The sequence below is a fragment of the Pseudophryne corroboree genome, unplaced genomic scaffold (assembly GCF_028390025.1).
Source record: "Pseudophryne corroboree isolate aPseCor3 unplaced genomic scaffold, aPseCor3.hap2 scaffold_360, whole genome shotgun sequence".
Taxonomy (NCBI): domain Eukaryota; kingdom Metazoa; phylum Chordata; class Amphibia; order Anura; family Myobatrachidae; genus Pseudophryne; species Pseudophryne corroboree.
The window spans coordinates 1-72,089 of NW_026970015.1; the positions used below are offsets into that span (position 1 = coordinate 1).

A 72,089-nucleotide genomic window follows, 5' to 3' on the forward strand; every position below is an offset into this window, starting at 1 on the left:
TGGCGCAGTATACTCCCGTGCCCCGGTTGCTGGGTCACTGCAGCGGAGGCTCCGGTTTCTTCCTAAGGTCAGTCACACACACACCGCCCTCCGGGATCACGAGGCCGCTGATGGGGGCGGGCCGTGTGCGCACTGGCGTGGACACTGATTACTGGGCAGCCGCTCCACTAGCCACCAGGGACAATTAAGGAGCACAGCTCTGGGGTTTTTTCTCCTATATTAACCCCATTTTGTACTACCCGCAGTGCATTGTGATAGGTAATAGGGCCTGATTCAGGTTGGATCGCAATCCAACTGCAAAAACTGCTAAGAGCATACGCATCCGCCTGCATTTTCTGCGGCACCCCGCAGATAATGCGATCACCTCTGCCTGTGAATCGGTGAAGGGGGGGGGGGGAGGGGGGTCAACAACACTCCATTTCCAAGTCGGAGATGGAGCGGTGCGGGGGCACGGTTTCAAAATGGGGTCGGCAACGGAGAAACAGGAGGCGTGGTCAGAGCAGCTGCATGACATCACATGGGCCGGACTCTGCCAGTGGAGCCCCAGCGTCATGAGGTAGATTTTGTAGAGGCCGGGGAGGACTTCTGTTCCTGGGAACTAGCTGTGTTGTGCAGCTTTATTCCTCTGCCCCTACCTCTGGCAAGAAAGGACGCACCTCGCACTTTCTTGTTTCTTTGTGACCGAAAGGACTGCATTTGATAATGCGGAGCTTTCTTATGCTGTGAGGGAACATAAGGTAAAAAATTTGATTTTCCAACTGTAGCTGTGCGTGTTAATGCTTTGTCCATCCTATGGGAGGATTTCCATCGTAACCTATCCGTTGATGGAAAAGGATACGCCATAAGAATCCTTTTGGAAATCTGCAGTCTTTTATCTGGAGATTCCCAAGCTTTTTCACATAACTCGTTCAGCTCGTGTGACCCCCTCAAAGGTTACCTCAGGCTTCTTTCCCTTGTACATATGTTCCCTCTTGTCAGGGACAGGGGGTTCCTCTGTGATGTGCAAAACATCTTTTATTGCCATAATCATATATCGAATGGATTTTGCCAATTTTGGCTGTAACTTTGCATCATCGTAATCGACACTGGAGTCAGAATCCGTGTCGGTATCTGTGTCAACAATCTGGGATAGTGGGCGCTTATGAGACCCTGACAGTCCCTGCAACATAGGATCAGGCATGGGTTGAGTCCCTGACTGTCCCAAAGCTTCAGCCTTGTCTAATCTTTTGTACAATGAGTTTACACTAGCATTTAAAACATTCCACATATCCATCCAATCAGGTGTCAGCGGAGACACCACATTCATTTGCTCCCGCTCCTCTCTAATATAGCCTTCTTCCTCAGACATGTCGACACACGTGTACCGACACACCACACACACAGGGAATACTTTTTCTGAAGATAGTTTCCCCACAAGGCCCTTTGGAGAGACAGAGAGAGAGTATGCCAGCACACTCCCCAGCGCTATATAACCCAGGAATAACACAGTAACTTAATGTTTCACAAAAGGCTGGAAAAAGTGGACATTAGTGCCTGGGCACTGTCCTTACCCCAATAGCGTAATTAATTATTTCTGAGCGGGACAGATACGCGCCATTACAGCGGCGGGGCTTCTTCCTCACCTCACCAGAACATCTTTAGAGCATTACAAGTCTATCACTATAGAGTTTATTATTTCCCAGACTGTGTACTTTTGGCGCTGGATTGTGAGCTGAAAAATCCTCTGTGTCCCTCTGACAGATTTACTGACGGTCTGTCCCCCATAAGCCGGTGTGTCTGTGGGTACTTGGTATATGTGTGTCAACATGTCGGTGGCTGAATGTTTTTCCCAAGAGGAAACTATATTAGGAATGCAGACATATGATGGTGGCCCTGTTGGCACCACCAATAACTGACTGGGTAAATGTTTCAGTAATATCAGAGTAAGGTTGGATAAATCTGTGTCCCAGACACAGACGTAGAGAATAGATGTGATATTCATGGCTATGTTTCTTTTCCCTCAGGCCCCGCTGGGTCGCAAAAATGTTATTTTGCCCAGTTACTACACACTGATACTGACACGGATACTGATACTTATGTCGACCATAATGTTTCCTGATTAGATCCAATATTGGCAAGGAGCATTCAGTACATGATTGTGGATATTAAGGACATATTAAAATCACTGAAGACCCTGCTGTTCCTGACAAAGGGGTCTATATGTATGTATATATAGATATATAATGAAAGCTGATGTAACGTTCCTCCATCTCTGTTTGAGAAAGTCTGGGCCAGCTCGACAAGATGGTTTCAAATCCCCAAAAGGATTCTGGTTGTTTATTCATTTCCCGCCGCGGACAGAATAAAGTGGGAGTCACCCCCTGTTCTGCACGGGGCCCTGTCACAAATCCAGCGGATCGTATGCAGGAAGCTACATTATTTCTAGTTATGTAACCACGGGTACATTACTTAGACCTGCCATTACATGTGCATGGGTGAGTAGTAGTATTCAAGAATTGGTCGAATACCTTGTCATCCGATATAGATACCCTGGAGAGATGGGATACTCCTTACGTTGTATCATATCAAGGACACTGCAGCATACTTACGTGAGACTGCAAGGGATATAGGACTCTTGAGTTCACGGGCCAATTTCATGGCAGTGTCGGATAGGAGGGCATTGTGGATTCACCAAGAGAATGCTGATGCTGACTCCAAGAAGAAAGGGAGTCTCTTCCCTATGAAGGTGAAGCCTTGTTTGGTGACTGCCTAGTTAATTTGATCTCGGCAGCTCCCGCAGGTAAGTCAACCTTCTTGCCCTATGTTCCCTCCCAACGGATGAAGACGCATCATTCTCTGATGCAGTCATTTCGGCCCAATAGATATGCAAAAAGTTAAGATTCCCCTTTCTTTGCAGGTAGAGGAAGGAGAAGAGAGAAGAGGTCTGCATCCTCTTCAAGATCGCAGGAGCAGAGATCATCCTCTGCTTCTGCCAAATCCACTGCATGACGCTGGGGCTCTCTTGCAGGAGCCCGCACCAGTGGGGGCACGTCTAAAACTCTTCAGTCAGTTCTGGATTCATTCGGACATGGACTCGTGTGTTTTACAAATAGTGTCCCAAGGGTACAAACTGGGGTTTCAAGATGTTCCCCCTCACCGATTGTTCAAACATTAAGTTACTGTGCTATTCCTGGGTTATATAGCGCTGGGGTATGTGCTGGCATACTCTCTCTCTGTCTCTCCAAAGGGCCTTGTGGGGAAAATGTCTTCAGTATTGGCAAGGAAAAGCTGTCTTGTACCTTTGCATTTTTCTCCCAAACGAAGGACACTAGAAAGAAAATTTTAAAGCCTCCTGTTAGGCCATCATCTACACGACATAGCCCTGAATTTTCCAATGCGTAGCTCTTTGCAAAAGAGAGATATTGGCAAGGAAAAGCTGTCTTGTACCTTTGCATTTTTCTCCCAAACGAAGGACACTAGAAAGAAAATTTTAAAGCCTCCTGTTAGGCCATCATCTACACGACATAGCCCTGAATTTTCCAATGCGCAGCTCTTTGCAAAAGAGAGATATTGGCAAGGAAAAGCTGTCTTGTACCATTGCATTTTTCTCCCAAACGAAGGCACTAGAAAGAAAATTTTAAAGCCTCCTGTTAGGCCATCATCTACACGACATAGCCCTGAATTTTCCAATGCGCAGCTCTTTGCAAAAGAGAGATATTGGCAAGGAAAAGCTGTCTTGTACCTTTGCATTTTTCTCCCAAACGAAGGACACTAGAAAGAAAATGTTAAAGCCTCCTGTTAGGCCATCATCTACACGACATAGCCCTGAATTTTCCAATGCGCAGCTCTTTGCAAAAGAGAGATATTGGCAAGGAAAAGCTGTCTTGTACCATTGCATTTTTCTCCCAAACGAAGGACACTAGAAAGAAAATTTTAAAGCCTCCTGTTAGGCCATCATCTACACGACATAGCCCTAAATTTTCCAATGCATAGCTCTTTGCAAAAGAGAGATATTGGCAAGGAAAAGCTGTCTTGTACCTTTGCATTTTTCTCCCAAACGAAGGACACTAGAAAGAAAATTTTAAAGCCTCCTGTTAGGCCATCATCTACACGACATAGCCCTGAATTTTCCAATGCGCAGCTCTTTGCAAAAGAGAGATATTGGCAAGGAAAAGCTGTCTTGTACCTTTGCATTTTTCTCCCAAACGAAGGTCACTAGAAAGAAAATTTTAAAGCCTCCTGTTAGGCCATCATCTACACGACATAGCCCTGAATTTTCCAATGCGTAGCTCTTTGCAAAAGAGAGATATTGGCAAGGAAAAGCTGTCTTGTACCTTTGCATTTTTCTCCCAAACGAAGGACACTAGAAAGAAAATTTTAAAGCCTCCTGTTAGGCCATCATCTACACGACATAGCCCTGAATTTTCCAATGCGCAGCTCTTTGCAAAAGAGAGATATTGGCAAGGAAAAGCTGTCTTGTACCTTTGCATTTTTCTCCCAAACGAAGGTCACTAGAAAGAAAATTTTAAAGCCTCCTGTTAGGCCATCATCTACACGACATAGCCCTGAATTTTCCAATGCGTAGCTCTTTGCAAAAGAGAGATATTGGCAAGGAAAAGCTGTCTTGTACCTTTGCATTTTTCTCCCAAACGAAGGACACTAGAAAGAAAATTTTAAAGCCTCCTGTTAGGCCATCATCTACACGACATAGCCCTGAATTTTCCAATGCGCAGCTCTTTGCAAAAGAGAGATATTGGCAAGGAAAAGCTGTCTTGTACCTTTGCATTTTTCTCCCAAACGAAGGTCACTAGAAAGAAAATTTTAAAGCCTCCTGTTAGGCCATCATCTACACGACATAGCCCTGAATTTTCCAATGCGTAGCTCTTTGCAAAAGAGAGATATTGGCAAGGAAAAGCTGTCTTGTACCTTTGCATTTTTCTCCCAAACGAAGGACACTAGAAAGAAAATTTTAAAGCCTCCTGTTAGGCCATCATCTACACGACATAGCCCTGAATTTTCCAATACTTGACTGCATAATTTGTGTTTCCCCTGGTCGGCTCTCATATAATTCAGATCTCTTTGTCTCAGGTCTCTCTCCAGCCTAGTTTGCTGTCTGTTTCCACTTCCCTTTTCTTGAGCCGCTCCCTTCTATGCCCTTGCGCACTATCCTGACTTCTCCCGTCTGCTTACTTTGTGCCTTCCAACGCACAATGCGAACTACAGGTAGTGCTGCAGGGCCCACACCCTTTTATTTGCCTTACAGAGCAGCTCTGGAGCTGTTACAGTGCCCAGCTGCTGCAAGAAATCAGCTTGAATGCTTCAGGGGCTGGGGCATAGCCAACATGAGCCCCACACCGAATGAGGGTGCAGGTGTTTAATGCGAACTAGGGGTCATCCAAGCGCCGCAAAAGGCCGCCATGCCCTGCACGCCCCTTTTCTCTTTTCATATGCAGATGAGGGTTGAAGCCAACTTTGACCCACTGCTTGGATGACATCACCATATGCAAATCCATCTGCTGCAGGCCTTCCCCCAGGAATGCTTGTACTAGTTGTTGCATTTGGTTTGTTGTTTGGGGGTGCTTCAGTATTAGGCAGCCTTCTGCCCTCCCATGTTCATCTGAAAATATGTGTTCTCCCTGCAGTTGTTGTCCCCAGATGAGAGTTCCCTTGTGCTGCCTCAGTTGAATCTCCTTTACTTGACAGAGATGTGCCTGAGCAGCGGCCCTCCCCAGCCCTATCCCAAATCATACTTATTTTGCATAGGAGATACCATGGTCATGAAGATTGTTCTCCCAGGGTGAGGTTCATTCATTGCATTCTGGGTATGCTGACCCCTGTGATTTCCCCAAATGTGGGAAACTCGACTGCATTATTTGTGGTAGAGGGGGACTGTGTTTGTGCTTTCCTCTGGTCAGCTCTGGTAAAAGTCAGATTTCTTTGTCTCAGATCTTCCTCTAGCCTTGTTCCTCTTTCAAGAGTTCCCTTGTGCTGCCTCAGTTGGATCTCCTTCACTTGACAGGGGGGTGCCCGAGCAGCGACCCTCCCCAGCTCTAGCCCAACTCCTACTTACCTGCCAGGTGAGATACTATGATCATGAAGGTGCTTCTCCCAGGGCAAGGCTCACCCATTGCACTCTGGGTGTGCTGCTCCTGCAATTTCCCCAAATGTGGGACACTTGACTGCATAATTTGTGTTTCCCCTGGTCGGCTCTCGTATAATTCAGATCTCTTTGTCTCAGGTCTCTCTCCAGCCTAGTTTGCTGTCTGTTTCCACTTCTCTTTTCTTGAGCCGCTCCCTTCTATGCCCTTGCGCACTATCCTGACTTCTCCCGTCTGCTTACTTTGTGCCTTCCAATGCACAATGCAAACTACAGGTAGTGCTGCAGGGCCCACACCCTTTTACTTGCCTTACAGAGCAGCTCTGGAGCTGTTACAGTGCCCAGCTGCTGTAAGAAATCAGCGTGAATGCTTCAGGGGCTGGGGCATAGCCAACATGAGACCCACACCGAAGGAGGGTGGAGATGTTTAATGTGAATTAGGGGTCATCCAAGCGCCACAAAAGGACGCCATGCCCTGCACATCCCTTTTTTCTTTTCATATGCAGACGAGGGTTGAAGCCAACTTTGACCCACTGCTTGGATGACATCACCATATGCAAATCCATCTGCTGTAGGCCTTCCCCCAGGAATGCTTGTACTAGTTGTTGCATTTGGTTTGTTGTTTGGGGGTGCTTCAGTATTAGGCAGCCTTCTGCCCTCCCATGTTCATCTGAAAATATGTGTTCTCCCAGCAGTTGTTGTCCCCAGATGAGAGTTCCCTTGTGCTGCCTCAGTTGAATCTCCTTTACTTGACAGAGATGTGCCTGAGCAGCGGCCCTCCCCAGCTCTATCCCAAATCATACTTATTTTGCATAGGAGATACCATGGTCATGAAGATTGTTCTCCCAGGGTGAGGTTCATTCATTGCATTCTGGGTATGCTGACTCCTATGATTTCCCCAAATGTGGGAAACTCGACTGCATTATTTGTGGTAGTGGGGGACTGTGTTTGTGCTTTCCTCTGGTCAGCTCTGGTAAAAGCCAGATTTCTGTGTCTCAGATCTTCCTCTAGCCTTGTTCTTCTTTCGAGAGTTCTCTTGTGCTGCCTCAGTTGGATCTCCTTCACTTGACAGGGGGTTGCCCGAGCAGCGACCCTCCTCAGCTCTTGCCCAACTCCTACTTACCTGCCAGGTGAGATACTATGATCATGAAGGTGCTTCTCCCAGGGCAAGGCTCACCCATTGCACTCTGTGTGTGCTGCTCCAGCTATTTCCCCAAATGTGGGAAACTCGACTGCATAATTTGTGTTTCCCCTGGTCGGCTCTCGTATAATTCAGATCTCTTTGTCTCAGGTCTCTCTCCAGCCTAGTTTGCTGTCTGTTTCCACTTCTCTTTTCTTGAGCCGCTCCCTTCTATGCCCTTGCGCACTATCCTGACTTCTCCCGTCTGCTTACTTTGTGCCTTCCAACGCACAATGCGAACTACAGGTAGTGCTGCAGGGCCCACACCCTTTTAGTTGCCTTACAGAGCAGCTCTGGAGCTGTTACAGTGCCCAGCTGCTGCAAGAAATCAGCTTGAATGTTCTTCGTTGATTGATGGAAGAAACATCTTACAAAAACTCTCCAGATTATTGACTTTTTAAAGTTTTTCTAGGAAACGTTCTAGATGAATGCTTATTAGCGTTTGTCAGAATGTACGTTTGCAAAGTGTCTCTGTGGCGCAATCAGTTAGCGTGCTCGGTTATTATCCAAAAGGTTGGTGGTTCAATCCCACCCAGGGACGTAATTTACCTTGTTATCAGATTTTGGTGATCTTTAAGTAGACAAGTCAAAATTTCAAACCCCCTCTTGTGGTGTAGGGTACCTGGCCTTCTCTGATGTAATCAGAGTTAGATTTGATTAAGTGATTTTATAAAAAAAACAGCTAGGAAGCACAATTTAGCAGTGGGTTGCAGAGAAAAAGAAATATGCTGGCAAAAAATCCAATTGAGTGATTAAACAGCTCTTCATTTTCTGGCTTTATTTTTATGCTAACAAATTTGTTCTCTGAAAAGTGTCCACAAAGCCAAGTATCTGATTAACACCTTTGTAGGGATGGTTTTTCACCTATTACTAAATTAAACTTGCTTCATTGGAAAGGCAGCAAGATGCATCGTCATTTCAATATCTACTGAAATAATACAGGTTGACACCAGGAAACATTAACGCCACTGCATCCTTGCTGCTTTCTCATGTGGAAGTCTGTTTAATGTGAAAACAAGGTGATATCTAATTAGCACACAGGTAAGGAATTAAGAAAATCTTTATTTAAGGGTGAAGATGTTTCTAACAAAATCGTTGCCCCAATGCATCATTGAAATTCAAGCTGGAAAGATGATTTTAATATATCACTTGTACATTTTGTATTGCTCTTCTGGTGACAATGTAGTTTGTTTTTGTCAATTACCATTTTAATAATAGGGTAAAGAAAATTAAGTGGATTTTTGAAAGAAAACAATACTGTCAATATACTATTAAACAAATTAAAATGGTAAAAGTTATTGTACTTTAAGTAAAAATAAAAGAGCCAAAATATCAATCCCAATTTTGGATTACTTTAATTAAAAAAAAATGCATATAGCAGAGGATAGTTTCAATCTGCCTACCTCTGGGTTATCGGCCCAGCATGCTTCCATTGCAGTACTCTGCTGCACATGTAAGTGCAAGAGATCCTGAAGCACTCACTCATCGTGGGAAAGTACCAATGTGTTTCTTCGTTGGTTGATGGAAGAAACATCTTACAAAAACTCTCCAGATTATTGACTTTTTAAAGTTTTTCTAGGAAACGTTCTAGATGAATGCTTATTAGCCTTTGTCAGTATGTACTTTTTGCAAAGTGTCTCAGTGGCGCAATCGGTTAGTGTGTTCGGCTATTAACCAAAAGGTTGGTGGTTCAATCCCACCCAGGGATGTAATTGACCTTGTGATCAGATTTTGGTGATATTTAAGTAGACAAGTCAAAATTTCAAACCCCCTGTTATGGTGTGGGTACCTGGCCTTCCCTGATGTAATCAGAGTTAGATTTGATTCAGTGATTTTATAAAAACAGCTAGGAAGCACAATTTAGCAGTAGGTTGCAGAGAAAAAAAATATGCTGGCAAAAAAATCCAATTGAGTGATTAAACAGCTCTTCATTTTCTGGTTTATTTTTATGATAACAAATTTGTTCTCTGAAAAGTGTCCACAAAGCCAAGTCTCTGATTAACACCTTTGTAGGGATGGTTTTTCACCTATTACTAAATTAAACTTGCTTCATTGGAAAGGCAGCAAGATGCATCCTCATTTCAATGTCTACTGAAATAATACAGGTTGACACCAGGAAACATTAACGCCACTGCATCCTTGCTGCTTTCTCATGTGGAAGTCTGTTTAATGTGAAAACAAGGTGATATCTAATTAGCACACAGGTAAGGAATTAAGAAAATCTTTATTTAAGGGTGAAGATGTTTCTCACAAAATCGTTGCCCCAATGCATCATTGAAATTCAAGCTGGAAAGATGATTTTAATATATCACTTGTACATTTTGTATTGCTCTTCTGGTGACAATGTAGTTTGTTTTTGTCAATTACCATTTTAATAATAGGGTAAAGAAAATTAAGTGGATTTTTGAAAGAAAACAATACTGTCAATATACTATCAAAACAAATTAAAATGGTAAAAGTTATTGTACTTTAAGTAAAAATAAAAGAGCCAAAATATCAATCCCAGTTTTGGATTACTTTAATTAACAAAAAAAATGCATATAGCAAAGGATAGTTTCAATCTGCCTACCTCTGGGTTATGGGCCCAGCATGCTTCCATTGCAGTACTCTGCTGCACATGTAAGTGCAAAAGATCCTGAAGCACTCACTCATCATGGGAAAGTACCAATGTGTTTCTTCATTGGTTGATGGAAGAAACATCTTACAAAAACTCTCCAGATTATTGACTTTTTAAAGTTTTTCTAGGAAACGTTCTAGATGAATGCTTATTAGATTTTGTCAGTATGTACTTTTGCAAAGTGTCTCTGTGGCGCAATTGGTTAGTGTGTAAGGCTATTAACCAAAAGGTTGGTGGTTCAATCCCACCCAGGGACGTAATTGACCTTGTGTTCAGATTTTGGTGATCTTTAAGTAGACAAGTCAAAATTTCAAACCCCCTCTTATTGTGTAGGGTACCTGGCCTTCTCTGATGTAATCAGAGTTAGATTTGATTCAGTGATTTTATAAAAAACAGCTAGGAAGCACAATTTAGCAGTAGGTTGCAGAGAAAAAAAATATGCTGGCAAAAAAATCCAATTGAGTGATTAAACAGCTCTTCATTTTCTGGTTTATTTTTATGATAACAAATTTGTTCTCTGAAAAGTGTCCACAAAGCCAAGTCTCTGATTAACACCTTTGTAGGGATGGTTTTTCACCTATTACTAAATTAAACTTGCTTCATTGGAAAGGCAGCAAGATGCATCCTCATTTCAATGTCTACTGAAATAATACAGGTTGACACCAGGAAACATTAACGCCACTGCATCCTTGCTGCTTTCTCATGTGGAAGTCTGTTTAATGTGAAAACAAGGTGATATCTAATTAGCACACAGGTAAGGAATTAAGAAAATCTTTATTTAAGGGTGAAGATGTTTCTCACAAAATCGTTGCCCAAATGCATCATTGAAATTCAAGCTGGAAAGATGATTTTAATATATCACTTGTACATTTTGTATTGCTCTTCTGGTGACAATGTAGTTTGTTTTTGTCAATTACCATTTTAATAATAGGGTAAAGAAAATTAAGTGGATTTTTGAAAGAAAACAATACTGTCAATATACTATTAAAACAAATTAAAATGGTAAAAGTTATTGTACTTTAAGTAAAAATAAAAGAGCCAAAATATCAATCCCAATTTTGGATTACTTTAATTAAAAAAAAATGCATATAGCAGAGGATAGTTTCAATCTGCCTACCTCTGGGTTATCGGCCCAGCATGCTTCCATTGCAGTACTCTGCTGCACATGTAAGTGCAAGAGATCCTGAAGCACTCACTCATCGTGGGAAAGTACCAATGTGTTTCTTCGTTGGTTGATGGAAGAAACATCTTACAAAAACTCTCCAGATTATTGACTTTTTAAAGTTTTTCTAGGAAACGTTCTAGATGAATGCTTATTAGCCTTTGTCAGTATGTACTTTTTGCAAAGTGTCTCAGTGGCGCAATCGGTTAGTGTGTTCGGCTATTAACCAAAAGGTTGGTGGTTCAATCCCACCCAGGGATGTAATTGACCTTGTGATCAGATTTTGGTGATATTTAAGTAGACAAGTCAAAATTTCAAACCCCCTGTTATGGTGTGGGTACCTGGCCTTCCCTGATGTAATCAGAGTTAGATTTGATTCAGTGATTTTATAAAAACAGCTAGGAAGCACAATTTAGCAGTAGGTTGCAGAGAAAAAAAATATGCTGGCAGAAAAATCCAATTGAGTGAATAAACAGCTCTTCATTTTCTGGCTTTATTTTTATGCTAACAAATTTGTTCTCTGAAAAGTGTCCACAAAGCCAAGTCTCTGATTAACACCTTTGTAAGGATGGTTTTTCACCTATTACTAAATTAAACTTGCTTCATTGGAAAGGCAGCAAGATGCATCCTCATTTCAATGTCTACTGAAATAATACAGGTTGACACCAGGAAACATTAACGCCACTGCATCCTTGCTGCTTTCTCATGTGGAAGTCTGTTTAATGTGAAAACAAGGTGATATCTAATTAGCACACAGGTAAGGAATTAAGAAAATCTTTATTTAAGGGTGAAGATGTTTCTCACAAAATCGTTGCCCCAATGCATCATTGAAATTCAACCTGGAAAGATGATTTTAATATATCACTTGTACATTTTGTATTGCTCTTCTGGTGACAATGTAGTTTGTTTTTGTCAATTACCATTTTAATAATTGGGTAAAGAAAATTAAGTGGATTTTTGAAAGAAAACAATACTGTCAATATACTATTAAAACAAATTAAAATGGTAAAAGTTATTGTACTTTAAGTAAAAATAAAAGAGCAAAAATATCCATCCCAGTTTTGGATTACTTTAATTAACAAAAAAAATGCATATAACAAAGGATAGTTTCAATCTGCCTACCTCTGGGTTATGGGCCCAGCATGCTTCCATTGGAGTACTCTGCTGCACATGTAAGTGCAAGAGATCCTGAAGCACTCACTCATCATGGGAAAGTACCAATGTGTTTCTTTGTTGGTTGATGGAAGAAACATCTTTCAAAAACTCTCCAGATTATTGACTTTTTAAAGTTTTTCTAGGATATGTTCTAGATGAATGCTTATTAGCCTTTGTCAGTATGTACTTTTTGCAAAGTGTCTCTGTGGCGCAATTGGTTAGTGTGTACGGCTATTAACCAAAAGGTTGGTGGTTACATCCTACCCAGGGACGTAATTGACCTTGTGATCAGATTTTGGTGATATTTAAGTAGACAAGTCAAAATTTCAAACCCCCTCTTATTGTGTAGGGTACCTAGCCTTCTCTGATGTAATCAGAGTTAGATTTGATTCAGTGATTTTATAAAAACAGCTAGGAAGCACAATTTAGCAGTGGGTTGCAGAGAAAAAGAAATATGCTGGCAAAAAAATCCAATTGAGTGATTAAACAGCTCTTCATTTCTGGCTTTATTTTTATGCTAACAAATTTGTTCTCTGAAAAGTGTCCACAAAGCCAAGTCTCTGATTAACACCTTTGTAGGGATGGTTTTTCACCTATTACTAAATTAAACTTGCTTCATTGGAAAGGCAGCAAGATGCATCCTCATTTCAATGTCTACTGAAATAATACAGGTTGACACCAGGAAACATTAACGCCACTGCATCCTTGCTGCTTTCTCATGTTGAAGTCTGTTTAATGTGAAAACAAGGTGATATCTAATTAGCACACAGGTAAGGAATTAAGAAAATCTTTATTTAAGGGTGAAGATGTTTCTCACAAAATCGTTGCCCCAATGCATCATTGAAATTCAAGCTGGAAAGATGATTTTAATATATCACTTGTACATTTTGTATTGCTCTTCTGGTGACAATGTAGTTTGTTTTTGTCAATTACCATTTTAATAATAGGGTAAAGAAAATTAAGTGGATTTTTGAAAGAAAACAATACTGTCAATATACTATTAAAACAAATTAAAATGGTAAAAGTTATTGTACTTTAAGTAAAAATAAAAGAGCAAAAATATCAATCCCAGTTTTGAATTACTTTAATTAACAAAAAAAATGCATATAGCAAAGGATAATTTCAATCTGCCTACCTCTGGGTTATGGGCCCAGCATGCTTCCATTGCAGTACTCTGCTGCACATGTAAGTGCAAGAGATCCTGAAGCACTCACTCATCATGGGAAAGTACCAATGTGTTTCTTCGTTGGTTGATGGAAGAAACATCTTACAAAAACTCTCCAGATTATTGACTTTTTAAAGTTTTTCTAGGAAACGTTCTAGATGAATGTATTAGCCTTTGTCAGTATGTACTTTTGCAAAGTGTCTCTGTGGCGCAATTGGTTAGTGTGTAAGGCTATTAACAAAAGGTTGGTGGTTCAATCCCACCCAGGAATGTAATTGACCTTGTGGTCAGATTTTGGTGATATTTAAGTAGACAAGTCAAAATTTCAAACCCCCTCTTATTGTGTAGGGTACCTGGCCTTCTCTGATGTAATCAGAGTTAGATTTGATTCAGTGATTTTATAAAAAAACAGCTAGGAAGCACAATTTAGCAGTAGGTTGCAGAGAAAAAAAATATGCTGGCAAAAAAATCCAATTGAGTGATTAAACAGCTCTTCATTTTCTGGTTTATTTTTATGATAACAAATTTGTTCTCTGAAAAGTGTCCACAAAGCCAAGTCTCTGATTAACACCTTTGTAGGGATGGTTTTTCACCTATTACTAAATTAAACTTGCTTCATTGGAAAGGCAGCAAGATGCATCCTCATTTCAATGTCTACTGAAATAATACAGGTTGACACCAGGAAACATTAACGCCACTGCATCCTTGCTGCTTTCTCATGTGGAAGTCTGTTTAATGTGAAAACAAGGTGATATCTAATTAGCACACAGGTAAGGAATTAAGAAAATCTTTATTTAAGGGTGAAGATGTTTCTCACAAAATCGTTGCCCAAATGCATCATTGAAATTCAAGCTGGAAAGATGATTTTAATATATCACTTGTACATTTTGTATTGCTCTTCTGGTGACAATGTAGTTTGTTTTTGTCAATTACCATTTTAATAATAGGGTAAAGAAAATTAAGTGGATTTTTGAAAGAAAACAATACTGTCAATATACTATTAAAACAAATTAAAATGGTAAAAGTTATTGTACTTTAAGTAAAAATAAAAGAGCCAAAATATCAATCCCAATTTTGGATTACTTTAATAAAAAAAAAATGCATATAGCAGAGGATAGTTTCAATCTGCCTACCTCTGGGTTATCGGCCCAGCATGCTTCCATTGCAGTACTCTGCTGCACATGTAAGTGCAAGAGATCCTGAAGCACTCACTCATCGTGGGAAAGTACCAATGTGTTTCTTCGTTGGTTGATGGAAGAAACATCTTACAAAAACTCTCCAGATTATTGACTTTTTAAAGTTTTTCTAGGAAACGTTCTAGATGAATGCTTATTAGCCTTTGTCAGTATGTACTTTTTGCAAAGTGTCTCAGTGGCGCAATCGGTTAGTGTGTTCGGCTATTAACCAAAAGGTTGGTGGTTCAATCCCACCCAGGAATGTAATTGACCTTGTGATCAGATTTTGGTGATATTTAAGTAGACAAGTCAAAATTTCAAACCCCCTGTTATGGTGTGGGTACCTGGCCTTCCCTGATGTAATCAGAGTTAGATTTGATTCAGTGATTTTATAAAAACAGCTAGGAAGCACAATTTAGCAGTAGGTTGCAGAGAAAAAAAAATATGCTGGCAGAAAAATCCAATTGAGTGAATAAACAGCTCTTCATTTTCTGGCTTTATTTTTATGCTAACAAATTTGTTCTCTGAAAAGTGTCCACAAAGCCAAGTCTCTGATTAACACCTTTGTAAGGATGGTTTTTCACCTATTACTAAATTAAACTTGCTTCATTGGAAAGGCAGCAAGATGCATCCTCATTTCAATGTCTACTGAAATAATACAGGTTGACACCAGGAAACATTAACGCCACTGCATCCTTGCTGCTTTCTCATGTGGAAGTCTGTTTAATGTGAAAACAAGGTGATATCTAATTAGCACACAGGTAAGGAATTAAGAAAATCTTTATTTAAGGGTGAAGATGTTTCTCACAAAATCGTTGCCCCAATGCATCATTGAAATTCAAGCTGGAAAGATGATTTTAATATATCACTTGTACATTTTGTATTGCTCTTCTGGTGACAATGTAGTTTGTTTTTGTCAATTACCATTTTAATAATAGGGTAAAGAAAATTAAGTGGATTTTTGAAAGAAAACAATACTGTCAATATACTATTAAAACAAATTAAAATGGTAAAAGTTATTGTACTTTAAGTAAAAATAAAAGAGCAAAAATATCAATCCCAGTTTTGAATTACTTTAATTAACAAAAAAAATGCATATAGCAAAGGATAATTTCAATCTGCCTACCTCTGGGTTATGGGCCCAGCATGCTTCCATTGCAGTACTCTGCTGCACATGTAAGTGCAAGAGATCCTGAAGCACTCACTCATCATGGGAAAGTACCAATGTGTTTCTTCGTTGGTTGATGGAAGAAACATCTTACAAAAACTCTCCAGATTATTGACTTTTTAAAGTTTTTCTAGGAAACGTTCTAGATGAATGTATTAGCCTTTGTCAGTATGTACTTTTGCAAAGTGTCTCTGTGGCGCAATTGGTTAGTGTGTAAGGCTATTAACAAAAGGTTGGTGGTTCAATCCCACCCAGGAATGTAATTGACCTTGTGATCAGATTTTGGTGATATTTAAGTAGACAAGTCAAAATTTCAAACCCCCTCTTATTGTGTAGGGTACCTGGCCTTCTCTGATGTAATCAGAGTTAGATTTGATTCAGTGATTTTATAAAAAACAGCTAGGAAGCACAATTTAGCAGTGGGTTGCAGATAAAAAAAATATGCTGGCAAAAAAATCCAATTGAGTGATTAAACAGCTCTTCATTTTCTGGCTTTATTTTTATGCTAACAAATTTGTTCTCTGAAAAGTGTCCACAAAGCCAAGTCTCTGATTAACACCTTTGTAGGGATGGTTTTTCACCTATTACTAAATTAAACTTGCTTCATTGGAAAGGCAGCAAGATGCATCCTCATTTCAATGTCTACTGAAATAATACAGGTTGACACCAGGAAACATTAACGCCACTGCATCCTTGCTGCTTTCTCATGTGGAAGTCTGTTTAATGTGAAAACAAGGTGATATCTAATTAGCACACAGGTAAGGAATTAAGAAAATCTTTATTTAAGGGTGAAGATGTTTCTCACAAAATCGTTGCCCCAATGCATCATTGAAATTCAAGCTGGAAAGATGATTTTAATATATCACTTGTACATTTTGTATTGCTCTTCTGGTGACAATGTAGTTTGTTTTTGTCAATTACCATTTTAATAATAGGGTAAAGAAAATTAAGTGGATTTTTGAAAGAAAACAATACTGTCAATATACTATCAAAACAAATTAAAATGGTAAAAGTTATTGTACTTTAAGTAAAAATAAAAGAGCCAAAATATCAATCCCAGTTTTGGATTACTTTAATTAACAAAAAAAATGCATATAGCAAAGGATAGTTTCAATCTGCCTACCTCTGGGTTATGGGCCCAGCATGCTTCCATTGCAGTACTCTGCTGCACATGTAAGTGCAAGAGATCCTGAAGCACTCACTCATCATGGGAAAGTACCAATGTGTTTCTTCATTGGTTGATGGAAGAAACATCTTACAAAAACTCTCCAGATTATTGACTTTTTAAAGTTTTTCTAGGAAACGTTCTAGATGAATGCTTATTAGCCTTTGTCAGTATGTACTTTTGCAAAGTGTCTCTGTGGCGCAATTGGTTAGTGTGTAAGGCTATTAACCAAAATGTTGGTGGTTCAATCCCACCCAGGGACGTAATTGACCTTGTGTTCAGATTTTGGTGATCTTTAAGTAGATAAGTCAAAATTTCAAACCCCCTCTTATTGTGTAGGGTACCTGGCCTTCTCTGATGTTATCAGAGTTAGATTTGATTCAGTGATTTTATAAAAACAGCTAGGAAGCACAATTTAGCAGTGGGTTGCAGAGAAAAAGAAATATGCTGGCAAAAAAATCCAATTGAGTGATTAAACAGCTCTTCATTTCTGGCTTTATTTTTATGCTAACAAATTTGTTCTCTGAAAAGTGTCCACAAAGCCAAGTCTCTGATTAACACCTTTGTAGGGATGGTTTTTCACCTATTACTAAATTAAACTTGCTTCATTGGAAAGGCAGCAAGATGCATCCTCATTTCAATGTCTACTGAAATAATACAGGTTGACACCAGGAAACATTAACGCCACTGCATCCTTGCTGCTTTCTCATGTGGAAGTCTGTTTAATGTGAAAACAAGGTGATATCTAATTAGCACACAGGTAAGGAATTAAGAAAATCTTTATTTAAGGGTGAAGATGTTTCTCACAAAATCGTTGCCCAAATGCATCATTGAAATTCAAGCTGGAAAGATGATTTTAATATATCACTTGTACATTTTGTATTGCTCTTCTGGTGACAATGTAGTTTGTTTTTGTCAATTACCATTTTAATAATAGGGTAAAGAAAATTAAGTGGATTTTTGAAAGAAAACAATACTGTCAATATACTATTAAAACAAATTAAAATGGTAAAAGTTATTGTACTTTAAGTAAAAATAAAAGAGCCAAAATATCAATCCCAATTTTGGATTACTTTAATTAAAAAAAAATGCATATAGCAGAGGATAGTTTCAATCTGCCTACCTCTGGGTTATCGGCCCAGCATGCTTCCATTGCAGTACTCTGCTGCACATGTAAGTGCAAGAGATCCTGAAGCACTCACTCATCGTGGGAAAGTACCAATGTGTTTCTTCGTTGGTTGATGGAAGAAACATCTTACAAAAACTCTCCAGATTATTGATTTTTTAAAGTTTTTCTAGGAAACGTTCTAGATGAATGCTTATTAGCCTTTGTCAGTATGTACTTTTTGCAAAGTGTCTCAGTGGCGCAATCGGTTAGTGTGTTCGGCTATTAACCAAAAGGTTGGTGGTTCAATCCCACCCAGGAATGTAATTGACCTTGTGATCAGATTTTGGTGATATTTAAGTAGACAAGTCAAAATTTCAAACCCCCTGTTATGGTGTGGGTACCTGGCCTTCCCTGATGTAATCAGAGTTAGATTTGATTCAGTGATTTTATAAAAACAGCTAGGAAGCACAATTTAGCAGTAGGTTGCAGAGAAAAAAAATATGCTGGCAGAAAAATCCAATTGAGTGAATAAACAGCTCTTCATTTTCTGGCTTTATTTTTATGCTAACAAATTTGTTCTCTGAAAAGTGTCCACAAAGCTAAGTCTCTGATTAACACCTTTGTAAGGATGGTTTTTCACCTATTACTAAATTAAACTTGCTTCATTGGAAAGGCAGCAAGATGCATCCTCATTTCAATGTCTACTGAAATAATACAGGTTGACACCAGGAAACATTAACGCCACTGCATCCTTGCTGCTTTCTCATGTGGAAGTCTGTTTAATGTGAAAACAAGGTGATATCTAATTAGCACACAGGTAAGGAATTAAGAAAATCTTTATTTAAGGGTGAAGATGTTTCTCACAAAATCGTTGCCCCAATGCATCATTGAAATTCAACCTGGAAAGATGATTTTAATATATCACTTGTACATTTTGTATTGCTCTTCTGGTGACAATGTAGTTTGTTTTTGTCAATTACCATTTTAATAATTGGGTAAAGAAAATTAAGTGGATTTTTGAAAGAAAACAATACTGTCAATATACTATTAAAACAAATTAAAATGGTAAAAGTTATTGTACTTTAAGTAAAAATAAAAGAGCAAAAATATCCATCCCAGTTTTGGATTACTTTAATTAACAAAAAAAATGCATATAACAAAGGATAGTTTCAATCTGCCTACCTCTGGGTTATGGGCCCAGCATGCTTCCATTGGAGTACTCTGCTGCACATGTAAGTGCAAGAGATCCTGAAGCACTCACTCATCATGGGAAAGTACCAATGTGTTTCTTTGTTGGTTGATGGAAGAAACATCTTTCAAAAACTCTCCAGATTATTGACTTTTTAAAGTTTTTCTAGGATATGTTCTAGATGAATGCTTATTAGCCTTTGTCAGTATGTACTTTTTGCAAAGTGTCTCTGTGGCGCAATTGGTTAGTGTGTACGGCTATTAACCAAAAGGTTGGTGGTTACATCCTACCCAGGGACGTAATTGACCTTGTGATCAGATTTTGGTGATATTTAAGTAGACAAGTCAAAATTTCAAACCCCCTCTTATTGTGTAGGGTACCTAGCCTTCTCTGATGTAATCAGAGTTAGATTTGATTCAGTGATTTTATAAAAACAGCTAGGAAGCACAATTTAGCAGTGGGTTGCAGAGAAAAAGAAATATGCTGGCAAAAAAATCCAATTGAGTGATTAAACAGCTCTTCATTTCTGGCTTTATTTTTATGCTAACAAATTTGTTCTCTGAAAAGTGTCCACAAAGCCAAGTCTCTGATTAACACCTTTGTAGGGATGGTTTTTCACCTATTACTAAATTAAACTTGCTTCATTGGAAAGGCAGCAAGATGCATCCTCATTTCAATGTCTACTGAAATAATACAGGTTGACACCAGGAAACATTAACGCCACTGCATCCTTGCTGCTTTCTCATGTGGAAGTCTGTTTAATGTGAAAACAAGGTGATATCTAATTAGCACACAGGTAAGGAATTAAGAAAATCTTTATTTAAGGGTGAAGATGTTTCTCACAAAATCGTTGCCCCAATGCATCATTGAAATTCAAGCTGGAAAGATGATTTTAATATATCACTTGTACATTTTGTATTGCTCTTCTGGTGACAATGTAGTTTGTTTTTGTCAATTACCATTTTAATAATAGGGTAAAGAAAATTAAGTGGATTTTTGAAAGAAAACAATACTGTCAATATACTATTAAAACAAATTAAAATGGTAAAAGTTATTGTACTTTAAGTAAAAATAAAAGAGCAAAAATATCAATCCCAGTTTTGAATTACTTTAATTAACAAAAAAATGCATATAGCAAAGGATAATTTCAATCTGCCTACCTCTGGGTTATGGGCCCAGCATGCTTCCATTGCAGTACTCTGCTGCACATGTAAGTGCAAGAGATCCTGAAGCACTCACTCATCATGGGAAAGTACCAATGTGTTTCTTCGTTGGTTGATGGAAGAAACATCTTACAAAAACTCTCCAGATTATTGACTTTTTAAAGTTTTTCTAGGAAACGTTCTAGATGAATGTATTAGCCTTTGTCAGTATGTTCTTTTGCAAAGTGTCTCTGTGGCGCAATTGGTTAGTGTGTAAGGCTATTAACAAAAGGTTGGTGGTTCAATCCCACCCAGGAATGTAATTGACCTTGTGATCAGATTTTGGTGATATTTAAGTAGACAAGTCAAAATTTCAAACCCCCTCTTATTGTGTAGGGTACCTGGCCTTCTCTGATGTAATCAGAGTTAGATTTGATTCAGTGATTTTATAAAAAACAGCTAGGAAGCACAATTTAGCAGTGGGTTGCAGATAAAAAAAATATGCTGGCAAAAAAATCCAATTGAGTGATTAAACAGCTCTTCATTTTCTGGCTTTATTTTTATGCTAACAAATTTGTTCTCTGAAAAGTGTCCACAAAGCCAAGTCTCTGATTAACACCTTTGTAGGGATGGTTTTTCACCTATTACTAAATTAAACTTGCTTCATTGGAAAGGCAGCAAGATGCATCCTCATTTCAATGTCTACTGAAATAATACAGGTTGACACCAGGAAACATTAACGCCACTGCATCCTTGCTGCTTTCTCATGTGGAAGTCTGTTTAATGTGAAAACAAGGTGATATCTAATTAGCACACAGGTAAGGAATTAAGAAAATCTTTATTTAAGGGTGAAGATGTTTCTCACAAAATCGTTGCCCCAATGCATCATTGAAATTCAAGCTGGAAAGATGATTTTAATATATCACTTGTACATTTTGTATTGCTCTTCTGGTGACAATGTAGTTTGTTTTTGTCAATTACCATTTTAATAATAGGGTAAAGAAAATTAAGTGGATTTTTGAAAGAAAACAATACTGTCAATATACTATCAAAACAAATTAAAATGGTAAAAGTTATTGTACTTTAAGTAAAAATAAAAGAGCCAAAATATCAATCCCAGTTTTGGATTACTTTAATTAACAAAAAAAATGCATATAGCAAAGGATAGTTTCAATCTGCCTACCTCTGGGTTATGGGCCCAGCATGCTTCCATTGCAGTACTCTGCTGCACATGTAAGTGCAAGAGATCCTGAAGCACTCACTCATCATGGGAAAGTACCAATGTGTTTCTTCATTGGTTGATGGAAGAAACATCTTACAAAAACTCTCCAGATTATTGACTTTTTAAAGTTTTTCTAGGAAACGTTCTAGATGAATGCTTATTAGCCTTTGTCAGTATGTACTTTCGCAAAGTGTCTCTGTGGCGCAATTGGTTAGTGTGTAAGGCTATTAACCAAAAGGTTGGTGGTTCAATCCCACCCAGGGACGTAATTGACCTTGTGTTCAGATTTTGGTGATCTTTAAGTAGATAAGTCAAAATTTCAAACCCCCTCTTATTGTGTAGGGTACCTGGCCTTCTCTGATGTTATCAGAGTTAGATTTGATTCAGTGATTTTATAAAAAACAGCTAGGAAGCACAATTTAGCAGTAGGTTGCAGAGAAAAAAAATATGCTGGCAAAAAAATCCAATTGAGTGATTAAACAGCTCTTCATTTTCTGGTTTATTTTTATGATAACAAATTTGTTCTCTGAAAAGTGTCCACAAAGCCAAGTCTCTGATTAACACCTTTGTAGGGATGGTTTTTCACCTATTACTAAATTAAACTTGCTTCATTGGAAAGGCAGCAAGATGCATCCTCATTTCAATGTCTACTGAAATAATACAGGTTGACACCAGGAAACATTAACGCCACTGCATCCTTGCTTCTTTCTCATGTGGAAGTCTGTTTAATGTGAAAACAAGGTGATATCTAATTAGCACACAGGTAAGGAATTAAGAAAATCTTTATTTAAGGGTGAAGATGTTTCTCACAAAATCGTTGCCCAAATGCATCATTGAAATTCAAGCTGGAAAGATGATTTTAATATATCACTTGTACATTTTGTATTGCTCTTCTGGTGACAATGTAGTTTGTTTTTGTCAATTACCATTTTAATAATAGGGTAAAGAAAATTAAGTGGATTTTTGAAAGAAAACAATACTGTCAATATACTATTAAAACAAATTAAAATGGTAAAAGTTATTGTACTTTAAGTAAAAATAAAAGAGCAAAAATATCAATCCCAGTTTTGGATTACTTTAATTAACAAAAAAAATGCATATAGCAAAGGATAGTTTCAATCTGCCTATCTCTGGGTTATGGGCCCAGCATGCTTCCATTGCAGTACTCTGCTGCACATGTAAGTGCAAGAGATCCTGAAGCACTCACTCATCATGGGAAAGTACCAATGTGTTTCTTCATTGGTTGATGGAAGAAACATCTTACAAAAACTCTCCAGATTATTGACTTTTTAAAGTTTTTCTAGGAAACGTTCTTGATGAATGCTTATTAGCCTTTGTCAGTATGTACTTTTTGCAAAGTGTCTCTGTGGTGCAATTGGTTAGTGTGTAAGGCTATTAACCACAAGGTTGGTGGTTCAATCCCACCCAGGAATGTAATTGACCTTGTGATCAGATTTTGGTGATATTTAAGTAGACAAGTCAAAATTTCAAACCCCCTCTTATTGTGTAGGGTACCTGGCCTTCTCTGATGTAATCAGAGTTAGATTTGATTCAGTGATTTTATAAAAAACAGCTAGGAAGCACAATTTAGTAGTGGGTTGCAGAGAAAAAAAATATGCTGGCAAAAAAAAAATGCTGGGGGGGGGGGTCAGCAACACTCCATTTCAAAGTCGGAGATGGAGCGGTGCGGGGGCAGGGCTTCAACGGAGAAACAGGATGCGTGGTCAGAGCGGCTGCATGACATCACATGCAGCCGTTGCGATCACAAAAATGGTGGCGGCTTCCTGCGCACACGTACAGTCTGCACCAACAGGAGGCTAACCCATTTTTTATGATCACGCTGAACTGCACTGAGACTGCAATTTCAGCGTGGTCAAGAAGGGAGGCGGCATGCTGGGAGGCCATGCCCTGTGATGGGTGGCCCCAGCATGCGAACCAAAGGATTGCAAATTCTGTTACTTAGCAGAATTTGCAATCCTTACTGAATTAGGCCATTGATTACAAAATTGTAAACAATATTTGAAGTTTTTCTTCAGGGACTAACACAAAAGATGCTTGGGGCTACTAACACATGGGTAAGCCACGTAAAGCTTCCCATGGGTCAGTGGCATCACAACGGGGTTGCGGCACACACCCGAGTGTCACCCGCCAAGTGGGGTGACACAAAAGTGCCGGCTCTTCTTCAGTGACAGAATATGGGTGTTTCACTGTGACATTACGTGCAATACCCAGTTTCTGTCACTGTGCAGGAGCCAGCACCACTCACACACTAGTCCCCGGGTACAGCCCCCAACCCCCGGGATACCCGCAGCAACAAAATGGTGATTCAGGCCACGCCCCTACCTATGAGACCATGCCTCCTTTTTACCATTGCGCTGCTTATCTGCGCGCACTGCATTACAATCTCCCTCGCCGCCTCTCTGGGTGTCACCAGTGATAGTGACACCTCTGCCATGCTTGTAGCAGCTGGTCCTAAGATCTACGCCTCCAGCCCTGAGTGTTTTCCCTTGTGACTTGTTGATCATCATAGCGAAGCAGATGCTTACAGAAAACTGCAGGGGTTTAGATTGAAAAGAAAAACATTGACGAACCCATCATTTCAGCGACAGGGTCTGCCACACGACTGACTGAAATGACTGGTTGGTTTGGGCCCCCACCAAAAAAGAATCAATCAATCTCTCCTTGCACAAACTGGCTCTACAGAGGCAAGATGTCCACCTCATCATCCTCCGATTCCTCACCCCTTTCACTGTGTACATCCCCCTCCTCACAGATTATTAATTCGTCCCCACTGGAATCCACCATCTCAGATCCCTGTGTACTTTCTGGAGGCAATTGCTGGTGAATGTCTCCACGGAGGAATTGATTATAATTAATTTTGATGATCATCATCTTCTCCACATTTTCTGGAAGTAACCTTGTACGCCGATTGCTGACAAGGTGAGCGGCCGCACTAAACACTCTTTCGGAGTACACACTGGAGGGAGGGCAACTTAGGTAGAATAAAGCCAGTTTGTGCAAGGGCCTCCAAATTGCCTCTTTTTCTCCACCATTCTTTCAAAGGTGACAGAATCATATGCAGTGACAGTAGACGACATGTCAGTAATCGTTGCCAGGTCCTTCAGTCTGGACCAGATGTCAGCACTCACTCCAGACTGCCCTGCATCACCGCCAGCGGGTGGGCTCGGAATTCTTAGCCTTTTCCTCGCACCCCCAGTTGCGGGAGAATGTGAAGGAGGAGCTGTTGACGGGTCACGTTCCGCTTGACTTGACAATTTTCTCACCAGCAGGTCTTTGAACCTCTGCAGACTTGTGTCTGCCGGAAAGAGAGATACAATGTAGGTTTTAAATCTAGGATCGAGCACGGCGGCCAAAATGTAGTGCTCTGATTTCAACAGATTGAATCCTGGTTAAGCAAATTAAGGGCTCCATCCACAAGTCCCACATGCCTAGTTGAATCGCTCTGTTTTAGCTCCTCCTTCAATGTCTCCAGCTTCTTCTGCAAAAGCCTGATGAGGGGAATGACCTGACTCAGGCTGGCAGTGTCTGAACTGACTTCACGTGTGGAAAGTTCAAAGGGTTGCAGAACCTTGCACAACGTTGAAATCATTCTCCACTGCGCTTGAGTCAGGTGCATTCCCCCTCCTTTGCCTATATCGTGGGCAGATGTATAGGCTTGAATGGCCTTTTGCTGCTCCTCCATCCTCTGAAGCATATAGAGGGTTGAATTCCACCTCGTTACCACCTCTTGCTTCAGATGATGGCAGGGCAGGTTCAGGAATGTTTGGTGGTGCTCCAGTCTTCGGCATGCGGTGGCTGAAGGCAGAAAGTGGCCCGCAATTCTTCGGGCCACCGACAGCATCTCTTGCACGCCCCTGTCGTTTTTTAAATAATTCTGCACCACCAAGTTCAATGTATGTGCAAAACATGGGACGTGCTGGAATTTGCCCAGATGTAATGCACGCACAATATTGGTGGCGTTGTCCGATGTCACAAATCCCCAGGAGAGTTCAATTGGGGTAAGCCATTCTGCGATGATGTTCCTCAGTTTCCGTAAGAGGTTGTCAGCTGTGTGCCTCTTATGGAAAGCGGTGATACAAAGCGTAGCCTGCCTAGGAACGAGTTGGCAATTGCGAGATGCTGCTACTGGTGCCGCCGCTGCTGTTCTTGCTGCGGGAGGCAATACATCTACCCAGTGGGCTGTCACAGTCATATAGTCCTGAGTTTGCCCTGCTCCACTTAACCACAGACAAGTGGACATTGGGTACAACTGCATTTTTTAGGACACTGGTGACTCTTTTTCTGAGGTCTGTGTACATTTTCGGTATCGCCTGCCTAGAGAAATGGAACCTAGAGGGTATTTGGTACCGTGGACACAGTACCTCAATCAAGTCTCTAGTTGCCTCTAAATTAACGATGGATACCGGAACCACGTTTTTCACCACCCAGACCTGAGTTATCCGCTTTGCAGCAGGATGACTGCTGTGATATTTCATCTTCCTCGCAAAGGACTGTTGGACAGTCAATTGCTTACTGGAAGAAGTACAAGTGGTCTTCCGACTTCCCCTCTGGGATGACGATCGACTCCCAGCAGCAACAACAGCAGCGCCAGCAGCAGTAGGCGTTACACTCAAGGATGCATCGGAGGAATCCCAGGCAGGAGAGGACTCGTCAGACTTGCCAGTGACATGGCCTGCAGGACTATTGGCTCTCCTGTCTAAGGAGGAAATTGACACTGAGGGAGTTGGTGGTGTGGTTTGCAGGAGCTTGGTTACAAGAGGAAGGGATTTAGTGGTTAGTGGACTGCTTCCGCTGTCATCCAAAGTTTTTGAACTTGTCACTGACTTATGATGAATGCGCTGCAGGTGACGTATAAGGGAGGATGTTCCGAGGTGGTTAACGTCCTTATCCCTACTTATTACAGCTTGACAAAGGCAACACACGGCTTGACACCTGTTGTCCGCATTTGTGTACAGGATGCATACCTTCATGTCCCCATTTATCCACCTCATCAGGCGTAACTCAGATTTGCGGTACAGGACTGTCATTGCCAATTTCAGACGTTGCTGTTTGGTCTCTCCATGGCCCTGAGAATTTTCACCAAGGTAATGGCGGAAATGATGGTGCTCCTGTGCAAGCAAGGTGTCACAATTATCCCGTACTTGGGCGATCTCATAAAAGCGAGATCAAGAGAGCAGTTGCTGAACAGCGTATCACTTTCACTGAAAGTGTTACAGCAACACGGCTGGATTCTCAATATCCCGAAGTCGCAGTTGATTCCTACTACTCGTCTGTCTTTCTTGGGCATGATTCTGGACACAGACCAGAAGAAGGTTTATCTCCTGATAGAAAAGGCCCAGGAACTCATGACTCTTGTCAGGAACCTATTGAAACCAAAACAGGTGTCAGTGCATCACTGCACTCGAGTCCTGGGAAAGATGGTGGCATCATACGAGGCCATTCCATTCGGCAGGTTCCATGCGAGGACTTTCCAATGGGACCTACTGGACAAGTGGTCCGGGTCACATTTACAGATGCATTGGTTGATCACCCTGTCCCCCAGGGTCAGGGTATCACTCTTGTGGTGGCTGCAGAGTGCTCACCTTCTCGAGGGATGCAGATTCAGCATTCAGGGCTGGATCCTGGTGACCACAGACGCAAGCCTCCAAGGTTGGGGAGCAGTCACACAGGGAAGAAATTTCCAAGGTCTTTGGTCAAGTCAAGAGACTTGTCTTCACATCAACATCCTGGAACTAAGGGCCATATACAACGCCCTACGTCAAGCGGAGACCTTACTTTGCGACCAACCGGTTCTGATCCAGTCAGACAACGTCACCGCAGTGGCTCATGTAAACCGCCAAGGCGGCACAAGAAGCAGAGTGGCGATGGCACAAGCCACCAGAATTCTTCGCTGGGTGGAGAATCACGCAAGCGCACTGTCAGCAGTGTTCATTCCGGGAGTGGACAACTGGGAAGCAGACATCCTCAGCAGACACGACCTACATCCGGGAGAGTGGGGACTTCATCAGGAAGTCTTTGCACAGATTACAAGTCGGTGGGAACTGCCACAGATAGACATGATGCCGTCCCGGCTCAACAAAAAGCTACAGAGGTATTGCGCAAGGTCAAGAGACCCTCAGGCAGTAGCTGTAGACGCCCTAGTGACACTGTGGGTGTTCCGGTCGGTATTTCCTCCTCTTCCTCTCGTACCCAAGGTGTTGAGGATAATAAGACAAAGAGGAGTGAGAACAATCCTCATTGTTCCAGATTGGCCACGGAGGACCTGGTATCCGGATCTGCAGGAAATGCTCACAGAAGATCTGTGGCCTCTCCCTCTAAGACAGGACCTGTTGCATCAGGGGCCCTGTCTGTTCCAAGACTTACCGCGGCTGCGTTTGACGGCATGGCGGTTGAATGCCGGATCCTAGCATTCCGGTTGAGGTCATCCCTACGCTGATAAAGGCTAGGAAGGATGTAACGTTAAAACATTACACCGTATATGGCGAAATTATGTTTCTTGGTGTGAGGCCAGGAATGCTCCTACGGAAGAATTCCATCTGGGCCGTTTCCTTCACTTCCTACAAACTGGAGTGAATTTGGGCCTAAAATTAGGCTCTATTAAGGTCCAGATTTCGGCCTTATCCATTTTCTTTCAAAAAGAATTGGCTTCTCTTCCAGAAGTTCAGACTTTTGTAAAAGGAGTGCTGCATATTCAGCCTCCTTTTGTGCCTCCGGTGGCACCTTGGGACCTTAACGTGGTGTTAAGTTTTCTAAAATTACACTGGTTTGAACCACTTAAAACAGTGGAGTTAAAATATCTCACATGGAAGGTGGTCATGTTATTAGCCTTGGCTTCGGCTAGGCGAGTGTCGGAATTAGCGGCTTTGTCACATAAAAGCCCATATTTGGTATTCCATGTGGATAGAGCGGAAATGCAGACCCGTCCTCAATTCCTACCAAAAGTGGTCTCATCTTTTCATATGAACCAACCTATTGTGGTGCCTGTGGCTACGCGTGACTTGGAGGATTCCGAGTTACTTGATGTGGTTAGGGCTTTGAAAATTTACGTGGCCAGGACGGCTAGAGTCAGGAAAACTGAAGCGCTGTTTGTCCTGTATGCAACCAACAAGATTGGTGCCCCTGCTTCAAAGCAGGCTATTGCTCGCCGGATTTGTAACACGATTCAGCAAGCGCATTCTATGGCTGGATTGCAGTTACTGAAATCGGTCAAGGCCCATTCCACGAGGAAAGTGGGCTCTTCTTGGGCGGCTGCCCGAGGGGTCTCGGCACTACAGCTGTGTCAAGCTGCTACTTGGTCGGGTTCACACACCTTTGCAAAATACTATAAGTTTGATACCCTGGCTGAGGAGGAACTCATGTTTGCTCAATCGGTGCTGCAGAGTCATCCGCACTCTCCCGCCCGTTTTGGTATAATCCCCATGGTCCTTACGGAGTCCCCAGCATCCTCTAGGACGTTAGAGAAAATAAGATTTTAAACCTACTGGTAAATCTTTTTCTCGTAGTCCGTAGAGGATGCTGGGCGCCCGTCCCAAGTGCGGACTACTTCTGCAATACTTGTATATAGTTATTGCTTCAATAAGGGTTATGTTATAGTTGCATCGGTCCTGCACTGATGCTATGTTGTTTTTTCATACTGATAACTGGGTAGTTTATCACAAGTTATACGGTGTGATTGGTGTGGCTGGTATGAATCTTGCCCTGGATTAACAAAATCCTTTCCTCATACTGTCCGTCTCCTCTGGGCACAGTTTCTCTAACTGTGGCATAGAGGGAGGAGCCAGTGCACACCCAGAATTAAAGTCTTTCTTAAAGTGCCCATGTCTCCTGTGGAGCCCGTCTATCCCCATGGTCCTTACGGAGTCCCCAGCATCCTCTACGGACTACGAGAAAAAGATTTACCGGTAGGTTTAAAATCTTATTTTCTACTTTATTCTTTTCTATCCTAGTTTATTACGACCAACTCTCATCCAAGGAGTTTGATATTCTACTACCTGCATGCAATTTAAATTGCTTAAATTGTTTATATGGTTGATTTGTCCTTCACAATCCATAATCTGCAACTTGGATGTACTTCTGTCATTGAAAATCTTATAATAAAAATGTATATACAGATACTCAACCTGTATATTGAAAAAAAAAAAGTTATAAGACATATGCATTCAATATTTGAAGAAACAAAATAAAATAAAGCTATCTATTGGGTTTCACTAACAAGCACATTGGAAGACTTGACTACTGTTAAAAGACATGCATTACATGGTATAGAGCCACAAACCACAATGTAGTAAAATAAAAACAAACTTACATGTGTATCAAACCTATGTGAGGCTTACATTGATAGTGCAAGATCAACACTCTATCAACTGTGCAAACTAGACTGCACATAAATGCCATAAAATTTATCTGAGATTTTAGTAAATAAGGCCCGTTGCTGTCCGGGTCACGCAGCCGTCACAGCCCGCCCCCATACGGTCCGGTCATGTCTGCGTTGTCCTGACTGTGCCCCCAAAATGGCGGCACAACGCCGCTGGCCCGACTCCTCCTGCCCAGTGACCGCCTCTGCCTGTCAAGGTGGCTAGTGGAGCGGCTGCCCAGTAATCAGTGTCCACGCCAGTGCGCACACGGCCCGCCCCCATCAGCGGCCTCGTGATCCCGGAGGGCGGTGTGTGTGTGACTGACCTTAGGAAGAAACCGGAGCCTCCGCTGCAGTGACCCAGCAACCGGGGCACGGGAGTATACTGCGCCACTGGGAGTGATGGAGCTGCAGTAAAGAGGTCTATTAGACCTAGCCTGCTGCAGCCCTTGTAGATTCTTATAAAAAAAGTTCTTCTTTTCTTGCCAAAATTAATAGCTAAGAATAGGCTGCCTGAGGCAGCCCCCTGTTAAGTGGCCTGCTACTGAAGGCACCAACTACAAACTGAGCTCCCTGTTCATGGAAGCGAGGTTATAGAGGAGGGGGCGCTGAGCATCTTGGGAACAGTCAAAAGCTTTGAGCCTGTTGGTGCCTCAGATCAAGATCCTACTCTGGTGTACATATACAATGTGAATCCTTGTGGAGTCCAGTGTACCCCACAGAAGAAATGAATGCGTCACACCCATTGGCAGCAACATTAGAATAGCTGCTGATGGGCACAATTGAGAAAGGAAGGGGGGAAAACATTTGAATCCAGCACATATATGTAATTTGAATATGTAATTTGTACCTTCCTACTTTAAAATGTAATGGATGAACCTCACCCTGTGAGAACTATCTTCATGATCAAGAGATCTCATATGCAAGATAAGTATGTGTTGGGATAGGGCTGTGGAGGGCGGCTGCTCGGGCACACCCCTGTCAAGTTAAGGAGATTCAACTGAGGAAGCACAAGGGAACTCTCATCTGGGAACAACAACTGCAGGGAGAACACATTTTCAGACGAATGTGGGAGGGCAGAAGGCTGCCTAATACTGAAGCACCCCCAAACAACAAACCAAATGCAACAACTACTGCAAGCATTCCTGGGGGAAGGCCTGCAGCAGATGGATTTGCATATAGTGATGTCATCCAAGCAGTGGGCATAGTTGGCTGCAACCCTCGTCTGCATATGAAAAGAGAAAAGGGTCACGCAGGGCATGGCGGCCTTTGTGGGGTTGCGCTTGGATGACCCCTAAATCGCTTTATACACCCCCACCCCCCATCAGTGTGGGCTCATGTTGGCCATGCCCCAGCCCCTGAAGCATTCAAGCTGATTTCTTGCAGCAGCTGGACCCAGAAACAGCTCCAGAGTTGCTCTACAAGACAAGTAAAAGGGTGTGAGCCCTGCAGCACCACCTGTAGTTTGCATACACACATATATAGGACAGCATCTCTTATATGCCCCAGGGTCAATAAAATAGTATCCTTATCTAGGGTATCCATCCCCTCAGATAAGGTATCCGTCCATGCCGCTACAGCACTACACACCCAGGCCGACGCAATTGCCGGTCTGAGTAAGGTACCTGAATGTGTATAAATGGACTTCAGGGTAATCTCCTGTTTGCGGTCAGCAGACTCTTTGAGGGTAGCCGTATACTGGGACGGGAGGGCTACCTTCTTGGATAAGCGTGTTAATGCTTTGTCCACCCTAGGGGAGGATTCCCATCGTAACCTATCCATTGATGGGAAAGGATACGCCATAAGAATCCTTTTGGAAATCTGCAGTCTTTTATCTGGAGATTCCCAAGCTTTTTCACATAACTCGTTCAGCTCGTGTGACCCCCTCAAAGGTTACCTCAGGCTTTTTCACCTTGTACATATGTAACCTCTTGTCAGGGACAGGGGGTTCCTCTCTGATGTGCAAAACATCTTTTATTGCCATAATCATATATCGAATGGATTTTGCCAATTTTGGCTGTAACTTTGCATCATCGTAATCGACACTGGAGTCAGAATCCGTGTCTGTATCTGTGTCAACAATCTGGGATAGTGGGCGCTTATGAGACCCTGACAGTCCCTGCAACATAGGATCAGGCATGGGTTGAGACCCTGACTGTCCCAAAGCTTCAGCCTTGTCTAATCTTTTGTGCAATGAGTTTACACTAGCATTTAAAACATTCCACATATCCATCCAATCAGCTGTCGGCGGAGACACCACATTCATTTGCTCCTGCTCCTCTCTAATATAGCCTTCTTCCTCAGACATGTCGACACATGTGTACCGACACACCACACACACAGGGAATGCTTTTTCTGAAGACAGTTTCCCCACAAGGCCCTTTGGAGAGACAGAGAGAGAGTATGCCAGCACACACCCCAGCGCTATATAACCCAGGAATACACAGTAACTTAATGTTTGCCCAGTAGTACTGCAGCATGTAATTTGCGCCAAATTATGTGCCCCCCCCCCCCTCTTTTCAACTCTCTTGTCTACCGTGGTATAAGCAGGGGAGAGTCCGGGGAGCTTCCTCTCAGCGGTGCTGTGAAGAAAAAATGGCGCTGGTGAGTGCTGAGGGAGAAGCCCCGCACCCTCGGCGGCAGGCTTCTGTCCCGCTTAAACTGTAAAATTGGCGGGGGCTCATACATATATACAGTGCCCCGCTGTATATGTGTTATATTTTTGCCAAAAAGAGGTTTATATTGCTGCCCAGGGTGCCCCCCCCCCCCTGCGCCCTGCACCCTTACAGTGACCGGAGTGTGTGAGGTGTATGGGAGCAATGGCGCACAGCTGCAGTGCTGTGCGTTACTTCAGTGAAGATCATGAAGTCTTCTGCCGCCTCTGAAGTCTTCTTTCCTTCTCATACTCACCCGGCTTCTATCTTCCGGCTCTGCAAGGGGGACGGAGGCGCGACTCTGGGACGGACGGCGAGGGTGAGATCCTGCGTACCAATCCCTCTGGAGCTAATGGTGTCCAGTAGCCTAAGAAGCAGGACCTTGCAACTCAGAGAGTAGGGCTGCTTCTCTCCCCTCAGTCCCTCGATGAGGGAGTCTGTTGCCAGCAGTGCTCCCTGAAAATTAAAAACCTAACAAAATACTTTCTGTCAGAAAGCTCAGGAGAGCTCCTGAAAAGCACCCAGTCTCCACTGGGCACAGTATCAAACTGAGGTCTGGAGGAGGGGCATAGAGGGAGGAGCCAGTGCACACCCAGAACTAAAGTCTTTCTTAAAGTACCCATGTCTCCTGCGGAGCCTATCTATCCCCATGGTTCTTACGGAGTCCCCAGCATCCTCTAGGACGTTAGAGAAAATAGGATTTTAATACCTACCGGTAAATCCTTTTCTCTTAGTCCGTAGAGGATGCTGGGCACCCGTCCCAGTGCGTACTGTGTCTGCAGTTATTAAATGGCCCTTAACTCCAGAACATTTATGTGGAGAAAACTTTCCTGACTTGACCATCTTCCTTGGATGTTTTCCCCCTGTGTGACTGCTCCCCAGCCTCGGAGGGTTGCATCCTTGGTCCCTAGGATCCAGTCCTGGATCCCGAACCATCGCCCCTCTAGGAGGTGAGAACTGTGCAGCCACCAATGGAGTAAGATTCTGGTCTTGGAAGACTGGATTATCCTCCGGTGCATGTGTAGGTGGGATCCGGACCACTTGTCCAACAGGTCCCACTGGAACACTCTGGCATGGAACCTGCCAAACTGAATGGCCTCGTAGGCCGCAACCATCTTCCCCAGCAACAGAATGCATTGATGGATTAACACTCTTGCTGGTTTCAGAATTTGTTTGACCAGACTCTGGAACTCCATAGCCTTTCCACTGGAAGAAAGCCTCTTCTGTGTCCAGTATGACTCCCAGAAACAACAACCGCGTCATTGGGACCAACTGCGATTTTGGCAAGTTTAGGAGCCAACCATGTTGTTGAAGAACTGTCAGGGAGAGTAGATGTTTTGCACCAACTGGTCCCTGGATCTCGCCTTTATCAGGAGATCATCCAAGTACGGCATAATTGTGACTCCTTGCTTGCGGAGGAGAACCATCATTTCCACCATCACCCTGGTGAAAATCCTCGGAGCCGTGGACAGACCAAACGGCAACGTCTGAAATTGGTAATGACAATCCTGAATTGCAAACCTCAGGTAGCTTGATGCAGTGGCTAAACGGGAACATGTAATTAGGCATCCTTATGTCTACCAAAACCATGAAATCTCCTTCCTCCGGACTGGAGATACCTACCCTGAGAGATTCCATCTTGAAATTGAATTTCTTCAGGTAGAAATTGAGGGATTTCAGATTTAAGATTGGTCTGACTGAGCCGTCCGGCTTCGGGAGCACGAAGAGGCTTGAATAAAAACCTTCTCCCTGCTGACTAAGGCCGATTTGAACAATCGGTGAGGGGGAACGTCTTGAAACCCCAGTTTGTACCCTTGTGACACTATTTGTAAAACCCACGAGTCCAGGTCCAAATTAATCCAGAACTGACTGAAGTGTTTTAGACGTGCCCCCACTGGTGTGGGCTCCTGCAAGAGAGCCCCAGCGTCATGCAGTGGATTTGGCAGAAGCAGAGGACGATCTCTGCTCCTGCGATCTTGAAGAGGCTACAGACCTCTTCCCTCTTCTCCTTCCTCTACCTGCAAAGAAAGGGGAATCTTAACTTCTTGCATATCTATTGGGACAAAATAACTGCGTTAGACAATGATGCGTCTTCATCCGTTGAGAGGGAACATAGGGCAAGAAGGTTGACTTACCTGCGGGAGCTGCCGAGATCAAATTAACTAGGCCGTTGCCAAACAAGGCTTCACCTTCATAGGGAAGAGACTCCCTTTCTTCTTGGAGTCAGCATCAGCATTCCCTTGGTGAATCCACAATGCCCTCCTATCCGAGACTGCCATGAAATTGGCCCGTGAACTCAAGAGTCCTATATCCCTTGCAGTCGTAAGTATGCTGCAGTGTCCTTGATATGATCCAACGTAAGGAGTATCCCATCTCTCCAAGATATCTATATCGGAAGACAAGGTATTCGACCAATTCTTGAATACTACTACTCACCCATGCGCATGTAATGGCAGGTCTAAGTAATGTACCCGTGGTTACATAACTAGAAATAATGTAGCTTCCTGCATATGATCCGCTGGATTTGTGACAGGGCCCCGTGCAGAACAGGGGGTGACTCCCACTTTATTCTGTCCGCAGCAGGAAATGAATAAACAATCGGAAACCTTTTGGGGATTTGAAACCATCTTGTCGAGCTGGCCCAGACTTTCTCAAACAGAGATGGAGGAACGTTACATCAGCTTTCATTATATATCTCTATATACATACATATAGACCCCTTTGTCAGGAACAGCAGGGTCCTCAGTGATGTTAATATGTTCTTAATATCCACAATCATGTACTGAATGCTCCTTGCCAATATTGGATCTAATCAGGAAATATTATGGTCGACATAGGAATCAGTATCCGAGTCAGTATCAGTGTGTAGTAACATTTTTGCGGGCCTGAGGGAAAAGAAGCATAGCCATGAACATCACATCTATTCTCTACGTCTGTGTCTGGGACACAGATTTATCCAACCTCACTCTGATATTATTGAAACTTTCACCCAGTCAGTTATTGGTGGTGCCAACAGGGCCACCATCATATGTCTGCATTCCTAATATAGTTTCCTCTTGGGAAAAACATTCAGCCACCGACATGTTGACACACATGTACCAAGTACCCACAGACACATCGGCTTATCGGGGATAGACCTACAGTAAATCTGTCAGAGGGACAGAGAGGATTTTTCAGCTCACAACCCAGCGCCAAAAGTACACAGTCTGGGAAATAATAAACTCTATAGTGATAGACTTGTAACGCTCTATAGATGTGCTGGTGAGGTGAGGAAGAAGCCCCGCCGCTGTAATGGCACGCTTCTGTCCCGCTCAGAAACAAATAATTAATTACGCTGGCGGGGTAAGGACAGTGCCCAGGCACTAATGTCCACTTTTGCCAGCCTTTTGTGAGGAATTTATGCTGCCCAGGGTGCCCCCCCCCCCACCCACCCACATGCCCTGCACCCTGCAGTGCCTGTGTTTGTGTGGAAGCATGGCGCACAGCATTCCGCTCGCTGCGTGGTACCTCAGAATGCCGTCACTGGAGAAGAAGTCTTCTGTTCTTCTGCTACTCGCCTGTCTTCTGACTTCTGGCTCTGTAAGGGGGTGATGGCAGGCTACGGGAGTGGGCATCTAGGCGTACCCAGCGATCAGCACCCTCAGGAGCTAATGGTGTCCTGTCAGCCAGAAGCAGAGCCATTGAACTCACTAGAAGTTGGTCATACTTCTCTCCCCTAAGTTCCACGAAGCAGGGAGACTGTTGCCAGCAGCCTCCCTGAAAATAAGAAAAACTAACATAAGTCTTTTCAGAGAAACTCAGTAGAGCTCCCCTGTAGTGCATCCAGTCTCACTGGGCACAATTCTAAAACTGGAGTCTGGAGGAGGGGCATAGAGGGAGGAGACAGTTCACACCCTTTGAAAGTCTTAAAGTGCCCATGTCTCCTGCGGATCCCGTCTATACCCCATGGTTCTTAATGTGATCCCAGCATCCTCTAGGACGTATGAGAAAACAAATAACGCACACACGAGGAGGAGAGAACAAAGGAAGCTATAAGGAGGGGAGGGGAGGGGAGGGGGGGGGGAGGTAATGTAGTAAAGGGATATTGGATAAACTACAACCTTATACATATTCATTAATGTACCAGTAGTTAGAAGTAGAAGAGCTCTAACAGAAACCACAAAGCTTATCTAAAGCCACACCACACTGGATATGCCCAATCTCATTTGATCTTTGAAGCAAAGCAGTATTGGACTTTGTTACTACCAAGCAGTCTCCCATCCATGTATTATCAGATTCTTTAGGTGTTTTTAAACTACCAACACCCTTTTCTTGGTACTGTACATTTAATTTTTACACATATTCTTTTATGTACCAGAAGTTAGAAGTAGAAGAGCTCTAACAGAAACCACAAGCTCATCTACAGCCACAGCACACTGGATTTGCCCAATCTCTCCTGATCATGGAAGCTGAGCAGTGTTGGTCCTGGTTTTAGTACTTGGATGGGAGACCACCAGGAAATACCAGGAGCTGTGTGTATTTTTACAATACCAACACCGTTCTCTTGATGCATTCCATTTTGAAACATTGGGGCAGATCTATTAAGCCTGGTGAACTGATAAAGTGCAAGGTGATAAAGTACCAGCCAGTCAGCTCCTAACTGTCATTTTTCAAACCCAGCCTGTGACATGGCAATTAGGAGCTGATTGGCTGGTACTTTATCACCATGCAAATTATCATTTCACCAGGTTTAATAAATCGTCCGCTTATTCATTTATGTACGAGTAGTTAGAAGTAGAAGAACTCTAACAGAAACCACTAAGCTCATCTACAGCCACACCACACTGTATATGCCCAATATCACCTGATCTTAGGCCTGGTTTGTTCTTGGATGTGAGACCACCTGGGAATACCAGGTGCTGTAGGTAGTTTTATACTACCAACACCGTTCTCTTGATGCATTCTATTTTGAAACTTATTCATTGATGTAGAAGTTAGAAACAGCAAAAATCATCTACAGCCGCATCACACTGGATATGTCCAATCCAGTGGCGTAACTAGAAATTTTTCTCCCCCAAGCCAAAAAATTCTTCGGCGCCCCCCCCCCCCTTCATGCTCCATAATTGGGAGCAAGAAAGGGATAAATATGCGCGCGCCTAAGGTGCGCGCGTCAAAAAAGGGGCATGGTTTTGTTGGAGTGGGCGTGGTTTCGCATAAAGGGGCGTGGCATTGCAGGAAAAGACTACCTTATACCCCAGTTTTGCAACCTGCACGCCCATACGTTGGCCACCACAGGAAAGAAAAATAATCCTGATTCATGCCCCTTACATTATTTGTCATTTTTCCTCCTTATAGTAATGCCCAGTATACATTATGCCACATACTGCAATGGCCCTTAGACATTATGCCGCACACAATAATGCACGACACAATATGCACACACTGTAATGCCCCCGACACATTATGCCACACACCGTAATGTCTGTGACACATTATGCCACACACCGTAATGCCTGTGACACTTTATGACAGGAATCGCAATGCCCGTTATACATTATGCTACACACTGCAATGCCCCTGATACATTATAGCACATACAATGTCTGTGACACATTATGACACACACCGCAATGTCCGTGATACATTATGCCACACACTGCAATGCCCGATACATTATAGCACATACAATGCCTGTGACACATTATGCCACACACTGCACTGACCTTGAGACATTATACCACAATGCCCGTGATATAGTATACCATACACCGTAATGCCTGTGACACATACCGCAATGCCCTGCCCGTTATACCCTATGCCACACATCGCAATGCCCGTTATGTATTATGCCACACTGCAATGACCCTGAGACATTATACCACATACCACAATGCCCGTGATATAGTATACCACACACCGTAATGCCTGACACATTATGACACACACCGCAATGTCCGTGATACATTATGCCACACACTGCAATGACCCTGAGACATTATACCACATATCACAATGCCTGCGATATAGTATACCATACACCGTAATGCCTGCGACACATTATGACACACACCGCAATGTCCGTGATACATTATGCCACACACTGTAATGCCCATTACACATTAAGTCCTACAGTAAGGCTTCTAATTACTTTTCAATTACCTGCTCGTTGTCAGGGGTTTCATGCACTGGGTGTCATGCTCGTTGCCAGGGGTTTCATGCTCTTGGTTCCATGCACGGTGCCAGCGGTTTTCATGCTCAGGGTGTCATGCTCGTTGCCAGGGGTTTCATGCACTGGGTGTCATGCTCGTTGCCAGGTGTTTCATGCACTGGGTGTCATGCTCGTTGCCAGATGTTTCATGCACTGGGTGTCATGCTCGTTGCTAGGAGGTAGTCCTTGTTGCTAGGGCTGTGCTCCCAGTGCCACATATGTCCCCAGTGCCAGATATTCCCCCACGGTGCCAGGTACTTACATGCCCCAGTGCCAAATATAGTCGTCCCCCCCATGTGCCAGGTACACATATGCCCCCAGTGCCAGATATTCCCCCCCAGTGCCATATATGCCCCCAGTGCCAGATATTCCCCCCAGTGCCATATATGCCCCCCGTGCCATATATGCCCCCAGTGCCAGATACCCCCCCCCAGTGCCATATATGCCCCCAGTGCCAGATATTCCCCCCCAGTGCCATATATGCCCCAGTGCCAGATATCCCCCCCAGTGCCAGATATGCCCCCAGTGCCAGATATTCCCCCCAGTGCCAGAAATGCCCCAGTGCCAGATATTCCTTCCCCCCCCCCGTGCCATATATGCCCCCAGTGCCAGATATTTACCCCCCCCGCCGTCGCTTTTTGGAGGGACACGGAGGGCACAGCTCGTCTCTCCTGTGTCCCTCCTGCTGCATCATCTCCGGCGGCCGCGGGTCTAATAGGGGGAAGTGCCGGTTCGTGAGCCAATTAGAGCTCACGGACGGCACTTCCCCCTATTAGACCCGCGGCCGCCGGAGATGATGCAGCAGGAGGGACACAGGGAGGCGCGCTGTGTGCCCTCCGTGTCCCTCCAAAAAGCGGCGGAGGGAAGGAGACTGCAGACTGACATGCGGACGCTCGTCCGCATGTCAGTCTGCTGTAAATCAGTGGCTCCCCCGCAGCCCCTCGCCCCCAAGCCACCGCGAGGACTGCGGGGGTAGTAGTTACGCCACTGGTCCAATCTCATCTGATGATGGAAGCTAAGCAGTGTTGTGCCTGGTTTGTTTTTGGATTTCAAGTCCTGCCTTCTGGTTTGGCCACGGCACCTCGGATATTCACCAAGGTCATGGCCGTGATGACGACCCTTCACCATCAGAGAATCAGGATCCTGCCAAATCTGGACGACTTGCTGATCCTGGTGAACTCCCAAGAGGTTCTCCACAGTTATCTGGAACTGGCGGTCCAATTCCTAAAAGTCCACGGGTGGCTCATCAACTGAAAAAAGTCCTCGCTGGTCCCTGCTCGGAACATTGTGCACCTAGGGGCACTGCTGGACACACACAGCCAACAATTGTTTCTGTCTCCAGAGAAAGTCCTGAAAATTCAGGACAGTATCGTCCTCTCTCGCCCAAGAGTGTTGATACACACAGCGATGCAAGTACTAGACCTCATGGTGTCGGCTTTCGATATGGTAGAGTACGCTCAATTTCATTACCGCCCTCTGCAGAGGTTAATCCTCTCCAAGTGGGACGGCCTGCCTCATCGGATGATGTCTCAAATGATCTCCTTGACTCCGGAGGTTCGTCTGACACTGAGCTGGTGGCTACAGGACCAACAGTTGAGCAGGGGCCATCCCTTCTGGATCTCCAACTGTGTCCTCCTGACAATGGATGCCAGTCTTTTGGGCTGGGCCATGGTGTTGGAGCAACACTTTCTCCAGGGTCGGTGGACCAGGGAGGAATCTCTCCTCCTGATATACATTCTGGAATTGCAGGCAGTGTTCAATTAATTGACACTGGCCCTGCCTCTAGTACAAAACAGGCCTGTTCAAGTACAATCTGACAACGCCACCATGGTAGTGTACACAAATCATCAAGGCGGCACTCGAAACTGCATGGCAAAGCTGGAAGTATCAAAAATCCTCCGTTGGGTAGAAAGTCATCTGACAGCAATATCGGCAGTGTTCATTCCCGGAGTCCTCAACTAGGAAGCGGATTTCCTCAGTCGTCAGGACGTTCACGCTGGAGAGTGGAGAGGCCGCAGCAGAAATGTCTGCACTGGTGTCAGTAGGTGACTGAGGCAGGGATGACTTGGAGATAGTGGGTGACTGAAGCATGTATGAGTGGGAGATAGTGGGTGACTGAGGCCGGGGTGACTGGGAGATAGTGGGTGACAGGGAGATAGTGGGTTACTGAGGGAGGGGTGATAGGAAGGGGTTGGGTAAGTATGGGAAGAAAGTGGGTGACAGGTATAATAAATGACTAAGGCAGGGGTGATAGGGAGATAGTGGATGACTGTGGCAGGGGTGACAGGGACAGTAAGAGACTGAGGCATGGGTGACAGGGATAGTGGCTGACTGAGGCAGGGGTGACTGGGAGATAGTGGGTGACTGAGGCAGGGTTGACAGGGATAGTGGGTGACTGAAGCAGGGGTGATAGGGTGACAGTGGGTGACTAAAGCAGGGGTGACTGGTATAGTGGGTGACTGAGGCAGGGATCGCAGATATAGTGGTTGACTGAGGCAGCGGTGACTGGGAGATAGTGGGTAACTGAGGCAGGGGTGACAGGGAAAGTGTGTGACTCAGGCAGGGGTGATAGGGAGATAGTGGGCTGCATATCTCTGCCTCACTGCAGCAGCACATTCCTGCTTCAATGACAGCAGCACATCCCTACCTCACTTATAGCAGCACATCCCTGCCTCGCTGACAGCAGCACATCCCTGCCTCGCTGACAGCAGCACATCCCTGCCTCGCTGACAGCAGCACATCCCTGCTTCACTGACAGCAGCACATCCCTGCTTCGCTGACAGCAGCACATCCCTGCTTCGCTGACAGCAGCACATCCCTGCCTCGCTGACAGCAGCACATCCCTGTCTCGCTGACAGCAGCACAGCACTGCTTCGCTGACAGCAGCACATCACTGCTTCACTACCAGCAGCACATCCCTGCCTCACTGGCAGCAGCACATCCCTGCCTTACTGACAGCTGTATATAGGGCCTAATTCAGACCTGATCCCTGCTGTGCATATTCACACAACAGGAGATCAGGTCTGAAGTGCGTGTGTGCTGGTGCCGCAGTGCACCGGCACATGCCAGAGATGCGATCAGCATCTCTGCCCAGTGAGCGCCTCTGCCTGATTAATCTGGAGAGTTTTTGTAAGATGTTTCTTCCATCAACCAACGAAGAAACACATTGGTACTTTCCCATGATGAGTGAGTGCTTCAGGATCTCTTGAACTTACATGTGCAGCAGAGTACTGCAATGGAAGCATGCTGGGCCCATAACCCAGAGGTAGGCAGATTGAAACTATCCTCTGCTATATGCATTTTTTTTTTGTTAATTAAAGTAATCAAAAACTGGGATTGATATTTTGTCTCTTTTATTTTTACTTAAAGTACAATAACTTTTACCATTTTAATTTGTTTTAATAGTATATTGACAGTATTGTTTTCTTTCAAAAATCCACTTCATTTTCTTTACCCTATTATTAAAATGGTAATTGACAAAAACAAACTACATTGTCACCAGAAGAGCAATACAAAATGTACAAGTGATATATTAAAATCATCTTTCCAGCTTGAATTTCAATGATGCATTGGGTCAACAATTTTGTGAGAAACATCTTCACCCTTAAATAAAGATTTTCTTAATTCCTTACCTGTGTGCTAATTAGATATCACCTTGTTTTCACATTAAACAGACTTCCACATGAGAAAGCAGCAAGGATGCAGTGGCGTTAATGTTTCCTGGTGTCAACCTGTATTATTTCAGTAGACATTGAAATGAGGATACATCTTGCTGCCTTTCCAATGAAGCAAGTTTAATTTAGTAATAGGTGAAAAACCATCCCTACAAAGGTGTTAATCAGAGACTTGGCTTTGTGGACACTTTTCAGAGAACAAATTTGTTAGCATAAAAATAAAGCCAGAAAATAAAGAGCTGTTTAATCACTCAATTGGATTTTTCTGCCAGCATATTTTTTTTCTCTGCAACCCACTGCTAAATTGTGCTTCCTAGCTGTTTTTATAAAATCACTGAATCAAATCTAACTCTGATTACATCAGAGAAGGCCAGGTACCCTACACCAAAACAGGGGGTTTGAAATTTTGACTTGTCTACTTAAAGATCACCAAAATCTGATAACAAGGTCAATTAGGTCCCTGGGTGGGATTGAACCACCAACCTTTTGGTTAATAGCTGTACATACTAACTGATTGCGCCACAGAGACACTTTGCAAAAGTCCATACTGACAAAGGCTAATAAGCATTCATCTAAAACGTTTCCTAGAAAAACTTTAAAAAGTCAATAATCTGGAGAGTTTTTGTAAGATGTTTCTTCCATCAACCAACGAAGAAACACATTGGTACTTTCCCATGATGAGTGAGTGCTTCAGGATCTCTTGAACTTACATGTGCAGCAGAGTACTGCAATGGAAGCATGCTGGGCCCATAACCCAGAGGTAGGCAGATTGAAACTATCCTCTGCTATATGCATTTTTTTTTTTTGTTAATTAAAGTAATCCAAAACTGGGATTGATATTTTGTCTCTTTTATTTTTACTTAAAGTACAATAACTTTTACCATTTTAATTTGTTTTAATAGTATATTGACAGTATTGTTTTCTTTCAAAAATCCACTTAATTTTCTTTACCCTATTATTAAAATGGTAATTGACAAAAACAAACTACATTGTCACCAGAAGAGCAATACAAAATGTACAAGTGATATATTAAAATCATCTTTCCAGCTTGAATTTCAATGTTGCATTGGGTCAACAATTTTGTGAGAAACATCTTCACCCTTAAATAAAGATTTTCTTAATTCCTTACCTGTGTGCTAATTAGATATCACCTTGTTTTCACATTAAACAGACTTCCACATGAGAAAGCAGCAAGGATGCAGTGGCGTTAATGTTTCCTGGTGTCAACTTGTATTATTTCAGTAGACATTGAAATGAGGATGCATCTTGCTGCCTTTCCAATGAAGCAAGTTTAATTTAGTAATAGGTGAAAAACCATCCTTACAAAGGTGTTAATCAGAGACTTGGCTTTGTGGACACTTTTCAGAGAACAAATTTGTTAGCATAAAAATAAAGCCAGAAAATGAAGAGCTGTTTAATCACTCGATTGGATTTTTCTGCCAGCATATTTTTTTTCTCTGCAACCCACTGCTAAATTGTGCTTCCTAGCTGTTTTTTATAAAATCACTGAATCAAATCTAACTCTGATTACATCAGAGAAGGCCATGTACCCTACACCATAAGATGAGGTTTGAAATTTTGACTTGTCTACTTAAATATCACCAAAATCTGATCACAAGGTTAATTATGTCCCTGGGTGGGATTGAACCACCAACCTTTTGGTTAATAGCCAAACACACTAACCGATTGCACCACAGAGACACTTTGCAAAAGTCCATACTGACAAAGGCTAATAAGCATTCATCTAAAACGTTTCCTAGAAAAACTTTAAAAAGTCAATAATCTGGAGAGTTTTTGTAAGATGTTTCTTCCATCAACCAACGAAGAAACACATTGGTACTTTCCCATGATGAGTGAGTGCTTCAGGATCTCTTGCACTTACATGTGCAGCAGAGTACTGCAATGGAAGCATGCTGGGCCCATAACCCAGAGGTAGGCAGATTGAAACTATCCTCTGCTATATGCATTTTTTTGTTTGTTAATTAAAGTAATCCAAAACTGGGATTGATATTTTGGCTCTTTTATTTTTACTTAAAGTACAATAACTTTTACCATTTTAATTTGTTTTAATAGTATATTGACAGTATAGTTTTCTATCAAAAATCCACTTAATTTTCTTTACCCTGTTATTAAAATGGTAATTGACAAAAAAACTACATTGTCACCAGAAGAGCAATACAAAATGTACAAGTGATATATTAAAATCATCTTTCCAGCTTGAATTTCAATGATGCATTGGGGCAACAATTTTGTGAGAAACATCTTCACCCTTAAATAAAGATTTTCGTAATTCCTTACCTGTGTGCTAATTAGATACCACCTTGTTTTCACATTAAACAGACTTCCACATGAGAAAGCAGCAAGGATGCAGTGGCGTTAATGTTTCCTGGTGTCAACCTGTATTATTTCAGTAGACATTGAAATGAGGATACATCTTGCTGCCTTTCCAATGAAGCAAGTTTAATTTAGTAATAGGTGAAAAACCATCCCTACAAAGGTGTTAATCAGAGACTTGGCTTTGTGGACACTTTTCAGAGAACAAATTTGTTAGCATAAAAATAAAGCCAGAAAATAAAGAGCTCTTTAATCACTCAATTGGATTTTTCTGCCAGCATATTTTTTTTCTCTGCAACCCACTGCTAAATTGTGCTTCCTAGCTGTTTTTATAAAATCACTGAATCAAATCTAACTCTGATTACATCAGAGAAGGCCAGGTACCCTACACCATAACAGGGGGTTTGAAATTTTGACTTGTCTACTTAAAGATCACCAAAATCTGATAACAAGGTCAATTAGGTCCCTGGGTGGGATTGAACCACCAACCTTTTGGTTAATAGCCGTACATACTAACTGATTGCGCCACAGAGACACTTTGCAAAAGTCCATACTGACAAAGGCTAATAAGCATTCATCTAAAACGTTTCCTAGAAAAACTTTAAAAAGTCAATAATCTGGAGAGTTTTTGTAAGATGTTTCTTCCATCAACCAACGAAGAAACACATTGGTACTTTCCCATGATGAGTGAGTGCTTCAGGATCTCTTGAACTTACATGTGCAGCAGAGTACTGCAATGGAAGCATGCTGGGCCCATAACCCAGAGGTAGGCAGATTGAAACTATCCTCTGCTATATGCATTTTTTTTTTGTTAATTAAAGTAATCCAAAACTGGGATTGATATTTTGTCTCTTTTATTTTTACTTAAAGTACAATAACTTTTACCATTTTAATTTGTTTTAATAGTATATTGACAGTATTGTTTTCTTTCAAAAATCCACTTCATTTTCTTTACCCTATTATTAAAATGGTAATTGACAAAAACAAACTACATTGTCACCAGAAGAGCAATACAAAATGTACAAGTGATATATTAAAATCATCTTTCCAGCTTGAAATTCAATGTTGCATTGGGTCAACAATTTTGTGAGAAACATCTTCACCCTTAAATAAAGATTTTCTTTATTCCTTACCTGTGTGCTAATTAGATATCACCTTGTTTTCACATTAAACAGACTTCCACATGAGAAAGCAGCAAGGATGCAGTGGCGTTAATGTTTAATGGTGTCAACTTGTATTATTTCAGTAGACATTGAAATGAGGATGCATCTTGCTGCCTTTCCAATGAAGCAAGTTTAATTTAGTAATAGGTGAAAAACCATCCTTACAAAGGTGTTAATCAGAGACTTGGCTTTGTGGACACTTTTCAGAGAACAAATTTGTTAGCATAAAAATAAAGCCAGAAAATGAAGAGCTGTTTAATCACTCGATTGGATTTTTCTGCCAGCATATTTTTTTTCTCTGCAACCCACTGCTAAATTGTGCTTCCTAGCTGTTTTTTATAAAATCACTGAATCAAATCTAACTCTGATTACATCAGAGAAGGCCAGGTACCCTACACAATAAGAGGGGGTTTGAAATTTTGACTTGTCTACTTAAATATCACCAAAATCTGATCACAAGGTCAATTACGTCCCTGGGTGGGATTGAACCACCAACCTTTTGGTTAATAGCCGAACACACTAACCGATTGCGCCACCGAGACACTTTGTAAACAGTACATACTGACAAAGGCTAATAAGCATACATCTAGAACGTTTCCTAGAAAAATATTAAAAAATCAATAATCTGGAGAGTTTTTGTAAGATGTTTCTTCCATCAACCAATGAATAAACACATTGGTACTTTCCCATGATGAGTGAGTGCTTCAGGATCTCTTGCACTTACATGTGCAGCAGAGTACTGCAATGGAAGCATGCTGGACCCATAACCCAGAGGTAGGCAGATTGAAACTATCCTTTGCTATATGCATTTTTTTTGTTAATTTAAGTAATCAAAACTGGGATTGATATTTTTGCTCTTTTATTTTTACTTAAAGTACAATAACTTTTACCATTTTAATTTGTTTTAATAGTATATTGACAGTATAGTTTTCTTTCAAAAATCCACTTAATTTTCTTTACCCGATTATTAAAATGGTAATTGACAAAAAAAACTACATTGTCACCAGAAGAGCAATACAAAATGTACAAGTGATATATTAAAATCATCTTTCCAGCTTGAATTTCAATGATGCATTGGGGCAACGATTTTGTGAGAAACATCTTCACCCTTAAATAAAGATTTTCTTAATTCCTTACCTGTGTGCTAATTAGATATCACCTTGTTTTCATATTAAACAGACTTTTACATGAGAAAGCAGCAAGGATGCAGTGGCGTTAATGTTTCCTGGTGTCAACCTGTATTATTTCAGTAGACATTGAAATGAGGATGCATCTTGCTGCCTTTCCAATGAAGCAAGTTTAATTTAGTAATAGGTGAAAAACCATCCTTACAAAGGTGTTAATCAGAGACTTGGCTTTGTGGACACTTTTCAGAGAACAAATTTGTTAGCATAAAAATAAAGCCAGAAAATAAAGAGCTGTTTAATCACTCAATTGGATTTTTCTGCCAGCATATTTTTTTTCTCTGCAACCCACTGCTAAATTGTGCTTCCTAGCTGTTTTTATAAAATCACTGAATCAAATCTAACTCTGATTACATCAGAGAAGGCCAAGTACCCTACACCATAACAGGGGGTTTGAAATTTTGACTTGTCTACTTAAAGATCACCAAAATCTGATAACAAGGTCAATTAGGTCCCTGGGTGGGATTAAACCACCAACCTTTTGGTTAAAAGCCGTACATACTAACTGATTGCGCCACAGAGACACTTTGCAAATTTCCATACTGACAAAGGCTAATAAGCATTCATCTAAAACGTTTCCTAGAAAAACTTTAAAATGTCAATAATCTGGAGAGTTTTTGTAAGATGTTTCTTCCATCAACCAACGAAGAAACACATTGGTACTTTCCCATGATGAGTGAGTGCTTCAGGATCTCTTGCACTTACATGTGCAGCAGAGTACTGCAATGGAAGCATGCTGGGCCCATAACCCAGAGGTAGGCAGATTGAAACTATCCTCTGCTATATGCATTTTTTTTGTTAATTAAAGTAATCCAAAACTGGGATTGATATTTTGTCTCTTTTATTTTTACTTAAAGTACAATAACTTTTACCATTTTAATTTGTTTTAATAGTATATTGACAGTATTGTTTTCTTTCAAAAATCCACTTCATTTTCTTTACCCTATTATTAAAATGGTAATTGACAAAAACAAACTACATTGTCACCAGAAGAGCAATACAAAATGTACAAGTGATATATTAAAATCATCTTTCCAGCTTGAATTTCAATGATGCATTGGGTCAACAATTTTGTGAGAAACATCTTCACCCTTAAATAAAGATTTTCTTAATTCCTTACCTGTGTGCTAATTAGATATCACCTTGTTTTCACATTAAACAGACTTCCACATGAGAAAGCAGCAAGGATGCAGTGGCGTTAATGTTTCCTGGTGTCAACTTGTATTATTTCAGTAGACATTGAAATGAGGATGCATCTTGCTGCCTTTCCAATGAAGCAAGTTTAATTTAGTAATAGGTGAAAAACCATCCTTACAAAGGTGTTAATCAGAGACTTGGCTTTGTGGACACTTTTCAGAGAACAAATTTGTTAGCATAAAAATAAAGCCAGAAAATGAAGAGCTGTTTAATCACTCGATTGGATTTTTCTGCCAGCATATTTTTTTTCTCTGCAACCCACTGCTAAATTGTGCTTCCTAGCTGTTTTTTATAAAATCACTGAATCAAATCTAACTCTGATTACATCAGAGAAGGCCATATACCCTACACCATAAGAGGAGGTTTGAAATTTTGACTTGTCTACTTAAATATCACCAAAATCTGATCACAAGGTTAATTACGTCCCTGGGTGGGATTGAACCACCAACCTTTTGGTTAACAGCCAAACACACTAACCGATTGCGCCACAGAGACACTTTGCAAAAAGTACATACTGACAAAGGCTAATAAGCATACATCTAGAACGTTTCCTAGAAAAACATTAAAAAATCAATAATCTGGAGAGTTTTTGTAAGATGTTTCTTCCATCAACCAACGAATAAACACATTGGTACTTTCCCATGATGAGTGAGTGCTTCAGGATCTCTTGCACTTACATGGGCAGCAGAGTACTGCAATGGAAGCATGCTGGACCCATAACCCAGAGGTAGGCAGATTGAAACTATCCTTTGCTATATGCATTTTTTTGGTTAATTTAAGTAATCAAAACTGGGATTGATATTTTTGCTCTTTTATTTTTACTTAAAGTACAATAACTTTTACCATTTTAATTTGTTTTAATAGTATATTGACAGTATAGTTTTCTTTCAAAAATCCACTTAATTTTCTTTACCCTGTTATTAAAATGGTAATTGACAAAAAAACTACATTGTCACCAGAAGAGCAATACAAAATGTACAAGTGATATATTAAAATCATCTTTCCAGCTTGAATTTCAATGATGCATTGGGGCAACAATTTTGTGAGAAACATCTTCACCCTTAAATAAAGATTTTCGTAATTCCTTACCTGTGTGCTAATTAGATATCACCTTGTTTTCACATTAAACAGACCTCCATGTGAGAAAGCAGCAAAGATGCAGTGGCGTTAATGTTTCCTGGTGTCAACCTGTATTATTTCAGTAGACATTGAAATGAGGATGCATCTTGCTGCCTTTCCAATGAAGCAAGTTTAATTTAGTAATAGGTGAAAAACCATCCTTACAAAGGTGTTAATCAGAGACTTGGCTTTGTGGACACTTTTCAGAGAACAAATTTGTTAGCATAAAAATAAATTCCAGAAAATGAAGAGCTGTTTAATCACTCAATTGGATTTTTCTGCCAGCATATTTTTTTTCTCTGCAACCCACTGCTAAATTGTGCTTCCTAGCTGTTTTTTATAAAATCACTGAATCAAATCTAACTCTGATTACATCAGAGAAGGCCAGGTACCCTACACAATAAGAGGGGGTTTGAAATTTTGACTTGTCTACTTAAATATCACCAAAATCTGATCACAAGGTCAATTACGTCCCTGGGTGGGATTGAACCACCGACCTTTTGGTTAATAGCCGAACACACTAACCGATTGCGCCACCAAGACACTTTGCAAACAGTACATACTAACAAAGGCTAATAAGCATACATCTAGAACGTTTCCTAGAAAAATATTAAAAAATCAATAATCTGGAGAGTTTTTGTAAGATGTTTCTTCCATCAACCAATGAATAAACACATTGGTACTTTCCCATGATGAGGGAGTGCTTCAGGATCTCTTGCACTTACATGTGCAGCAGAGTACTGCAATGGAAGCATGCTGGACCCATAACCCAGAGGTAGGCAGATTGAAACTATCCTTTGCTATATGCATTTTTTTTTGTTAATTTAAGTAATCAAAACTGGGATTGATATTTTTGCTCTTTTATTTTTACTTAAAGTACAATAACTTTTACCATTTTAATTTGTTTTAATAGTATATTGACAGTATAGTTTTCTTTCAAAAATCCACTTAATTTTCTTTACCCTATTATTAAAATGGTAATTGACAAAAAAAACTACATTGTCACCAGAAGAGCAATACAAAATGTACAAGTGATATATTAAAATCATCTTTCCAGCTTGAATTTCAATGATGCATTGGGGCAACAATTTTGTGAGAAACATATTCACCCTTAAATAAAGATTTTCGTAATTTCTTACCTGTGTGCTAATTAGATATCACCTTGTTTTCACATTAAACAGACTTCCACATGAGAAAGCAGCAAGGATGCAGTGGCGTTAATGTTTCCTGGTGTCAACCTGTATTATTTCAGTAGACATTGAAATGAGGATGCATCTTGCTGCCTTTCCAATGAAGCAAGTTTAATTTAGTAATAGGTGAAAAACCATCCCTACAAAGGTGTTAATCAGAGACTTGGCTTTGTGGACACTTTTCAGAGAACAAATTTGTTAGCATAAAAATAAAGCCAGAAAATGAAGAGCTGTTTAATCACGCAATTTGATTTTTTTGCCAGCATATTTCTTTTTCTCTGCAACCCACTGCTAAATTGTGCTTCCTAGATGTTTTTATAAAATCACTGAATCAAATCTAACTCTGATTACATCAGAGAAGGCCAGGTACCCTACACCATAACAGGGGGTATGAAATTTGACTTGTCTACTTAAAGATCACCAAAATCTGATAACAAGGTCAATTAGGTCCCTGGGTGGGATTGAACCACCAACCTTTTGGTTAATAGCCGTACATACTAACTGATTGCGCCACAGAGACACTTTGCAAAAGTCCATACTGACAAAGGCTAATAAGCATTCATCTAAAACGTTTCCTAGAAAAACTTTAAAAAGTCAATAATCTGGAGAGTTTTTGTAAGATGTTTCTTCCATCAACCAACGAAGAAACACATTGGTACTTTCCCATGATGAGTGAGTGCTTCAGGATCTCTTGAACTTACATGTGCAGCAGAGTACTGCAATGGAAGCATGCTGGGCCCATAACCCAGAGGTAGGCAGATTGAAACTATCCTCTGCTATATGCATTTTTTTTTTTGTTAATTAAAGTAATCCAAAACTGGGATTGATATTTTGTCTCTTTTATTTTTACTTAAAGTACAATAACTTTTACCATTTTAATTTGTTTTAATAGTATATTGACAGTATTGTTTTCTTTCAAAAATCCACTTCATTTTCTTTACCCTATTATTAAAATGGTAATTGACAAAAACAAACTACATTGTCACCAGAAGAGCAATACAAAATGTACAAGTGATATATTAAAATCATCTTTCCAGCTTGAAATTCAATGTTGCATTGGGTCAACAATTTTGTGAGAAACATCTTCACCCTTAAATAAAGATTTTCTTAATTCCTTACCTGTGTGCTAATTAGATATCACCTTGTTTTCACATTAAACAGACTTCCACATGAGAAAGCAGCAAGGATGCAGTGGCGTTAATGTTTAATGGTGTCAACTTGTATTATTTCAGTAGACATTGAAATGAGGATGCATCTTGCTGCCTTTCCAATGAAGCAAGTTTAATTTAGTAATAGGTGAAAAACCATCCTTACAAAGGTGTTAATCAGAGACTTGGCTTTGTGGACACTTTTCAGAGAACAAATTTGTTAGCATAAAAATAAAGCCAGAAAATGAAGAGCTGTTTAATCACTCGATTGGATTTTTCTGCCAGCATATTTTTTTTCTCTGCAACCCACTGCTAAATTGTGCTTCCTAGCTGTTTTTTATAAAATCACTGAATCAAATCTAACTCTGATTACATCAGAGAAGGCCAGGTACCCTACACAATAAGAGGGGGTTTGAAATTTTGACTTGTCTACTTAAATATCACCAAAATCTGATCACAAGGTCAATTACGTCCCTGGGTGGGATTGAACCACCAACCTTTTGGTTAATAGCCGAACACACTAACCGATTGCGCCACCGAGACACTTTGTAAACAGTACATACTGACAAAGGCTAATAAGCATACATCTAGAACGTTTCCTAGAAAAATATTAAAAAATCAATAATCTGGAGAGTTTTTGTAAGATGTTTCTTCCATCAACCAATGAATAAACACATTGGTACTTTCCCATGATGAGTGAGTGCTTCAGGATCTCTTGCACTTACATGTGCAGCAGAGTACTGCAATGGAAGCATGCTGGACCCATAACCCAGAGGTAGGCAGATTGAAACTATCCTTTGCTATATGCATTTTTTTTGTTAATTTAAGTAATCAAAACTGGGATTGATATTTTTGCTCTTTTATTTTTACTTAAAGTACAATAACTTTTACCATTTTAATTTGTTTTAATAGTATATTGACAGTATAGTTTTCTTTCAAAAATCCACTTAATTTTCTTTACCCGATTATTAAAATGGTAATTGACAAAAAAAACTACATTGTCACCAGAAGAGCAATACAAAATGTACAAGTGATATATTAAAATCATCTTTCCAGCTTGAATTTCAATGATGCATTGGGGCAACGATTTTGTGAGAAACATCTTCACCCTTAAATAAAGATTTTCTTAATTCCTTACCTGTGTGCTAATTAGATATCACCTTGTTTTCATATTAAACAGACTTTTACATGAGAAAGCAGCAAGGATGCAGTGGCGTTAATGTTTCCTGGTGTCAACCTGTATTATTTCAGTAGACATTGAAATGAGGATGCATCTTGCTGCCTTTCCAATGAAGCAAGTTTAATTTAGTAATAGGTGAAAAACCATCCTTACAAAGGTGTTAATCAGAGACTTGGCTTTGTGGACACTTTTCAGAGAACAAATTTGTTAGCATAAAAATAAAGCCAGAAAATAAAGAGCTGTTTAATCACTCAATTGGATTTTTCTGCCAGCATATTTTTTTTCTCTGCAACCCACTGCTAAATTGTGCTTCCTAGCTGTTTTTATAAAATCACTGAATCAAATCTAACTCTGATTACATCAGAGAAGGCCAAGTACCCTACACCATAACAGGGGGTTTGAAATTTTGACTTGTCTACTTAAAGATCACCAAAATCTGATAACAAGGTCAATTAGGTCCCTGGGTGGGATTAAACCACCAACCTTTTGGTTAAAAGCCGTACATACTAACTGATTGCGCCACAGAGACACTTTGCAAATTTCCATACTGACAAAGGCTAATAAGCATTCATCTAAAACGTTTCCTAGAAAAACTTTAAAATGTCAATAATCTGGAGAGTTTTTGTAAGATGTTTCTTCCATCAACCAACGAAGAAACACATTGGTACTTTCCCATGATGAGTGAGTGCTTCAGGATCTCTTGCACTTACATGTGCAGCAGAGTACTGCAATGGAAGCATGCTGGGCCCATAACCCAGAGGTAGGCAGATTGAAACTATCCTCTGCTATATGCATTTTTTTTTGTTAATTAAAGTAATCCAAAACTGGGATTGATATTTTGTCTCTTTTATTTTTACTTAAAGTACAATAACTTTTACCATTTTAATTTGTTTTAATAGTATATTGACAGTATTGTTTTCTTTCAAAAAACCACTTCATTTTCTTTACCCTATTATTAAAATGGTAATTGACAAAAACAAACTACATTGTCACCAGAAGAGCAATACAAAATGTACAAGTGATATATTAAAATCATCTTTCCAGCTTGAATTTCAATGATGCATTGGGTCAACAATTTTGTGAGAAACATCTTCACCCTTAAATAAAGATTTTCTTAATTCCTTACCTGTGTGCTAATTAGATATCACCTTGTTTTCACATTAAACAGACTTCCACATGAGAAAGCAGCAAGGATGCAGTGGCGTTAATGTTTCCTGGTGTCAACTTGTATTATTTCAGTAGACATTGAAATGAGGATGCATCTTGCTGCCTTTCCAATGAAGCAAGTTTAATTTAGTAATAGGTGAAAAACCATCCTTACAAAGGTGTTAATCAGAGACTTGGCTTTGTGGACACTTTTCAGAGAACAAATTTGTTAGCATAAAAATAAAGCCAGAAAATGAAGAGCTGTTTAATCACTCGATTGGATTTTTCTGCCAGCATATTTTTTTTCTCTGCAACCCACTGCTAAATTGTGCTTCCTAGCTGTTTTTTATAAAATCACTGAATCAAATCTAACTCTGATTACATCAGAGAAGGCCATATACCCTACACCATAAGAGGAGGTTTGAAATTTTGACTTGTCTACTTAAATATCACCAAAATCTGATCACAAGGTTAATTACGTCCCTGGGTGGGATTGAACCACCAACCTTTTGGTTAACAGCCAAACACACTAACCGATTGCGCCACAGAGACACTTTGCAAAAAGTACATACTGACAAAGGCTAATAAGCATACATCTAGAACGTTTCCTAGAAAAACATTAAAAAATCAATAATCTGGAGAGTTTTTGTAAGATGTTTCTTCCATCAACCAACGAATAAACACATTGGTACTTTCCCATGATGAGTGAGTGCTTCAGGATCTCTTGCACTTACATGGGCAGCAGAGTACTGCAATGGAAGCATGCTGGACCCATAACCCAGAGGTAGGCAGATTGAAACTATCCTTTGCTATATGCATTTTTTTGGTTAATTTAAGTAATCAAAACTGGGATTGATATTTTTGCTCTTTTATTTTTACTTAAAGTACAATAACTTTTACCATTTTAATTTGTTTTAATAGTATATTGACAGTATAGTTTTCTTTCAAAAATCCACTTAATTTTCTTTACCCTGTTATTAAAATGGTAATTGACAAAAAAACTACATTGTCACCAGAAGAGCAATACAAAATGTACAAGTGATATATTAAAATCATCTTTCCAGCTTGAATTTCAATGATGCATTGGGGCAACAATTTTGTGAGAAACATCTTCACCCTTAAATAAAGATTTTCGTAATTCCTTACCTGTGTGCTAATTAGATATCACCTTGTTTTCACATTAAACAGACCTCCATGTGAGAAAGCAGCAAAGATGCAGTGGCGTTAATGTTTCCTGGTGTCAACCTGTATTATTTCAGTAGACATTGAAATGAGGATGCATCTTGCTGCCTTTCCAATGAAGCAAGTTTAATTTAGTAATAGGTGAAAAACCATCCTTACAAAGGTGTTAATCAGAGACTTGGCTTTGTGGACACTTTTCAGAGAACAAATTTGTTAGCATAAAAATAAATTCCAGAAAATGAAGAGCTGTTTAATCACTCAATTGGATTTTTCTGCCAGCATATTTTTTTTCTCTGCAACCCACTGCTAAATTGTGCTTCCTAGCTGTTTTTTATAAAATCACTGAATCAAATCTAACTCTGATTACATCAGAGAAGGCCAGGTACCCTACACAATAAGAGGGGGTTTGAAATTTTGACTTGTCTACTTAAATATCACCAAAATCTGATCACAAGGTCAATTACGTCCCTGGGTGGGATTGAACCACCGACCTTTTGGTTAATAGCCGAACACACTAACCGATTGCGCCACCAAGACACTTTGCAAACAGTACATACTAACAAAGGCTAATAAGCATACATCTAGAACGTTTCCTAGAAAAATATTAAAAAATCAATAATCTGGAGAGTTTTTGTAAGATGTTTCTTCCATCAACCAATGAATAAACACATTGGTACTTTCCCATGATGAGGGAGTGCTTCAGGATCTCTTGCACTTACATGTGCAGCAGAGTACTGCAATGGAAGCATGCTGGACCCATAACCCAGAGGTAGGCAGATTGAAACTATCCTTTGCTATATGCATTTTTTTTTGTTAATTTAAGTAATCAAAACTGGGATTGATATTTTTGCTCTTTTATTTTTACTTAAAGTACAATAACTTTTACCATTTTAATTTGTTTTAATAGTATATTGACAGTATAGTTTTCTTTCAAAAATCCACTTAATTTTCTTTACCCTATTATTAAAATGGTAATTGACAAAAAAAACTACATTGTCACCAGAAGAGCAATACAAAATGTACAAGTGATATATTAAAATCATCTTTCCAGCTTGAATTTCAATGATGCATTGGGGCAACAATTTTGTGAGAAACATATTCACCCTTAAATAAAGATTTTCGTAATTTCTTACCTGTGTGCTAATTAGATATCACCTTGTTTTCACATTAAACAGACTTCCACATGAGAAAGCAGCAAGGATGCAGTGGCGTTAATGTTTCCTGGTGTCAACCTGTATTATTTCAGTAGACATTGAAATGAGGATGCATCTTGCTGCCTTTCCAATGAAGCAAGTTTAATTTAGTAATAGGTGAAAAACCATCCCTACAAAGGTGTTAATCAGAGACTTGGCTTTGTGGACACTTTTCAGAGAACAAATTTGTTAGCATAAAAATAAAGCCAGAAAATGAAGAGCTGTTTAATCACGCAATTTGATTTTTTTGCCAGCATATTTCTTTTTCTCTGCAACCCACTGCTAAATTGTGCTTCCTAGATGTTTTTATAAAATCACTGAATCAAATCTAACTCTGATTACATCAGAGAAGGCCAGGTACCCTACACCATAACAGGGGGTATGAAATTTGACTTGTCTACTTAAAGATCACCAAAATCTGATAACAAGGTCAATTAGGTCCCTGGGTGGGATTGAACCACCAACCTTTTGGTTAATAGCCGTACATACTAACTGATTGCGCCACAGAGACACTTTGCAAAAGTTCATACTGACAAAGGCTAATAAGCATTCATCTAAAACGTTTCCTAGAAAAACTTTAAAAAGTCAATAATCTGGAGAGTTTTTGTAAGATGTTTCTTCCATCAACCAACGAAGAAACACATTGGTACTTTCCCATGATGAGTGAGTGCTTCAGGATCTCTTGCACTTACATGTGCAGCAGAGTACTGCAATGGAAGCATGCTGGGCCCATAACCCAGAGGTAGGCAGATTGAAACTATCCTCTGCTATATGCATTTTTTTTTGTTAATTAAAGTAATCCAAAACTGGGATTGATATTTTGGCTCTTTTATTTTTACTTAAAGTACAATAACTTTTACCATTTTAATTTGTTTTAATAGTATATTGACAGTATTGTTTTCTTTCAAAAATCCACTTCATTTTCTTTACCCTATTATTAAAATGGTAATTGACAAAAACAAACTACATTGTCACCAGAAGAGCAATACAAAATGTACAAGTGATATATTAAAATCATCTTTCCAGCTTGAATTTCAATGATGCATTGGGGCAACGATTTTGTGAGAAACATCTTCACCCTTAAATAAAGATTTTCTTAATTCCTTACCTGTGTGCTAATTAGATATCACCTTGTTTTCATATTAAACAGACTTTTACATGAGAAAGCAGCAAGGATGCAGTGGCGTTAATGTTTCCTGGTGTCAACCTGTATTATTTCAGTAGACATTGAAATGAGGATGCATCTTGCTGCCTTTCCAATGAAGCAAGTTTAATTTAGTAATAGGTGAAAAACCATCCTTACAAAGGTGTTAATCAGAGACTTGGCTTTGTGGACACTTTTCAGAGAACAAATTTGTTAGCATAAAAATAAAGCCAGAAAATAAAGAGCTGTTTAATCACTCAATTGGATTTTTCTGCCAGCATATTTTTTTTCTCTGCAACCCACTGCTAAATTGTGCTTCCTAGCTGTTTTTATAAAATCACTGAATCAAATCTAACTCTGATTACATCAGAGAAGGCCAAGTACCCTACACCATAACAGGGGGTTTGAAATTTTGACTTGTCTACTTAAAGATCACCAAAATCTGATAACAAGGTCAATTAGGTCCCTAGGTGGGATTAAACCACCAACCTTTTGGTTAAAAGCCGTACATACTAACTGATTGCGCCACAGAGACACTTTGCAAATTTCCATACTGACAAAGGCTAATAAGCATTCATCTAAAACGTTTCCTAGCAAAACTTTAAAAAGTCAATAATCTGGAGAGTTTTTGTAAGATGTTTCTTCCATCAACCAACGAAGAAACACATTGGTACTTTCCCATGATGAGTGAGTGCTTCAGGATCTCTTGCACTTACATGTGCAGCAGAGTACTGCAATGGAAGCATGCTGGACCCATAACCCAGAGGTAGGCAGATTGAAACTATCCTCTGCTGTATGCTTTTTTTTTTGTTAATTAAAGTAATCCAAAACTCGGATTGATATTTTGGCTCTTTTATTTTTACTTAAAGTACAATAACTTTTACCATTTTAATTTGTTTTAATAGTATATTGACAGTATTGTTTTCTTTCAAAAATCCACTTCATTTTCTTTACCCTATTATTAAAATGGTAATTGACAAAAACAAACTACATTGTCACCAGAAGAGCAATACAAAATGTACAAGTGATATATTAAAATCATCTTTCCAGCTTGAATTTCAATGATGCATTGGGGCAACGATTTTGTGAGAAACATCTTCACCCTTAAATAAAGATTTTCTTAATTCATTACCTGTGTGCTAATTAGATATCACCTTGTTTTCACATTAAACAGACTTCCACATGAGAAAGCAGCAAGGATGCAGTGGCGTTAATGTTTCCTGGTGTCAACCTGTATTATTTCAGTAGACATTGAAATGAGGATGCATCTTGCTGCCTTTCCAATGAAGCAAGTTTAATTTAGTAATAGGTGAAAAACCATCCCTACAAAGGTGTTAATCAGAGACTTGGCTTTGTGGACACTTTTCAGAGAACAAATTTGTTAGCATAAAAATAAAGCCAGAAAATGAAGAGCTGTTTAATCACGCAATTTGATTTTTTTGCCAGCATATTTCTTTTTCTCTGCAACCCACTGCTAAATTGTGCTTCCTAGATGTTTTTATAAAATCACTGAATCAAATCTAACTCTGATTACATCAGAGAAGGCCAGGTACCCCACACCATAACAGGGGGTATGAAATTTGACTTGTCTACTTAAAGATAACCAAAATCTGATAACAAGGTCAATTAGGTCCCTGGGTGGAATTGAACCACCAACCTTTTGGTTAATAGCCGTACACACTAACTGATTGCGCCACAGAGACACTTTGCAAACGTCCATACTGACAAAGGCTAATAAGCATTCATCTAAAACGTTTCCTAGAAAAACTTTAAAAAGTCAATAATCTGGAGAGTTTTTGTAAGATGTTTCTTCCATCAACCAACGAAGAAACACATTGGTACTTTCCCATGATGAGTGAGTGCTTCAGGATCTCTTGAACTTACATGTGCAGCAGAGTACTGCAATGGAAGCATGCTGGGCCCATAACCCAGAGGTAGGCAGATTGAAACTATCCTCTGCTATATGCATTTTTTTTTTGTTAATTAAAGTAATCCAAAACTGGGATTGATATTTTGTCTCTTTTATTTTTACTTAAAGTACAATAACTTTTACCATTTTAATTTGTTTTAATAGTATATTGACAGTATTGTTTTCTTTCAAAAATCCACTTAATTTTCTTTACCCTATTATTAAAATGGTAATTGACAAAAACAAACTACATTGTCACCAGAAGAGCAATACAAAATGTACAAGTGATATATTAAAATCATCTTTCCAGCTTGAATTTCAATGATGCATTGGGTCAACAATTTTGTGAGAAACATCTTCACCCTTAAATAAAGATTTTCTTAATTCCTTACCTGTGTGCTAATTAGATATCACCTTGTTTTCACATTAAACAGACTTCCACATGAGAAAGCAGCAAGGATGCAGTGGCGTTAATGTTTCCTGGTGTCAACTTGTATTATTTCAGTAGACATTGAAATGAGGATGCATCTTGCTGCCTTTCCAATGAAGCAAGTTTAATTTAGTAATAGGTGAAAAACCATCCTTACAAAGGTGTTAATCAGAGACTTGGCTTTGTGGACACTTTTCAGAGAACAAATTTGTTAGCATAAAAATAAAGCCAGAAAATGAAGAGCTGTTTAATCACTCGATTGGATTTTTCTGCCAGCATATTTTTTTTCTCTGCAACCCACTGCTAAATTGTGCTTCCTAGCTGTTTTTTATAAAATCACTGAATCAAATCTAACTCTGATTACATCAGAGAAGGCCATGTACCCTACACCATAAGAGGAGGTTTGAAATTTTGACTTGTCTACTTAAATATCACCAAAATCTGATCACAAGGTTAATTACGTCCCTGGGTGGGATTGAACCACCAACCTTTTGGTTAATAGCCGAACACACTAACCGATTGCGCCACAGAGACACTTTGCAAACAGTACATACTGACAAAGGCTAATAAGCATACATCTAGAACGTTTCCTAGAAAAACATTAAAAAATCAATAATCTGGAGAGTTTTTGTAAGATGTTTCTTCCATCAACCAATGAATAAACACATTGGTACTTTCCCATGATGAGTGAGTGCTTCAGGATCTCTTGCACTTACATGTGCAGCAGAGTACTGCAATGGAAGCATGCTGGACCCATAACCCAGAGGTAGGCAGATTGAAACTATCCTTTGTTATATGCATTTTTTTTTGTTAATTTAAGTAATCAAAACTGGGATTGATATTTTTGCTCTTTTATTTTTACTTAAAGTACAATAACTTTTACCATTTTAATTTGTTTTAATAGTATATTGACAGTATAGTTTTCTTTCAAAAATCCGCTTAATTTTCTTTACCCTATTATTAAAATGGTAATTGACAAAAAAAACTACATTGTCACCAGAAGAGCAATACAAAATGTACAAGTGATATATTAAAATCATCTTTCCAGCTTGAATTTCAAAGATGCATTGGGGCAACAATTTTGTGAGAAACATCTTCACCCTTAAATAAAGATTTTCGGAATTTCTTACCTGTGTGCTAATTAGATATCACCTTGTTTTCACATTAAACAGACTTCCACATGAGAAAGCAGCAAGGATGCAGTGGCGTTAATGTTTCCTGGTGTCAACTTGTATTATTTCAGTAGACATTGAAATGAGGATGCATCTTGCTGCCTTTCCAATGAAGCAAGTTTAATTTAGTAATAGGTGAAAAACCATCCCTACAAAGGTGTTAATCAGAGACTTGGCTTTGTGGACACTTTTCAGAGAACAAATTTGTTAGCATAAAAATAAAGCCAGAAAATGAAGAGCTGTTTAATCACGCAATTTGATTTTTTTGCCAGCATATTTCTTTTTCTCTGCAACCCACTGCTAAATTGTGCTTCCTAGATGTTTTTATAAAATCACTGAATCAAATCTAACTCTGATTACATCAGAGAAGGCCAGGTACCCTACACCATAACAGGGGGTATGAAATTTGACTTGTCTACTTAAATATCACCAAAATCTGATAACAAGGTCAATTGGTGGGATTGAACCACCAACCTTTTGGTTAATAGCCGTACATACTAACTGATTGCGCCACAGAGACACTTTGCAAAAGTTCATACTGACAAAGGCTAATAAGCATTCATCTAAAACGTTTCCTAGAAAAACTTTAAAATGTCAATTATCTGGAGAGTTTTTGTAAGATGTTTCTTCCATCAACCAACGAAGAAACACATTGGTACTTTCCCATGATGAGTGAGTGCTTCAGGATCTCTTGCACTTACATGTGCAGCAGAGTACTGCAATGGAAGCATGCTGGGCCCATAACCCAGAGGTAGGCAGATTGAAACTATCCTCTGCTATATGCATTTTTTTTTGTTAATTAAAGTAATCCAAAACTCGGATTGATATTTTGTCTCTTTTATTTTTACTTAAAGTACAATAACTTTTACCATTTTAATTTGTTTTAATAGTATATTGACAGTATTGTTTTCTTTCAAAAATCCACTTCATTTTCTTTACCCTATTATTAAAATGGTAATTGACAAAAACAAACTACATTGTCACCAGAAGAGCAATACAAAATGTACAAGTGATATATTAAAATCATCTTTCCAGCTTGAATTTCAATGATGCATTGGGTCAACAATTTTGTGAGAAACATCTTCACCCTTAAATAAAGATTTTCTTAATTCCTTACCTGTGTGCTAATTAGATATCACCTTGTTTTCACATTAAACAGACTTCCACATGAGAAAGTAGCAAGGATGCAGTGGAGTTAATGTTTCCTGGTGTCAACTTGTATTATTTCAGTAGACATTGAAATGAGGATGCATCTTGCTGCCTTTCCAATGAAGCAAGTTTAATTTAGTAATAGGTGAAAAACCATCCTTACAAAGGTGTTAATCAGAGACTTGGCTTTGTGGACACTTTTCAGAGAACAAATTTGTTAGCATAAAAATAAAGCCAGAAAATGAAGAGCTGTTTAATCACTCGATTGGATTTTTCTGCCAGCAAATTTTTTTTCTCTGCAACCCACTGCTAAATTGTGCTTCCTAGCTGTTTTTTATAAAATCACTGAATCAAATCTAACTCTGATTACATCAGAGAAGGCCATGTACCCTACACCATAAGAGGAGGTTTGAAATTTTGACTTGTCTACTTAAATATCACCAAAATCTGATCACAAGGTTAATTACATCCCTGGGTGGGATTGAACCACCAACCTTTTGGTTAACAGCCAAACACACTAACCGATTGCGCCACAGAGACACTTTTCATAAAGTACATACTGACAAAGGCTAATAAGCATACATCTAGAACGTTTCCTAGAAAAACATTAAAAAATCAATAATCTGGAGAGTTTTTGTAAGATGTTTCTTCCATCAACCAACGAATAAACACATTGGTACTTTCCCATGATGAGTGAGTGCTTCAGGATCTCTTGCACTTACATGGGCAGCAGAGTACTGCAATGGAAGCATGCTGGACCCATAACCCAGAGGTAGGCAGATTGAAACTATCCTTTGCTATATGCATTTTTTTTGTTAATTTAAGTAATCAAAACTGGGATTGATATTTTTGCTCTTTTATTTTTACTTAAAGTACAATAACTTTTACCATTTTAATTTGTTTTAATAGTATATTGACAGTATAGTTTTCTTTCAAAAATCCACTTAATTTTCTTTACCCTGTTATTAAAATGGTAATTGACAAAAAAACTACATTGTCACCAGAAGAGCAATACAAAATGTACAAGTGATATATTAAAATCATCTTTCCAGCTTGAATTTCAATGATGCATTGGGGCAACAATTTTGTGAGAAACATCTTCACCCTTAAATAAAGATTTTCGTAATTCCTTACCTGTGTGCTAATTAGATATCACCTTGTTTTCACATTAAACAGACTTCCATGTGAGAAAGCAGCAAAGATGCAGTGGCGTTAATGTTTCCTGGTGTCAACCTGTATTATTTCAGTAGACATTGAAATGAGGATGCATCTTGCTGCCTTTCCAATGAAGCAAGTTTAATTTAGTAATAGGTGAAAAACCATCCTTACAAAGGTGTTAATCAGAGACTTGGCTTTGTGGACACTTTTCAGAGAACAAATTTGTTAGCATAAAAATAAATTCCAGAAAATGAAGAGCTGTTTAATCACTCAATTGGATTTTTCTGCCAGCATATTTTTTTTCTCTGCAACCCACTGCTAAATTGTGCTTCCTAGCTGTTTTTTTATAAAATCACTGAATCAAATCTAACTCTGATTACATCAGAGAAGGCCAGGTACCCTACACAATAAGAGGGGGTTTGAAATTTTGACTTGTCTACTTAAATATCACCAAAATCTGATCACAAGGTCAATTACGTCCCTGGGTGGGATTGAACCACCAACCTTTTGGTTAATAGCCGAACACACTAACCGATTGCGCCACCGAGACACTTTGCAAACAGTACATACTGACAAAGGCTAATAAGCATACATCTAGAACGTTTCCTAGAAAAATATTAAAAAATCAATAATCTGGAGAGTTTTTGTAAGATGTTTCTTCCATCAACCAATGAATAAACACATTGGTACTTTCCCATGATGAGGGAGTGCTTCAGGATCTCTTGCACTTACATGTGCAGCAGAGTACTGCAATGGAAGCATGCTGGACCCATAACCCAGAGGTAGGCAGATTGAAACTATCCTTTGCTATATGCATTTTTTTGGTTAATTTAAGTAATCAAAACTGGGATTGATATTTTTGCTCTTTTATTTTTACTTAAAGTACAATAACTTTTACCATTTTAATTTGTTTTAATAGTATATTGACAGTATAGTTTTCTTTCAAAAATCCACTTAATTTTCTTTACCCTATTATTAAAATGGTAATTGACAAAAAAAACTACATTGTCACCAGAAGAGCAATACAAAATGTACAAGTGATATATTAAAATCATCTTTCCAGCTTGAATTTCAATGATGCATTGGGGCAACAATTTTGTGAGAAACATCTTCACCCTTAAATAAAGATTTTCGTAATTTCTTACCTGTGTGCTAATTAGATATCACCTTGTTTTCACATTAAACAGACTTCCACATGAGAAAGCAGCAAGGATGCAGTGGCGTTAATGTTTCCTGGTGTCAACCTGTATTATTTCAGTAGACATTGAAATGAGGATGCATCTTGCTGCCTTTCCAATGAAGCAAGTTTAATTTAGTAATAGGTGAAAAACCATCCCTACAAAGGTGTTAATCAGAGACTTGGCTTTGTGGACACTTTTCAGAGAACAAATTTGTTAGCATAAAAATAAAGCCAGAAAATGAAGAGCTGTTTAATCACGCAATTTGATTTTTTTGCCAGCATATTTCTTTTTCTCTGCAACCCACTGCTAAATTGTGCTTCCTAGATGTTTTTATAAAATCACTGAATCAAATCTAACTCTGATTACATCAGAGAAGGCCAGGTACCCTACACCATAACAGGGGGTATGAAATTTGACTTGTCTACTTAAAGATCACCAAAATCTGATAACAAGGTCAATTAGGTCCCTGGGTGGGATTGAACCAACAACCTTTTGGTTAATAGCCGTACATACTAACTGATTGCGCCACAGAGACACTTTGCAAAAGTTCATACTGACAAAGGCTAATAAGCATTCATCTAAAACGTTTCCTAGAAAAACTTTAAAAAGTCAATAATCTGGAGAGTTTTTGTAAGATGTTTCTTCCATCAACCAACGAAGAAACACATTGGTACTTTCCCATGATGAGTGAGTGCTTCAGGATCTCTTGCACTTACATGTGCAGCAGAGTACTGCAATGGAAGCATGCTGGGCCCATAACCCAGAGGTAGGCAGATTGAAACTATCCTCTGCTATATGCATTTTTTTGTTTGTTAATTAAAGTAATCCAAAACTGGGATTGATATTTTGTCTCTTTTATTTTTACTTAAAGTACAATAACTTTTACCATTTTAATTTGTTTTAATAGTATATTGACAGTATTGTTTTCTTTCAAAAATCCACTTCATTTTCTTTACCCTATTATTAAAATGGTAATTGACAAAAACAAACTACATTGTCACCAGAAGAGCAATACAAAATGTACAAGTGATATATTAAAATCATCTTTCCAGCTATAATTTCAATGATGCATTGGGGCAACGATTTTGTGAGAAACATCTTCACCCTTAAATAAAGATTTTCTTAATTCCTTACCTGTGTGCTAATTAGATATCACCTTGTTTTCACATTAAACAGACTTCCACATGAGAAAGCAGCAAGGATGCAGTGGCGTTAATGTTTCCTGGTGTCAACTTGTATTATTTCAGTAGACATTGAAATGAGGATGCATCTTGCTGCCTTTCCAATGAAGCAAGTTTAATTTAGTAATAGGTGAAAAACCATCCTTACAAAGGTGTTAATCAGAGACTTGGCTTTGTGGACACTTTTCAGAGAACAAATTTGTTAGCATAAAAATAAAGCCAGAAAATGAAGAGCTGTTTAATCACTCGATTGGATTTTTCTGCCAGCATATTTTTTTTCTCTGCAACCCACTGCTAAATTGTGCTTCCTAGCTGTTTTTTATAAAATCACTGAATCAAATCTAACTCTGATTACATCAGAGAAGGCCAGGTACCCTACACAATAAGAGGGGGTTTGAAATTTTGACTTGTCTACTTAAATATCACCAAAATCTGATCACAAGGTCAATTACGTCCCTGGGTGGGATTGAACCACCAACCTTTTGGTTTATAGCCGAACACACTAACCGATTGCGCCACCGAGACACTTTGTAAACAGTACATACTGACAAAGGCTAATAAGCATACATCTAGAACGTTTCCTAGAAAAATATTAAAAAATCAATAATCTGGAGAGTTTTTGTAAGATGTTTCTTCCATCAACCAATGAATAAACACATTGGTACTTTCCCATGATGAGTGAGTGCTTCAGGATCTCTTGCACTTACATGTGCAGCAGAGTACTGCAATGGAAGCATGCTGGACCCATAACCCAGAGGTAGGCAGATTGAAACTATCCTTTGCTATATGCATTTTTTTTGTTAATTTAAGTAATCAAAACTGGGATTGATATTTTTGCTCTTTTATTTTTACTTAAAGTACAATAACTTTTACCATTTTAATTTGTTTTAATAGTATATTGACAGTATAGTTTTCTTTCAAAAATCCACTTAATTTTCTTTACCCTATTATTAAAATGGTAATTGACAAAAAAAACTACATTGTCACCAGAAGAGCAATACAAAATGTACAAGTGATATATTAAAATCATCTTTCCAGCTTGAATTTCAATGATGCATTGGGGCAACGATTTTGTGAGAAACATCTTCACCCTTAAATAAAGATTTTCTTAATTCCTTACCTGTGTGCTAATTAGATATCACCTTGTTTTCATATTAAACAGACTTTTACATGAGAAAGCAGCAAGGATGCAGTGGCGTTAATGTTTCCTGGTGTCAACCTGTATTATTTCAGTAGACATTGAAATGAGGATGCATCTTGCTGCCTTTCCAATGAAGCAAGTTTAATTTAGTAATAGGTGAAAAACCATCCTTACAAAGGTGTTAATCAGAGACTTGGCTTTGTGGACACTTTTCAGAGAACAAATTTGTTAGCATAAAAATAAAGCAAGAAAATAAAGAGCTGTTTAATCACTCAATTGGATTTTTCTGCCAGCATATTTTTTTTCTCTGCAACCCACTGCTAAATTGTGCTTCCTAGCTGTTTTTATAAAATCACTGAATCAAATCTAACTCTGATTACATCAGAGAAGGCCAAGTACCCTACACCATAACAGGGGGTTTGAAATTTTGACTTGTCTACTTAAAGATCACCAAAATCTGATAACAAGGTCAATTAGGTCCCTGGGTGGGATTAAACCACCAACCTTTTGGTTAAAAGCCATACATACTAACTGATTGCGCCACAGAGACACTTTGCAAATTTCCATACTGACAAAGGCTAATAAGCATTCATCTAAAACGTTTCCTAGAAAAACTTTAAAATGTCAATAATCTGGAGAGTTTTTGTAAGATGTTTCTTCCATCAACCAACGAAGAAACACATTGGTACTTTCCCATGATGAGTGAGTGCTTCAGGATCTCTTGCACTTACATGTGCAGCAGAGTACTGCAATGGAAGCATGCTGGGCCCATAACCCAGAGGTAGGCAGATTGAAACTATCCTCTGCTATATGCATTTTTTTTTGTTAATTAAAGTAATCCAAAACTGGGATTGATATTTTGTCTCTTTTATTTTTACTTAAAGTACAATAACTTTTACCATTTTAATTTGTTTTAATAGTATATTGACAGTATTGTTTTCTTTCAAAAATCCACTTCATTTTCTTTACCCTATTATTAAAATGGTAATTGACAAAAACAAACTACATTGTCACCAGAAGAGCAATACAAAATGTACAAGTGATATATTAAAATCATCTTTCCAGCTTGAATTTCAATGATGCATTGGGTCAACAATTTTGTGAGAAACATCTTCACCCTTAAATAAAGATTTTCTTAATTCCTTACCTGTGTGCTAATTAGATATCACCTTGTTTTCACATTAAACAGACTTCCACATGAGAAAGCAGCAAGGATGCAGTGGCGTTAATGTTTCCTGGTGTCAACTTGTATTATTTCAGTAGACATTGAAATGAGGATGCATCTTGCTGCCTTTCCAATGAAGCAAGTTTAATTTAGTAATAGGTGAAAAACCATCCTTACAAAGGTGTTAATCAGAGACTTGGCTTTGTGGACACTTTTCAGAGAACAAATTTGTTAGCATAAAAATAAAGCCAGAAAATGAAGAGCTGTTTAATCACTCGATTGGATTTTTCTGCCAGCATATTTTTTTTCTCTGCAACCCACTGCTAAATTGTGCTTCCTAGCTGTTTTTTATAAAATCACTGAATCAAATCTAACTCTGATTACATCAGAGAAGGCCATGTACCCTACACCATAAGAGGAGGTTTGAAATTTTGACTTGTCTACTTAAATATCACCAAAATCTGATCACAAGGTTAATTACGTCCCTGGGTGGGATTGAACCACCAACCTTTTGGTTAACAGCCAAACACACTAACCGATTGCGCCACAGAGACACTTTGCAAAAAGTATATACTGACAAAGGCTAATAAGCATACATCTAGAACGTTTCCTAGAAAAACATTAAAAAATCAATAATCTGGAGAGTTTTTGTAAGATGTTTCTTCCATCAACCAACGAATAAACACATTGGTACTTTCCCATGATGAGTGAGTGCTTCAGGATCTCTTGCACTTACATGGGCAGCAGAGTACTGCAATGGAAGCATGCTGGACCCATAACCCAGAGGTAGGCAGATTGAAACTATCCTTTGCTATATGCATTTTTTTTGTTAATTTAAGTAATCAAAACTGGGATTGATATTTTTGCTCTTTTATTTTTACTTAAAGTACAATAACTTTTACCATTTTAATTTGTTTTAATAGTATATTGACAGTATAGTTTTCTTTCAAAAATCCACTTAATTTTCTTTACCCTGTTATTAAAATGGTAATTGACAAAAAAACTACATTGTCACCAGAAGAGCAATACAAAATGTACAAGTGATATATTAAAATCATCTTTCCAGCTTGAATTTCAATGATGCATTGGGGCAACAATTTTGTGAGAAACATCTTCACCCTTAAATAAAGATTTTCATAATTCCTTACCTGTGTGCTAATTAGATATCACCTTGTTTTCACATTAAACAGACTTCCATGTGAGAAAGCAGCAAAGATGCAGTGGCGTTAATGTTTCCTGGTGTCAACCTGTATTATTTCAGTAGACATTGAAATGAGGATGCATCTTGCTGCCTTTCCAATGAAGCAAGTTTAATTTAGTAATAGGTGAAAAACCATCCTTACAAAGGTGTTAATCAGAGACTTGGCTTTGTGGACACTTTTCAGAGAACAAATTTGTTAGCATAAAAATAAATTCCAGAAAATGAAGAGCTGTTTAATCACTCAATTGGATTTTTCTGCCAGCATATTTTTTTTCTCTGCAACCCACTGCTAAATTGTGCTTCCTAGCTGTTTTTTATAAAATCACTGAATCAAATCTAACTCTGATTACATCAGAGAAGGCCAGGTACCCTACACAATAAGAGGGGGTTTGAAATTTTGACTTGTCTACTTAAATATCACCAAAATCTGATCACAAGGTCAATTACGTCCCTGGGTGGGATTGAACCACCGACCTTTTGGTTAATAGCCGAACACACTAACCGATTGCGCCACCAAGACACTTTGCAAACAGTACATACTAACAAAGGCTAATAAGCATACATCTAGAACGTTTCCTAGAAAAATATTAAAAAATCAATAATCTGGAGAGTTTTTGTAAGATGTTTCTTCCATCAACCAATGAATAAACACATTGGTACTTTCCCATGATGAGGGAGTGCTTCAGGATCTCTTGCACTTACATGTGCAGCAGAGTACTGCAATGGAAGCATGCTGGACCCATAACCCAGAGGTAGGCAGATTGAAACTATCCTTTGCTATATGCATTTTTTTTTGTTAATTTAAGTAATCAAAACTGGGATTGATATTTTTGCTCTTTTATTTTTACTTAAAGTACAATAACTTTTACCATTTTAATTTGTTTTAATAGTATATTGACAGTATAGTTTTCTTTCAAAAATCCACTTAATTTTCTTTACCCTATTATTAAAATGGTAATTGACAAAAAAAACTACATTGTCACCAGAAGAGCAATACAAAATGTACAAGTGATATATTAAAATCATCTTTCCAGCTTGAATTTCAATGATGCATTGGGGCAACAATTTTGTGAGAAACATATTCACCCTTAAATAAAGATTTTCGTAATTTCTTACCTGTGTGCTAATTAGATATCACCTTGTTTTCACATTAAACAGACTTCCACATGAGAAAGCAGCAAGGATGCAGTGGCGTTAATGTTTCCTGGTGTCAACCTGTATTATTTCAGTAGACATTGAAATGAGGATGCATCTTGCTGCCTTTCCAATGAAGCAAGTTTAATTTAGTAATAGGTGAAAAACCATCCCTACAAAGGTGTTAATCAGAGACTTGGCTTTGTGGACACTTTTCAGAGAACAAATTTGTTAGCATAAAAATAAAGCCAGAAAATGAAGAGCTGTTTAATCACGCAATTTGATTTTTTTGCCAGCATATTTCTTTTTCTCTGCAACCCACTGCTAAATTGTGCTTCCTAGATGTTTTTATAAAATCACTGAATCAAATCTAACTCTGATTACATCAGAGAAGGCCAGGTACCCTACACCATAACAGGGGGTATGAAATTTGACTTGTCTACTTAAAGATCACCAAAATCTGATAACAAGGTCAATTAGGTCCCTGGGTGGGATTGAACCACCAACCTTTTGGTTAATAGCCGTACATACTAACTGATTGCGCCACAGAGACACTTTGCAAAAGTTCATACTGACAAAGGCTAATAAGCATTCATCTAAAACGTTTCCTAGAAAAACTTTAAAAAGTCAATAATCTGGAGAGTTTTTGTAAGATGTTTCTTCCATCAACCAACGAAGAAACACATTGGTACTTTCCCATGATGAGTGAGTGCTTCAGGATCTCTTGCACTTACATGTGCAGCAGAGTACTGCAATGGAAGCATGCTGGGCCCATAACCCAGAGGTAGGCAGATTGAAACTATCCTCTGCTATATGCATTTTTTTTTGTTAATTAAAGTAATCCAAAACTGGGATTGATATTTTGGCTCTTTTATTTTTACTTAAAGTACAATAACTTTTACCATTTTAATTTGTTTTAATAGTATATTGACAGTATTGTTTTCTTTCAAAAATCCACTTCATTTTCTTTACCCTATTATTAAAATGGTAATTGACAAAAACAAACTACATTGTCACCAGAAGAGCAATACAAAATGTACAAGTGATATATTAAAATCATCTTTCCAGCTTGAATTTCAATGATGCATTGGGGCAACGATTTTGTGAGAAACATCTTCACCCTTAAATAAAGATTTTCTTAATTCCTTACCTGTGTGCTAATTAGATATCACCTTGTTTTCATATTAAACAGACTTTTACATGAGAAAGCAGCAAGGATGCAGTGGCGTTAATGTTTCCTGGTGTCAACCTGTATTATTTCAGTAGACATTGAAATGAGGATGCATCTTGCTGCCTTTCCAATGAAGCAAGTTTAATTTAGTAATAGGTGAAAAACCATCCTTACAAAGGTGTTAATCAGAGACTTGGCTTTGTGGACACTTTTCAGAGAACAAATTTGTTAGCATAAAAATAAAGCCAGAAAATAAAGAGCTGTTTAATCACTCAATTGGATTTTTCTGCCAGCATATTTTTTTTCTCTGCAACCCACTGCTAAATTGTGCTTCCTAGCTGTTTTTATAAAATCACTGAATCAAATCTAACTCTGATTACATCAGAGAAGGCCAAGTACCCTACACCTTAACAGGGGGTTTGAAATTTTGACTTGTCTACTTAAAGATCACCAAAATCTGATAACAAGGTCAATTAGGTCCCTAGGTGGGATTAAACCACCAAC

The 72,089-nt window shown here is 39.7% G+C and overlaps 9 non-coding genes across 9 annotated transcripts; 4 read left to right on the plus strand and 5 right to left on the minus strand.

Moving 5' to 3' along the window:
• Window positions 1-5,725: 5,725 nt before the first annotated feature.
• Window positions 5,726-5,889, plus strand: LOC135020916 (U1 spliceosomal RNA). Its single transcript, XR_010218259.1, has one exon. It is a non-coding gene; the product is annotated as a U1 spliceosomal RNA (small nuclear RNA).
• A 152-nt stretch (window positions 5,890-6,041) lies between these two features.
• On the plus strand, window positions 6,042-6,204 carry LOC135020884 (U1 spliceosomal RNA). The gene has a single exon (XR_010218231.1). It is a non-coding gene; the product is annotated as a U1 spliceosomal RNA (small nuclear RNA).
• Window positions 6,205-6,875: 671 nt separating this feature from the next.
• LOC135020923 (U1 spliceosomal RNA) lies at window positions 6,876-7,039 on the plus strand. The gene has a single exon (XR_010218266.1). It is a non-coding gene; the product is annotated as a U1 spliceosomal RNA (small nuclear RNA).
• Window positions 7,040-7,191: 152 nt separating this feature from the next.
• Window positions 7,192-7,354, plus strand: LOC135020902 (U1 spliceosomal RNA). Its single transcript, XR_010218247.1, has one exon. It is a non-coding gene; the product is annotated as a U1 spliceosomal RNA (small nuclear RNA).
• A 36,686-nt stretch (window positions 7,355-44,040) lies between these two features.
• On the minus strand, window positions 44,041-44,114 carry TRNAN-AUU (transfer RNA asparagine (anticodon AUU)). The gene has a single exon. It is a non-coding gene; the product is annotated as a tRNA-Asn (tRNA).
• A 4,598-nt stretch (window positions 44,115-48,712) lies between these two features.
• Window positions 48,713-48,786, minus strand: TRNAN-GUU (transfer RNA asparagine (anticodon GUU)). The gene has a single exon. It is a non-coding gene; the product is annotated as a tRNA-Asn (tRNA).
• A 5,766-nt stretch (window positions 48,787-54,552) lies between these two features.
• TRNAN-GUU (transfer RNA asparagine (anticodon GUU)) lies at window positions 54,553-54,626 on the minus strand. The gene has a single exon. It is a non-coding gene; the product is annotated as a tRNA-Asn (tRNA).
• An 11,598-nt stretch (window positions 54,627-66,224) lies between these two features.
• On the minus strand, window positions 66,225-66,298 carry TRNAY-AUA (transfer RNA tyrosine (anticodon AUA)). The gene has a single exon. It is a non-coding gene; the product is annotated as a tRNA-Tyr (tRNA).
• Window positions 66,299-68,559: 2,261 nt separating this feature from the next.
• On the minus strand, window positions 68,560-68,633 carry TRNAN-GUU (transfer RNA asparagine (anticodon GUU)). The gene has a single exon. It is a non-coding gene; the product is annotated as a tRNA-Asn (tRNA).
• Window positions 68,634-72,089: the final 3,456 nt, after the last annotated feature.